The sequence below is a fragment of the Trifolium pratense genome, linkage group LG2, assembly GCF_020283565.1.
Source record: "Trifolium pratense cultivar HEN17-A07 linkage group LG2, ARS_RC_1.1, whole genome shotgun sequence".
NCBI classification, from domain to species: domain Eukaryota; kingdom Viridiplantae; phylum Streptophyta; class Magnoliopsida; order Fabales; family Fabaceae; genus Trifolium; species Trifolium pratense.
Window position 1 is genome coordinate 11,790,813 of NC_060060.1, and position 60,299 is coordinate 11,851,111.

General features: G+C 30.2%; 5 protein-coding genes across 6 annotated transcripts; all 5 read left to right on the forward strand.

The window, feature by feature from the left end:
* Window positions 1–2,090: 2,090 nt before the first annotated feature.
* LOC123910322 (GATA transcription factor 18-like) lies at window positions 2,091–4,289 on the forward strand. The gene is made up of 2 exons (XM_045961418.1): window positions 2,091–2,949; window positions 3,740–4,289. The coding sequence occupies exons 1-2, from the start codon at window positions 2,503–2,505 to the stop codon at window positions 4,043–4,045; spliced, it is 753 nt and encodes a 250-aa protein (XP_045817374.1). The 5' UTR covers window positions 2,091–2,502; the 3' UTR covers window positions 4,046–4,289.
* Window positions 4,290–12,791: 8,502 nt separating this feature from the next.
* LOC123910323 (epoxide hydrolase 4-like) lies at window positions 12,792–14,751 on the forward strand. Its single transcript, XM_045961419.1, has 4 exons — window positions 12,792–13,529; window positions 13,907–13,993; window positions 14,093–14,160; window positions 14,443–14,751. Exons 1-4 carry the CDS (start codon window positions 12,885–12,887, stop codon window positions 14,573–14,575), a joined length of 933 nt encoding a protein of 310 aa, XP_045817375.1. The 5' UTR covers window positions 12,792–12,884; the 3' UTR covers window positions 14,576–14,751.
* A 14,584-nt stretch (window positions 14,752–29,335) lies between these two features.
* LOC123910326 (epoxide hydrolase 4-like) lies at window positions 29,336–37,373 on the forward strand. The gene is made up of 4 exons (XM_045961421.1): window positions 29,336–30,118; window positions 36,782–36,871; window positions 36,956–37,023; window positions 37,146–37,373. Exons 1-4 carry the CDS (start codon window positions 29,504–29,506, stop codon window positions 37,276–37,278), a joined length of 906 nt encoding a protein of 301 aa, XP_045817377.1. The 5' UTR covers window positions 29,336–29,503; the 3' UTR covers window positions 37,279–37,373.
* On the forward strand, window positions 34,286–35,782 carry LOC123910324 (alkylbase DNA glycosidase-like protein mag2). The gene has a single exon (XM_045961420.1). The coding sequence runs from the start codon at window positions 34,341–34,343 to the stop codon at window positions 35,166–35,168; it is 828 nt and encodes a 275-aa protein (XP_045817376.1). The 5' UTR covers window positions 34,286–34,340; the 3' UTR covers window positions 35,169–35,782.
* A 16,974-nt stretch (window positions 37,374–54,347) lies between the features above and the next one.
* On the forward strand, window positions 54,348–57,541 carry LOC123910327 (epoxide hydrolase 4-like). 2 transcript variants are annotated; one of them, XM_045961423.1, is made up of 4 exons: window positions 54,348–55,042; window positions 55,495–55,584; window positions 56,125–56,192; window positions 57,247–57,536. In XM_045961423.1, exons 1-4 carry the CDS (start codon window positions 54,410–54,412, stop codon window positions 57,299–57,301), a joined length of 846 nt encoding a protein of 281 aa, XP_045817379.1. In that variant the 5' UTR covers window positions 54,348–54,409; the 3' UTR covers window positions 57,302–57,536. The 2 variants fall into 2 exon arrangements, with proteins under 2 accessions (XP_045817379.1, XP_045817378.1); XM_045961422.1 differs by having other exon boundaries at window positions 54,350–55,042; window positions 57,094–57,541.
* Window positions 57,542–60,299: the final 2,758 nt, after the last annotated feature.

A 60,299-nucleotide genomic window follows, 5' to 3' on the forward strand; every position in this document is an offset into this window, starting at 1 on the left:
CATATAATTAATTTGACAATCTAGATCGAACGATTAGGAACTACTCCCTCCAGTCTTATATATAATTAGACTATATTATTGTCTATATACATCAATTTTACAATGAATATAAAAAATCAACTTTTTTTTATATATAAGACCGGAGAAAGTATAATTAAGTGACATATTACGATATGGAGAATTTAATTCGTATAAGATGAGGCATATTGAGCATGTATGTAATGGAGTATGTAATGAAGCACTAGTATATTTTGGGATTAGAGCGTGGGATATTGGTAAGAAAAAATCGCGTGAAGGAGAGAAAACTATTCCATTTTCCTTGGGAGGGTGGCAGTGACAGAGAGTGAGGCAGAGATACGGATACGGACAGAGGTTTTTGAGACACTGTCACTAATAAAAGCCTCGTGATCGGAGATGATAGATCCATTGAAGACTGTTTCCTATAGTCACGTGGGCTCTCTTTTGACCAACCCATCCATCATCATCATACTCACACTCATACTCAAACCAATTCCAAACTCACTAATATTTCTCCAACCTTAAATTTAAATAAAGGGTCTTGTTAAACAGTGTCCCGGGCACTCTTTAAGCATTCTATTTAAAGAAATAATTTACTCAAAAAGTGGAACATTTCAATTTTCGAGGCGTTGACTTCACACATTTCCATAAAATTTTAACAAAAACTTACTATTTAAAATGCTTAAAAAGTGCCCCGGGGACACCGTTTAGCATTTTCCTTAAATAAAAAGATCTAATTTACATTAAATATTAAGAGTAGTATATTTTTTTTTTGTCAAATAGCATGGTTAAAAAATCCATCTTATAAGAGAAATAAGTGTTGTGTTTGAGATTTGAACTCCCACTCCTATACATATAGTGTAATGTCTCTGTCAACTGAGTTAAACTCACAAGTATTATTAAGAATATATTTTATCGGGAGTGTCACTCTAACAAAATAAATTTATTGTTATTCAAAAATATTTAAATAAAATGACGCGTGTCTCTTTTAGTTTAACTAAAGTTATGAAGTAATTCAATTTTATAGTAAGATTTAAGAGATTAATTTCTATGGTTTCACGTAAATACTAATATTTATGAAAAAAAAAATATTATTTTTCTTTTTTCTCTAATTAATATTCTACACTACTTTTTAATCATTAAATTTTATTATGCATTTATAACAATTGATAACAATCAACCCACTTGGATTGGTGCATTGGTATTGGCTTGGGACCTGAGAGTGTGCTCCTCTTGAGGTCTGAGGTTCGATTTTCTCTGACGCCAATTTGGGTGGGCTAATTTAGCTTCTTCAAAAAAAACAATTGATAACAATCATTAGGTTAATTTTATTATGCACTGCAATTTTATAAAATTACTACTTTTATTCATCCATTCATTATTATTTTTTTAAAAAATCCATATGAAACCACTTAAACAACACTTAACTCAACTTTTTAAATTCAAGTGGTTAATAATTCATCTTTAGGACGAATCATTTGAAATAATAAGAATTCGATTTCTAAAGGAAACAATTCTTAACTAAAATTTATTTATGTCGCAATTAAATTTTGAATTACCAAAATCTATTTCTTCTAAAACCTAGAGAATTAATATAAAAAATTCTTAAACAACACTTATTGTAAGGTGAAGATTGTCATCTCGCAAATTCAGGTCATCTCGCAACCGATGTGAGATTTCTTAACACACCCCATTACGCCCAACACTACTGGGCTTGGTGCGCAGATATAAATAGTGAGTGGCCCGATAGCGGAAACCTGATAGCAAGTGACCCAGCGGACCGTGGAGAGGGTCTGATACCATCTTAGATATGACTATTAGCCTTAACTCAACCTTACAAAATCAACTTGTAAGGTGATAATTAACACCACTTAAACTTATAAACACACATTTATGTCACCTCGCAATCGATGTGAGATTTCTTAACAATTTATTTACATAAACTATTTTCATAAGTTCAAAAATAAGCTAAACTCAAACTAGCAAAAATTTATTTTAAATTTTTCTTATATTTTATACAAGTGTAGTGCATTACACAACCCTCTCTCTTTCTTCATTTTCTACTATAGGAGTAGTATAAATTCAAAGTATGCAGTGCAAGAAACAATCATACACATAGATGAAGTCATAAACAGTGTCACTGCCATAGTTATAGAAACTCAAACTCATCATTCACTACTATACCCTTCATTTCTTTTCTCACTCTCATATCATATCACACTACCATTAATTCATAGGGTCCCTCCTCTGTTTTCCTCTGTATTTCAAAACTCACTCTCTTTATCATATCTCCATTTATATTTGTAAGCACATGTCTCCATTTCCAATTAACGACAACATAGACTGCAATTGCTGACTCTTATTTCACCATTTTATTAAACCTTCAATCAAACACACTACAAGACAATTTCAACTTTCATTCTAAAAACCCTTTAAAATTTTCATCTTCTTCATTTTTTTCTCACTCTTTCAAACAAAGAAACAATGATGCATCATCTTTCTTCTTCATCACAAGGACATCATGTGATGGGACACTGTACATGTGGTATGTTTCATGGACAAAACAACAATTCTTCTTCTTCATTCTCAATGTTATTCTCTAAACCTTATGATGAAACTGTTGATAATACATATTGTTTCACTTCTTCTTCTTCTTCAACTTCTTCTGTGGATTGTACTCTTTCTCTTGGAACACCATCCACTCGTTTATGTGAAGATGAAGAGAAAAGAAACCGTTGTTCTGTTAAAAACTTTTGCTGGGATTTACTTACTCCTAAACAGTACAACAGTGTTCAGTCTCAAACAAAGGTAACACGTGGAAATGGAAACAACAATAATAATAACAACAATGATTCTCTTCTTGCTCGTAGATGTGCTAACTGTGACACTACTTCTACACCTCTTTGGAGAAATGGCCCTCGTGGCCCAAAGGTAAAAATACTAAATATTTTAGTATGTTAATAATTACTTATCACATAATCACTTATAAGTGCTGATGATTGCATCAGAAAAATAAAATATAAGTGCTTGTGTTTAAACCACTAGTAAATCTATTTATATATGATACTTTTTATAAGAGATAATTAAGTCAATAAAAGTTGATGTATCTGTTTCATAATATAGTTTAAATACATCAATTTTTATTGACTCAATTGTCTCTTATAAAAAGAATAAAAAAAAATAAAAGATGAAATAAAATCGAACTATTTTTAGTAGTTAGCAATATTCTATATAGTTTATCAAAATATGTAGAAAAAAGACTATTGAGTTTGTTTGCCTAAACTCTTTTAAACAATTTTACAAGTGTTTATAGATTTAAGCCAATCCAAACATGTCCTAAGTCATTGTTCAAACCAAGCTGATTTGTTTAATTAGTAGTATACTTACCAAAAAATTAAGTATGAAAATATCCCAATGTGTTAGACTTTTTTGTTGATGTCAATCGAAGACATAAGAAAATGTCATCAAATATGAATAAGACTTATATAGCCAATAAGAAAAGTAGTACTCCTAAAACTAGTATAACAAACTAGTGTGACTAATATTGTATCTAATATTATAAAATGGGTAAAATGTCATTTATAAATTACTTGATCATGAATGTTACAAGGAGAAATGTAACCAAAAAAGAATGTTACAACTTACAAGGGGAATAGTATAAGAGGGTTTTTTATATTATGATTTCAAATATTTAATAGTCTTCTATTTGAATTAATTGCAGTCATTGTGCAATGCTTGTGGGATTAGATTCAAGAAGGAAGAGAGAAGAGCTACCGCAGCGGCCACCACACCACCGACAGCCGCAACCATCGGTGTAATGGAACCTACTCCAATGTACAACAACAACAACAACTCATGGTATGTACATCCACAAAACCAAAAGATGCAATGCTTCTCTCCGGCAATGAGTAACGAGTTTCGCTTCATTGATGAAACTGATCGTGATTCTGAAAATGGCATTCCCTTTCTCTCTTGGAGACTCAATGTCACTGATCGAACAAGCTTTGTTCATGACTTTACTAGATGAAAATTAAAATGACAATAATAATGATATAATAGTACTAGAAGATTTAGAAAAAGAACTAGGATGGTCAAGACCAAGCAATTATACGTCAATGTTTTATGATGATAATGATGTAGAAGATGTTTTTGATTGCAATGGTTATATGGTATTGTCACATGATGTTTTTCTTTTTCTTTTTCTTTTCCATTTTGCATAAGATGGAGTGAGAATGTGAGATAATTCTATAATCTTAGTTTGCTCTTTTTTCTTTGGACTACTTTAATTAACTTTCTCTTTTAGTTACATACTATATCAACCTACTTTTTTGTCGTTCACTTTCCTTATTAGATTATTCATTAGTATATAGTTGATGTTGACCATGATACGGTTATGGTTTCAAATTGCGGATCGCATTAAGTGATATCACTACGGTCTTCAATTGAATATGATCCTAATCAATTAGAATATGATTGTAACTTGCAACGTAGAGGTTGCAACGGTTACATCGGATTACAACTACAGTCCTCAATTGAATATGATCCTAATTAATCAGAATATGATTGTAACTTGCAACGTAGTGGTTGCAACGGTTGTAACTTGGAATCACAGTATGTATGAACAATCTAAACTTCTCACTCTATATTCACCAATGTCATACCAACCGGACCATTCAACTGACCGGTCTTTATCACTTGAACCACCACACTGGAATATATATTAAGTTCAATATCCATAAACCCCAAATTCTTAATTGCATGTACTAATATATGCTTAAACAAAGTGTGCATGAAATACATTAATACATACATATTTGTTGTTTTGATTTTTATATTTTTGGTGAATTCCACACCACAAACGTTAATATTACATGAATATAGATAGATAGGAGTATGTACTCCACATTACTAAATGTGGATTGGATTTAATTAGTTTGAAGAAAATGTGATGGTCCAATGCCAATGTTTAGAATCACTGTTCTTTCAGAACTGGACACTGTGCACTTCAGTAACAGTAAAACTGAAATGTCTTTTTTAGAAAATCGAGCTACATAGAATCTAATCGTCCAATCAACTTCATCTTGCACTGCCTACAAACTCACCCAACTTTTTTCATTATTCATTGTAGTAAAACATAGTAATTAACATGGAGTATTATTAAGTGTTAACAAAATCATCAAAATGTATAGTAAAACATAATATTGCTGATGTACGTAAGTAAGTGTATGATGATGTATCCGTTAATGATAATTTGCACGTGTAAAATATTGTTAATGTGTATGAAATGTTGGACCTATGAATCTTGTCTAATGGGCTTGAGGCCTCATTTGTTGTATTTGGCCCAAGCTCTAAGACGATTGAGTGTGGTACAAGTTAAAATACTTATTTTATTAAGAAAAATAAATTTGTCAAAGTAAATGAAGATTTTTTACAAAAAATATCACATCACATAAAATTAAAAGTCCATATGATCATGTGGAGCAATTTCTAACCATAAAATAGCTTAAGAATTCAATACAAAATTTCCTAATTCCTTCTAACCAACCCCTCCCCGGATTAAGTGGCGGGCCATCACATTTTCAACCTGACCCACATGCAAAATGCAAAAAATAAAATAGGATTCAATCTCCTACACAAAATTTTACTTCACTTGCGGACTACACTACACACTCTCAATATCAGATTAAAGGCAAATTCTTAACTACCCATTCCATAAGATTGGGTCAGGTAGCCCATCCTAAGTGTCTTAAGTATATTGGTCTACTAAAATGTGATTTATAATTTTATTAAAATATAATTAATTTTCAATTGTTACCACATAACTTTTTACAATTGTAAATACACCCATCTTCCAATTCATGTTTTGTATCCTTCTCTTCCATTTTTTTATGCGTATTATTCATCATTTTCTTCCATCTTCTTCTTCTTGATATGCAACTTAAGTAATCTCAAAAATCTATTTTTACTTCTTCTTCTCTAAATGCATCTCTTTCTTCTTACCAAAATTCTTCTCTTACATAATGGGTAATATGATTTAGGTATCAAATTTGGGTATTTTCTTCAACAAATTTGAGTAATTCTTTAGCAAATATGAGTTATTTGTTCTTCATATTTTGTAAGATTTTGATTTTAGTATTTGATTTAACACATTTTTAATTGAAATTAAAATCAGAAATATATTATAAATGATTTGTATGATGTTTATGGGTTATTAATTGTGATTTTTTTATGATAAAATTGGCCTGCAACTACTGGATCTAAATCTGTGGCGGCTAGAGGTTGAAGATGAACGGCCATTTTTTCCTGTTGTTGCTTATAACGTGTATATATATATTAGGAAACTAATCAAAGCCATAATAATGATGCCTGGTGCAGTGGTTACAGAGTTCCTTATTTAAGTAATAGGTTGTGGGTTCAAGTCTTCTTAAAGCCAACTTTTTTATGGTAACATTATTTTATTTTTGAAATTATTGGCTTTGAGTTCAAACCTTTGGTTAAACTTTTTCTTTTGTTCAATTTTATTAATTTTTTTAAAAAAAACACTAATTAGATTTGCTCTTCTTTTTTTTTTTTACCAAAAAAACTAATTTGGACTAGCCATAAATCTTAGTTCAATTGGAAGTAATGTCGAGATCTCTAGTGCCGGATGCTATGATCGGAGTTTGAATTTCGGACCCCTCCACTTTATGTGTGTGTGAGTTTCCGATGGTTTACCATTTCGTCTATCTACAAAAAAAAATTAACTAATTTGGACCAACAATTAATTATATATTTGAATTTTAAATTACCGAGATTGAAAATGTCCGATTGTCAAAACTCAAATGTTTAATTGATTGCTTGTCCGTTTAGGTAATATATTAAACGGTCTAGATCGTCTCATTTGATCTCTAGTGTAGAACGCTATGATCGGAGTTTGAATTTCGGTCCCCTCCACTTTATGTGAGTGAGTTTCTGATGGTTTACCATTTCGTCTATCTACACAAAAAAACTAACTAAGTTAGACCAACAATTAATTATATATTTGAATTTTAAATTACCGAGATTGAAATGTCCGATTTTAGAAATTCAAATGTTTAATCGATTGCTTGTCCGTTTAGGTAATATATTTTTTTTGAAGAAGCTAAATTAGCCCACCCAAATTGGCGCCAAAGAGAATCGAACCTCAGACCTCAAGAGGAGCACACTCCCAGGTCCCAAGCCAATACCAATGCACCAACCCAAGTGGGTTGTTTAGGTAATATATTAAACGGTCTAGATCGTCTCATTTGATCTCTAGTGTCGAACGCTATGATCGGAGTTTGAATTTTGGTCCCCTCCACTTTATGTGAGTGAGTTTCCGATGGTTTACCATTTCGTCTATCTACACAAAAAAAAACTAACTAATTTGGACCAACAATTAATTATATATTTGAACTTTAAATTACCGAGATTGAAATGTCCGATTTTAGAAATTCAAATGTTTAATCGATTGCTTGTCCGTTTAGGTAATATATTAAACGGTCTAGATCGTCTCATTTGATCTCTAATGTCGGACGCTATGATGAGGGTTTGAACTTCGGTCCCCTCCACTTTATGTGTGGCAGTTTCCGATGGTTTACCGTTTCGTTTATCTATAAAAAAAAAAAACTAACTAACTTGGACTAACAATTAATTATAAATTTGTATTATTATATTATTATTATTATAATAGTTAATAGTATATTTTTTCTTTATGAAAAATATTGTTTATATTTCTTTTTTGATATAAATATTGTTTATGTTTCTATTTCTATATTCCTAATTTTATGCATATTCATCTTATTTTTTCTATAATTTTTTTATTGGCTATTTTATTCTCTTTTTTACTACTTCTTCCGTTCCTTTTTCTTTATCGTTTTAGAAAAAAAATAATAAATTAAGAAAATGTATTTTTGCACCTTATCTTCCTATTATACCCTTATTTTAATTCATCAAAATTTTTTTTTTTTTCACACACTTTATCTTCCCAATAAATTTAATATATTATGTACCAAAAAAAATTAATATGTTATGTACCAAAAAAAACTTTAGTTTTTCAAATATATATTATTATAAATTTAGTTTTAAACTAGTTTTTCATAAATCTTTTACGGTTTCAACAACTACTCCTAAATATTTGGAATTTATATGAGGGTATAATAGACAAAATATAACCTTAAATTATCAAAACGACAAACAATTTGAAAGAATTTTTTTTCTAAAACGACAAAGAAAAAGGAACGGAGGGAGTAATAGTTAATAGTATATTTTTTATTATGAAAAACTAGTTTAAAGACCCTTGCATTCACACTGGTCATTGACCTTTTTTTTATAAGATCACTTGTCATTGACTTTTATTAAAAATTTAAGTTTTTTATTATATTATGGGAGAAAATTAATTTATTTAATATAAAACATTTAATTTTATTTAATATAAAAATTTAATTGTATTTATCTTATGTTCTTTCTATATATATATATATATATATATATATATATATATATATATATATATATATATATATATATATATATATATATATATTTTTTTTTTTCTAGTGAAATTACAATGAACGATATAAACTTTCTATAATTTTTTTTATTGGTTTTTTTTTTCTTTCTATTTTTATGTATAGATTGTTATGTTTTGTTTTTATCTATATTTTGTTTTGTTTCTATTTTTAAGCATATCATCTTTGTATATTTTTTTTTGTGAAATTACAATGAAGGATATAAAACTTGCAATGTGGTTAAAAGTAATAAGGATAAATTTGGAATTTTGGTGGTAATCGATTTTAATATATTAGTAATAGAACTCACTTGGGTTGGTGCATTGGTATTGACTTGGGATCTGGGAGTGTGCTCCTCTTGAGGTCTGAGGTTCGATTCTCTCTGGTGCCAATTTGGGTGGTCTAATTTAGCTTCTTCAAAAAAAAAATATTAGTAATAGATTAAAACAAAGATAACATTTTTTTTTGCATATTAATCTTTTTTTTCTATAATTATTTTTTTATTTAGGCTTAACTATACATTTGGTCCTTTACGTTTATTTTAGGTTTCAATTTGGTCCCTTACGTTTAAAAAGTATCAATTTGGTCCCTTACGTTTATTTTAGGTTTCAAGTTAGTCCTTTCCGTCAATTTTGTCACATGTGGCAGTCAATTGCATACGTGGACTGACACGTGGCACTCTGACATGCTGACACGTTGTTATTTTGATAATATAACCTCCAAAATAAATATTGGACCCACCAATTATATTTAATTGATAAATACCAAATTTATGTCCAACACATGTGTATTGTTCAAACGGTGTTAGTGACAAAATTGACGGAAAGGACCAACTTGAAACCTAAAATAAACGTAAGGGACCAAATTGATACTTTTTAAACGTAAGGGACCAAATTAAAACCTAAAATAAACGTAAGGGACCAAATGTGTAGTTAAGCCTTTTATTTACTAAACTTTCTATAGTATGAAAATGTCAGAGACTAAATTTACCCGTCCAAAATTTGCGATTGATCAAAATGGATCTTCAATCTTAATTAAATTAAATTTTGATAATTGCGAGATAAGACAAGTAGTCTGATCAATCATGGGGATGTAGATAATATCGAAACCTGCAAATTGAAACCAAAATTTAAGACGTTTTCATGTTATTGTTTTTATAATTTTTTCTTTCAATAATTTTAGTTTTATTGACTAAACTTTCTATAATATTATTTTATTTTTGTTTTGTTTTTTACTTTTTAAGCATAGATTCATATATAATCTTGTTATTGTTTCTATATTTTTTTATAATTTGTTTTAATAAACTTTCTATAATATTTTTAATGTTTGTTTTTTTTCCCTACATTTTTTTATGCATAGATTCATATTTTTAGATATTTTTTATTGACTAAACTTTTTAAAATATTTTTGTTGTTTTTGTTTTGTTCTAATTTTTATTTTTTATTTTTTATTTTTTTGGTTTTCACCACCAATTTAATTTAATCTGGTTCGATGATCAGTTCTGGCATCAAGTGGTTCTAGTCCCTTTCCAATTGCAGTTGCGGGGGATCGAACAGGGGTCCTCCCTACCAAATTCAGCGCCAATCACAGTAAACCAACTAACGATTGATGTTTTGTTCTAATTTTTATGTATAGACTAAACTAACTTTAATATGATAAAGAAATTCAAAAAAATTCATGAGACGATCTAGACCGTTTAATATATTACCTAAACGGACAAGCAATCGATTAAACATTTGAATTTTGACAATCGGACATTTCAATCTCGGTAATTTAAAATTCAAATATATAATTAATTGTTAGTCCAAATTAGTTAATTTTTTTTTGTAGATAGACGAAATGGTAAACCATCGAAAACTCACACACACATAAAGTGGAGGGGTCCGAAATTCAAACCCCGATCATAGCATTCGACGCTAGAGATCTCGACATTACTTCCAATTGAACTAAGATTTATGGCCAGTCCAAATTAGTTTTTTTGGTAAAAAAAAAATGAGCAAATCTAATTAGTTTTTTTTAGAAAAAAATTAATAAAATTGAACAAAAGAAAAAGTTTAAGCAAAGGTTTGAACTCAAAGCCAATAATTTCAAAAATAAAATAATGTTACCATATAATAAAATTGGCTTCAAGAAGACTTGAACCCACAACCTATTAGTTAGGTAAGGAACTGTGTAACCACTGCACCAGGCATCATTATTAATATTATGGCTTTAGTTAGTTTCCTAATATATATATACACGTTAGAAGCAACAACAGGAAAAAATGGCCGTTCATCTTCAACCTCTAGCCGCCGCCACAGATTTAGATCCAGTAGTTGCAGGCCAATTTTATCATAAAAAAATCACAATTAATAACCCATAAACATCATACAAATCATTTATAATATATTTCTGATTTTAATTTCAATTAAAAATGTGTTAAATCAAATACTAAAATCAAAATCTTACAAAATATGAAGAACAAATAACTCATATTTGCTAAAGAACTACTCAAATTTGTTGAAGAAAATACCCAAATTTGATACCTAAATCATATTACACATTATGTAAGAGAAGAATTTTGGTAAGAAGAAAAAGATGCATTTAGAGAAGAAGAAATAAAAAGAGATTTTTGAGAATACTTAAGTTGCATATCAAGAGGAAGAAGATGGAAGAGAATGATGAATAATATGCCAAAAAAAAAATGGAAGAGAAGGATACAAAATATGAATTCGAATGAGAAGATGAGTGTATTTGCAATTGTTAAAAGTTATGTGGTAACAATTGAAAATTAATTATAGTTTAATAATATTATAAATCACATTTTTGTAGACCAATATACTTAAGACACTTAGGATGGGCTACCTGACCCAATCTTATAGAATGGGTAGCCAAGTTCCCACCCAGATTAAATTTGCTAGCGTTAAATAAAATACACAGTTTTATTTTATTTTATATCTCAGTTATTGATTAAACATGCCTATAGTCTATTAGATTAGGTGAAAGTTAAACAACGGCTCAAGGATATGAATTGGTATGGTTGGGCGCACCACGTTATTATGATTTATGACATGGATTCTTCCACTTGGAAGAATTTTGATTATAATTTATCTTGGATACTCCTGTTTGCACTACTAGAAAAATTCTAATTAGTGAGGGCACTATTCCGTCACTAAACACTCAATTTTTGTCACAAAGCAATTTAATGACGGAATTTGTTGCGGCCCGAAATCCGTAAACAATTTCAACGTCGCAAACTATTAGTGAGGGAATTTCAATTCCGTCACAAACTGATACGGAATATATCCGCTACTAAAGTTAAATTCCGTCACTAAATTACAAACATGATCAATTTTATTTCCGTCACTGATTAATGAGGGAATCATGGACCAATTTTTTTGTCACTGATTAATGAGGGAATCTTAGACCAATTTTATTTCCGTCACTGATTAATGAGGGAATCTTTGCAGCCTCTCTAATTGTGAGGGATTCATTCTATCACAAATTTGTGACTGAATACATTTCCGTCACTAATATTGCATTTGTGAGGTTTATGTTTCCCTCACTAATTATGAAGGAAACTGCTATGTTAAATTTATGGTTAAAACTTCTTGCCTAATTTCACTCATGATATAGCAATTGCATTTACTATATTAAATAAATAAAATTAAATTCATCAATACACAATATTTAATAAGAAATACTTTTTAAATTGGGATGTTTTTTTATTTCTGTTTTGAAAGTTTTAAAACAAAACTAGTTTATGTTTTAATTTATAAAATTTTCAAGTGGTAGTAATTAATGGCGATTAGAGTGGTGATTTCCAGTGATTGAAGTGGTGGTCATGGTTGTAGTCGGTGGTGGTCGGATTTGTTATCAGAAGGGGTGGGTGGAATTGCGATCGACAATGGTCAAAGTGGTAGTCAACAATGGTTGTAGTGTTTTTTGGAAGTGGTCGGAATAGTGGTTGACAGTGATTAGATACTAATTTCTGTAGGTATTTAAGCTTTTGCTAGTGGTGAGATCGAGTGAGAGTGGTGATCCGTGTTGGTTATAGTGGTGATTCGCAAGATAAGTAAGTCTGACAAAAAATTATTTTTAAAATCAAACTCCGTGGTTGTACATAAATCATTTTCCTTTCATAATGAACAACTAGGCAATGCTACTAGCCAATGCCTCATCCATATGGTCCCGCACGTCTGCATTTATGGTTTCCTTTTGCTCAAACTGGTTGGGTAGTAACTAAGGTACACTTGCAATTTCATACTAGTGTATATATTACTACTTGTTAGAATCAATATCTAACACTACTAAAAGCAAATAGCATGCACATTGTTCATACCTTAAAACCTTGCAAAAAAACTTAGAAACCTTGCAAACATGGTGAACACAGCGATGATAATTTGGACAGTGCTTACTTGGGTAGCGAAGATAGCGGGGTTGAAGCCCTACACGGTAGAGATACAACAAGGTACAGTTATGAGGTTTTGGGTTCCATCAAATACCATTTCAAAGCCCAAGCCCAAACCCAAGCCCAATTCAAAACCCCCCAAGCCAGTGGTGGTTCTCCTCCACGGCTTTTGTGGCGACGGACTTACCACCTGGCATTACCAAATCAACTCTTTAGCCAAAAGTTACACCGTGTATATTCCAGACTTAATTTTCTTTGGTGGCTCAATGACCGATAAGCCGGATCGGTCGTTGGCTTTTCAAGCCGAGTGTTTGGCAGTGGGGTTAAGGAAACTCGGGGTGGAGAAATGTGTTGTGGTTGGATTTAGTTACGGTGGAATGGTGGCGTATAAAATGGCTGAGCTTTATCATGAGCTGGTTCAAGCAGTGGTTATAACTGGAGCAGTTTTGGCTCTAGATGAGTCTTTGATTAATAAGACATTGGAAGATATTGGATTTCCTTCTATTTCGGAAATGTTAATGCCATCTTCTGTTGAAGGAGTGAGATCACTTCTTCATGTTGGTTTTAACAAAAAATTTCCGTTACCCAACCGTTTGCTTGGTGACTTTCTTAAGGTTTGTATTCTTCTGAATACAAACTCGTTGTTAATTAACAATTAAGGTTAAAAATGAGTTGAGCTAAGTCGAACTTGGTTTAGCCTAACTTAACTTGATAAGAATTGAATCAGAACAAAATTAAATTCGAATTCTAATATTTCTAATTTTTAATATTTCTATTGTAAAAAAAAAAAACTTTTAATATTTCTAAACTATTTTTTTTTTTTAAAAAAAACTTTCAAAATATACTCTTCAATAAAACTAGACATACTTGAGCATGACCAACAATTCATATTTCATGAAATATAGAAAAAATTTCTCTATTTTTTTCCTGAGTTTCTCAACTCTAATAGTTAATGATGTTACTTTTGTGAGCATCATATCATCAATTGCAGGTGATGTTCTCTAATAGGAAGGAGCGAAATGAGCTATTAGATGAACTAGTCCTTAGCTACAAAGACAATATCCCAAAATTTCCACAGGTAATTAATTTATCTTCATGATTTGGATACTATAACACGTTTTTTTTACATGTACTACTAGTTTATATGCAAATTTTTCTTAAATACTTCCCATTGCAGCAACTACACCTTCTATGGGGTGAGAAAGATCATCTTTTAAAGCCAGAGATTGCACAAGATATGAAAGAGTAAGAAATCTTGATCACATAATTATAATTACTTCAAGGTGAATTCTTAGGTAGATATCTTTTTCGGATATGTACCAGGACATCCACTGAGGTGGACAATTTTGATAGGTTCACAAATAGTATTTATTAATTTTTTATCATGGACTTATCAGAATTATCATCAACAATGTACCCATACATATCCAAATAAGATGTGTCTCAGAGCGTTTACCTTTATTTCAAATCATTCTTAAAGTTTATATGCAATAGATTAGTTGTTTATGTGTTTGATACATATGATAGGAAGCTAGGAAATAAAGCAACATTTCATGAGATAAAGAAGGCTGGTCACTTGGCTCAACTAGAGCGACCCTGGACTTATAACAGGTGTCTTAAGAAGTTCATTTCTTCCGTTATGCTTGATGAAAGAAAATAATTCAATTCACATCTCTAAATTTGTCAAGGGTGTGTTTGGCAAGTACTGATTATATAAGTTATTTTAAGAGTAGAATTAAGTGCTTAATTATAAGTAAGTTGCTATTGTGCAAGTGTATCCAAACACTAATATAAATGTTGTATCAAAGTATATTTTTAAGTAAACTCTTTCTAACACTTCCTACATGTATAGATTGTGGATTTAATCAAAGATGGAGGTAATGTTAAACAAATCAATTATAAATATTTAAGAAAATTTTAACAACATTTTGATTGAAACCAAGAGAGGCTAATTAACACACGAGCTTTTTCATCAATATCTATCTATAAGAGAACTGAGTTTCTTCTAATGTTTTTTTTTTTTTTCAATAAAGAAAAATTTAGATGAGTTGAAGAGGACAATCATTGGCTGTGTCCCCTCCCTCCTCTCATGATATACAATAATACAACACAAACAATGATAAATGTGAGATCATATTTTGGGTCTGTTTGTTTCACCTTTAAAAAAAATGATTTTTTTTTTTTGTATTTTTGAAAATAGATTTTGTAAAAGCGTTTTTTAAAATATTACAAGTTTTTTTATATTAGTTTTTTCTAAATTGAAACACTAATTTTGGCATCATATAACATAAACATACATTATTGAATATCGAAACATAGTCAAAATCTTAAATTTTTTAAAAAGTTGTATTTCAAAAATGATTTTTATGAAAATCTATTTGAAATAGCTTCAAAATTAAGTGATTTTTTTTTTGAAATTTTGATATCAAAAAAAGTTTTAATAAAATGATGAAATACCTAAAGTAACATTTTAAGAATAACTATTCAAATCAAATTTTCATTTAAAGCTTTTACAAAAAGTTTTTTTGCAATTTTTTTTACAATAAAATTATGTAACACTATAAAATCCATTTAAAAAAAAAAGCCAAAACAAACCGACCCTTTAATTTATGTTCTTGCAAAAATCATTATAGTACTTTATTTTTATTTGAAATTCATCACTCCTATTATTATATATAAAAAGAATTCATTACCCTATTGTCTTTAATCTTTGACCTCTTTAGTTTTTTCTTTGTTTTTTTTGGTTATTTTAAAAAACTAAAAATACAAATAATTTTTTAATTTTTTTTAATCCTTACAAAAATTAAAGGCGTGCGTTAAATAATTTTTTACAATGTTGTCAATCTAGGTTGAAACTAAGACCTCATGCATACTACCCAAATCTTTCACCACTAGGCCAAAGACTTATTTCTCTATTTTGTCAAATGGCCTGACCCAAATCCAAACTAAATCGACTTGATGGGCCAACAAGTATAAATTCGAAATGCGTTTTTCAAATTTTTTTTGGAGAATTTTTTTCTCTACCCCAACAATTATACCTCCACCCCTACATTTTGTGTGAACTGCCTATTTTGTCCTTGTATATAAATAAAAACTATCATTTTTATCAATTTTCTTTATATAAGTTTTAAAAAGTTTTCCGGTATACTAATAAGAACATCATCACTATTCACTTCAATTTCACACCAATTTCAACATCATCAACACTCACACTCTTATCAATTTTTCTTTCAACATAATCATCAATTTTGTCACCCAATTCACTACCTTTAGAAATTAGACTCCACATCAGAACAATTCAATTGATATCTGACCAAATTATAACTTCTCCTCCTGGAAATTATCACCGCCGCATGTGGAGTCGGAACAGATCTAGAAGCAGCGGCAGCAGCAAGAGCAACACGTGTTTAGCATTTGGTGTAACACGACCGAATAAAGATGAGAATGGGCGTGGAGGTTTATCGGGTTTTACCCGAGAAATTGAAACGGGTACGGGTTGAGGGAAACTCAATGGGTTTATTGTGGTTATTGTTGTGATGCAGAGAAAAAGGAGGAGAAGGTGATGATGAAGATGAGGAAGTATCACAGTCGTTGAGAATTTCGTTGCCGGTTCAGTGATGAGTGGAGATCGGCGGCTTCGGTGTCGTCGGGAAGGAACGAGCGAAGGTCGAGCTCCATAGTAGGCACTTGAACTAAATTGGTCAAATTGATTTTGATGATAGCTTTGTCTTCCAAAAAAATTTAGAAACCGATAAACTAATCATTATAGGAGCAAATGAAAATTGATGTTGAATCTGATTTTTTGAGAACCACATCAAAACATCGCGTTTTCTCTGGTGTGGAACTACTAATTGTCTATATGCTGTTCATGAAAAAGCTAAGAAGTTCTTCATTCAATTCTTGATGTTCTGCTCGGTGAAGATTGAAGAAATTATCAACTGTTCCGGGTTGAATTTTGGGAAAATTTAATATACCAGAATAGTTTTCCAGTGTTCTGGTTTTTTGTTAAAAGTTGTTCAAATTATCAAATGAAAAAAACAAAATTAGTACCGGAACACATTGGTAGAGTGGAGGGGATGAATAGGGTTTCCGGAAAAATTAAATAGAGGGTAAAATTGGAATATCAGATTATTTGTAGGGGTGGAGGGATAAATGTAGGGGTAGAAAAAAAAATTTCTTTTTTTTGCCTTGAAAAAATGCTTAGCCCGAGGCCAAACATTAATGGGTCATGTTGTCTGATGGGCTAGGCCAACCCATATTTCAACATTACAATTTATTTATTTTTTGAAATGTTAACTAAAGCTATTTTTTTTTTTACAATGGAAAGACAGAGAATCGAACTAGGACCTCCTGCATATTATTCAAACTCCTACCGCTAGATCAAATCTAGTTGCTTAAAGCTACTCTATTTTGACACAACTCACAAAATATCTATCATAGACACACACACAAAAATATGACACAATTCACAAAATATTTATCACATAAAACATTCGTCAAATAAATATCCATACAAAGCATTCGTCAACAAAAAAAATAATAAATATCCATACACAATATCTACCACATAAACATTTATGCAAAAATATAGAGTATTCGTCACAAATAAATTAATCGATGTATTGTTTTGTCATTCGGGTCGTGCGTTCTGCACGTTGCATCACGTGTGTTACATTTGTGTAGGGTGGCAAAACGGATTGCTACTTTTTTCTCTCTCGTTCTTGCTCATTTTTGTCTCTTCATACTCATTCTTCTTCTTCTCCGAATTTCTAGTGTAACTTATTTTTTTTATTCTATTACTTGAATCAACATCACATACGGTGTGATTCACATTTTTTCTCGATTCATTACCTTAAACACATAATCAAAAACTTCCTTGATGATTAGAGTAACTATATATGTGTTTATAAGTATATAATTAATGGATTTATAGTATACTTCCTTGACGATTTTGTCTTATAAGCTAGTTTTTTTTTTCTTCACAAATTTGTTTGTTTCTATTTAAAAAAAATAATATTAGCATGCTTTTTTGTAACAGCACAACACAAAGGTCAAAATAAAATAAAAAACAATTTTTTTTTTGTTTTACGGATCAGCCCGCCAACTAACTTGTCCGGCAACATATTATGATTTTAGACTTGACCACCTAAATTGACTCGGCTCGTCTAGTCCAACTTTTAGGCTGGCGGGCCGAGCCTAAACGGGACCTTTCCGCTTTGCCACCCCTACATTTGTGTGTATTATATAATGATGGTCGATTGAGTGTGTAGATATATAAAGATTAACAATATAAATTGTTTGTTGCATGCACAATTGATCCAATTAAATATTACATTTATATATTGGATCCAGGCAACATGTAGAAATATAGTTGGAACCTGTAATTGTAGAAACAGTCAGAAGGTTTTAATTTAAAGTAGCATATATTACCTAACCAAGCCTTCAAATTCTAGCAACATTATAAGGTTCAAAATATATAAGGTTCAAAATTAAAATAACATGAGTACTAGCTTAACTGGCAAAAAAATTGCCGAAATAGCCGGGCAGAATATCATGATTGGAATTCGATCCCTAACTCCTTCACTTGTATTTATGAGTTTATGATAATTTTATGATTTCATCTATTTATCAAAAATAAATATACTGTATTATGTAACTATGAAAGCTATTAAAGATAGATAACATGTGAAACTTAAAGTGGCATAATTGTACTTAATTTTGAAATGATAAAGAAGATTAAACACAGTTCATAATTAAACAATAAAGTTTATCACTTTGAATGTAACAAGTGTAAAATTGAAAGATAAAGATAAGGGAAATTGTATTGAATTTCTGAAAACAAATCAACTCTATAGTGAGTGGAAGGATACAAGATGTGAAAATAGAGTTTAGAGGGAGAGAGTAACAAACTTCACAATTCACATGACTAGCAATTGATCCCTATTACAATATGAATAATGCTAGCAACACACTCTTTAACAAACACACTCCAACACACTCTCTTTTATTGGTTAAAATTCACATGGGTCCCATAAAAAAATGTGGACCCATATAACTTTTATGGGATCCATATAAAATTTAACCAATAGAAGAGAGTGTGTTTGTTAAAGAGTGTGTTGCTAGCACTCCTCAATACAATATATATAGCCAGCTCATTTCTTCACATAATCTCTCATCATAGAGTTGGTTTTGCGTGACCTCACGCTTCTACGCGGTGCCACCATTTTCTCATTGTTACTAATACTAACACAATGGTTTCCATGCATATTCAGTGGGTCATTCGCTTTTGTTGCCACGTCACTAGCTTCTATAATATCTTTCTCTTTAGGCTTCATTACAATACATTCCAACATTGTCCTCAAGGTTGTAAAAATTACTCACAACACAAATTTTACCCGAATCCCATTGCTTGAATTGTGACCACATAACTGCTGTATAGTTCCTCAAATCTCCACCAGGATCCCATTGATGCCCATTTTGCATTCTCACTGGTTTGGTGTAGTCATAAGGTTCCACAATTATATGCATGAATTCACCCAATGTGGTTACAAGGTTAACAATTTTGGTAAGTACAAAGTTGCTAGTTTTGCTTCCAAGTTTCCATCTAGCAATATGTAACAAGACCATAATCTCACAATCTTCTCGTGATTAATTTTCTCCATAATTTCAACGGCCTTGGTGTCACATATAGTTTCTTCATTAAGACACATCCATGCTAACATACATGGTACCCACACAACCTGAATGATATCACTATCCACCCTATGAAGACAAACCTTGTCCTCAAGGTTGTAAAAGTTCTTCCAATATTCCCAATACTCATGGGAGATGGCACTTGGAATCAACCACTGCCACGGAACTAAAGCAGTAAAACAGTGACCTTCAAGAGAACCAATGAATATATCAAAACCAGCATCCTTGTCCAAAAGGTTTGGATTGAGGTAATTGTGAACAAAACATTGTACCCTTATGGATTGCAAAATTAAGGCTTCACTATAATCCGCTACAATAGTGATTAATTTTCAGTTTTCTTCCTCTAAACCATTTATAGAAACTTGATAGCATTGCAAATCCATGGTATCATTAGTGTATGGCCTCAACCTCAAACAACAGCATAATGTGAGGGAACAATTTCCAGTAAGAATAATTGGTCTTGGCTCATCATTGCCACATATAATTGAGTTTCTTGATGTCTCATCTTTGTATCTAGTGACTCATTGGGGATTTGAAGACAACCCTTTGCATGTGAAATCGCCACAGTGCTCACAAGCTCCACATCATGGCATACATGGTAATTGCTAAAGTGAATATCAGACAAGCAGAATACAAAGAATGTAGAGTTTCCAATCTTAAGACCCACAATAACCATGAAGAAGTAGGAAGCAAAATTAGACGATATCACAATATCTCTATTTGAGTATCTCTCAAATAGTCTATCGGCATGAATAACACTTCCATGTGTTGCATCAAGAACAAAAAATTTGCTTCCAATGACACAATTAAACTCATAGCAAATAGTCAGGACCAAACCTAAAGACAATCCAATTATCTCATGTTTTTCCAGTAGTGACTTAATACACTCCATTAAATATAAGCCAGTAAACAATGAACTATGTTTAATATTATTCTTCTCAATGTCATGCAAAATCACTAACATATAATCAGTCCAAGCAGAATTTTCCTCAAAATTAATAATATATGTGCCTAATAGCAGTACCTTTGCAATCATCTGATGTATGATGACAACTCCAACAAGTGCAATAATACCGATTCGCTGCGACCATGCCCATGTGACATGGTGTTGGAGACTACCACGTCTGTTAAAGCCCCAAAAGTGACTATTAGCATGAGGTCTGCACAGGAGATTATGCTTGGCTATGGTGAGCATGACGACGGCAGTGTCGTAACTCATATCTGGCGGTTCAGGAGGAGGTAGAGGGCTTGTCACCGTGTGATTCAAGCTCCCAAGTATCGAGTCAGTCGCACGATATCCATTTCGATACAAGCTCCTAAAGCCAGTCAAACTAGGAAACATAAGTGTAGCAAATCCCTGCAAAACCACCACAATGTGTTCTACGTCGGGAGGCTCAAGAGGTGGTGGAAGAACAGCGGTTTCCCGCGTCACTTGCAATTGAAAACTGTGACCTGGTGGTTTTGGCGGCGGTGGAAACATTAAGTGGTTCTCAACGGCTACACCATTAGGTGGTTCAAGTGATATGTAGAGGGTTCAATAATGCACAATCTGGTGGTTTCGGTGGCGGTAACTGTGTTGCCACTGTGCAATGGTTCATATTCAGTGGTTTGAGAGGCCTTGACTGCATTGAGACATTTCGTCGAACACAAGAGAGGCATGCTTGTATCGAGCCAGTCAATGGCACCACTGTGATCTCCACCAAAAGATTATCACGGTGCAATCGAAACTTAGGTTCCAGACTACTAGCTTGGTTATTCCCTACACTCATAAAATGCAACGCAAGTGGAATTTCATAGTGTAGAGACAAACCTTGATTTCTCACAGCATCGTTGTTGATGGCATCGCCGTGCTCTGCATCAGATATTGTCGTAACTGGAAGAGCTTTGTTCATCGACGATTCTATGATTTTCCCGACGCAATCACCGCTTGTATTCACCATGGATTTCGGTTCACTTTGAACCATAAACTCATCTGCTCGTGGGATTTCTTCATTCCTCTGCACATTATCAGTAGTTGATTTGTCAATATCGTCAGCAATTACAGACAAATTTGCAACCAAGCTGTCCAAATACGGCGTCGACGGTTCTGCAATTGGATTTTCTTCTTTCACTGATTTGGAAGAAACAATTTCTCTGTGCGACAGTCCATGGTTCTCGTACACAACAGTTTAATTTCATGATGAGATCGTTAGATCCTTATGTGCTCATAGGATGATTTAAAATTTTTTTTTACACAATCAAACTTAACTCATTTTATTAATCAACTAATTTTCAATACAAGCAAGACACCAAGAAAAATTAACTAATAAACCGACCACCCTTCCTACTTGATAGGTAGCTTAACGCCTAATAAACTTTAACTCAAAATTAAAATTTAAAAGCAACATGTTTTTTATGCTAGAAATAATAGCACTAAACATAGATACACCATTGATAAAATTTAACAAGTGTACTAAATAGTCGTCAAGGAATAAAATCAAAGTTCGTATCCATAGGGATTGTTTCAATCTCGACAAAACAATTAAATTAATTTAGGATTAATAATTAAAATGTAAAGGGGGGAGTTTAACTGAGTTTGGATTTTTATAATAAACTTAGAAATAACTTGGGATTCAAATTGAATGAAAGAAAAGCGATTGATCATTTTGATTCATGTAATTACTATTTCTCTTGGTAATTTCATGTATGATTACAAATTACTTAATTTAGTTTCATGATTAGATTAAATCTCAAGTGGTTATGCCCAATGTCTTGGTAACATAATCCTCTCCTTTGATCATCGATTCTTAATGTCTTAGATAATCTATGATCAATCGAGGAATATAAACTTTAATCCGTTAAATCTCAATTAACAACCTAATTCCCTTTCTTCTTGGTTTTGGGTCAAGGCAAATGGCCCATGTTTTCTTCTTGTAATTGGCCCAACTTTGTCAAAGTCTTTCTCTTCTTTTACCATTTGTTCCACACTTAACCATTAAATTGAATCAAGAAAATAGAAACTACACCAAATATCCTTTATATATTAAAACACAAAACATGTTTTCCCTCCTAAACTTCCATTATAATCCGCCTAAATCTTCAACCCATATTTTTCTAATTAATTAATAACTAATTAATTGCCAATATTAACACCTTACAAAATTTCAAATTTCAATAATGCAATTAATTTCGTCTAAACTACTTCTCATATCTTCTACTTCATATCTCATACACATTTATTCCCTTTTTTTAGTATTTTTTATATTTTTGATACATTGTAGTATTTTTTTTAATGGCGAATAATATTCACCCATTGTAGTATTAATCTTTCCAATACAATTAATAGCCACCTTTTAGATCCCATGAAACAAATCGATATTTTCCTGTTCTTTTAAAAAAAATTAAATTTTTTTTTTTAAAGTTAAATATATTTTTCATCCATATAAAATTAGTAAATTTTAGTTTTTCTCTCTATAAAACAAAATCATATGATTTCATCCTCTAAAAATTTTCTTTTTTTTTCGTCTATTTTTTTTTTGGTACATTTTAATTTTTTGTTTCTAATCACCGATTTATGTTCATCTTAATGTTAATATTTTTGACCAATTTATATTCATCAATTAAACATATATAATTTCATACTATGTTCAAAAATATATAAAAAATATGTCAAAATTTTATCCATTAGAAAATTATTTTAAAGATGAAAACAAATTATTTCTTTTTTTTGTAAGAACAACGATCAAAATTTGTTAATTTTATATGGATGAAAAATTTATTTATCCTTTTCTTCTATTAATAATGGTTGGATTTTCTACCATTGGGGTTAACTTATATATTGTACATAGGAATGCTTATACCCGGAATACTTTTTAATTTAAACCATTTTTTATGTGAATGTGTTTGTGCTTACCCTGTACTCATGGATGTCAAGTTAATTAATCAACTAATATGTTTAAGAAGATGTTGTTAATTATGAGTAGTACTCCTCCGTCCTAAAATATAAGGGGAAAAAAATTGTCCTAAATTATAAAAGAAAAACACAAACATTTATATTTTTCAGGATTTCCTTTTACTTATTCTCATTAAATTAAATCCAATCTGCTTTTAATTTACTCTCTATCTCTTATCTTTTCCATAATCAATAACCAATAAAAATTGTTTCCTGATAATTTGGGACGGTTGGAGTATTTGTATATATTTTAACCTTATAAGTTATGAATATGAAATTTGACTTTTGCCAATTTTTTTATTTATGTTTTGAAATATAAATCCAGAGTTCTCCAATAATTGATTGGACTCTTCTTTGAATTTATATTACATCAATTTATTCTATCAATTTTAATAAATGAATATAATTATTTTTAGTAAAACATAAAAAGCGTTTCATCGTAAATAAGATAAATGTCAGTGGCCCCTCTTTGTGTGCCTAGATGAGTACGTTATTAGGTTTATAATATTTTGTTTACCAATAGATTTATATATTGATGATCATTATTTTTTACTAAATATTTATGAACATTAAGATCTCACTATTTGATTTTTATGTTGCTATTTCAAATTTTGATAATTATTCTAATAAAAAACATTAATCAAGATCATTATTATTGTTATTTATATAGTGAAATATGATTATGCATAATGTACCAAAAAAAAAATGATTATCCATAATTTAGCCGTGCATCGCACGGGTGGAATGACTAGTTATTTTAATAGAGAAAAACACTTAATTAATTCAATAAACCAAAATTTGCAATTTATTTAAAATGACTCTAAATTAAACACTAAACTAATAAAATTATATTAAAAACTTAATTAAAAAAATTATAAAAATAACGACTGACGATGATTCATCAACCATCATAATTAGACTGCAGTGCTCTTACAACAGATTGTGAGTCACTTTCAAAGTTTATTTTACTCTTTAATATTTGCGGCGCGCCCACATTTTTTTATAGATGCGTCATCGACATCATATTCAGATGTAATTTTGTTTTTTAAAACATCATACTCGCTTTGTCTCAAAATATAAATAAAAGTTGGTTAATAAAAATGAATGTATTTAGTACAAATTTTTAATTAAATACATCAAATTTCTTTGATAAATTTTTGCTTATATTTTGAAATGAACGGAGTATAATATATACCTGTAATTTTGAGTCAGCTATCGTGTTGTTATTTTCATGACAACTTTATCACATGGCTCACCCATCTTCGGTCCAGTATTCATGGCTTCTTTTGGCAAAAATATATGATGGAGTTAGTTAGTTAGTAGTTACTATTATTACTATTAATTGCGCTTCATGAGTTGGTGATCTGTTTCATCATATATACTCTATCAATGTCAAAAAATATATAAGTAAAAATTAGTCAACAAAACTTATTATATTTAGTTCAAATTTTAAATCAAATACATTAAATTTCTTTGATTCATTGTTTCTCACGCTAGAGTTGTCATACTCATCTCAAAACTCACAGAATAAAGAAGAAGAAGTGTTAGTAACAATTCAAAAGAACAAATAGAAAATCATAAGACTTGTTAATACTATCTTCTTTCATAAAAACACAAGAATTAAGAAGAGTAGTTTTGCATTAAATTTATCAATAACATACTCTATTTTTTCAAAACTAGCCTTCAATTATTAAGAGATAAATAATACTTATATTTTATTTATATCCAATTAATTATGGATATTTTTGTGAAGATTTAATTAATGTACCTCAAAATTTGAAAAGAGTGTTAAATTAGACAACAAAATCTTGCAAAAAGAACAAATCGTTAGTTGGTTCAGTGGTGAATGGTGATTGATGTTGAACTTGGTATAGAAGATCACAGTTCGATTCCCCGCAACTGCGATCGGTCGGGGACTAGAACCACTTGATGTCAGAACCGACCATCAAACCAGATTAAACTGATGGTAAAATAAATAAAAAAGAATTTGCAAATTTTTTTTATATATTTAAACTGAAGTAGTATTAATCAAAACGATCGAGATACTTATTCTGCAATTAGCATCGGTTCAGTACTACAAATATTGCTAGCTTGCCTCTACTCAAAAAAGGCTTTTATCGAGGAGTAATGTGTATAAATAATTAATAGATTTGTCTAACATGTATAACATTGCACATGTTAAATAACTTAAACTAATAATTTTACTGAAAAATAATAACTACTATTTTTTTTGGTCAACAACTATATTTTTTTAAATTGTACATTTAATATAAAATGCATAAATTTTAATACAAAATTTACTATATTTTAAACTTTAACATGTATAAATTTGCACATAATAGAAAAACTCATAATTAATTAATAGTAATTGTTAGTAGTAGCATGCAGCAGGGGCGTCTCCGAGTTTTAGGAAGCTCTGTGCAAAATATAAAAGTGATCCTTAAAAAAATTGTCGATTTAAATTGCATATAATATAAAAAAAAACCATTCTTATTCTTGTAAACATATAAATTATCAATATTAAACCAATTCCATTAAATCAAATGAGACAAAAAATATAAAATGAACTAGAACCAGGGCCGGTACAGGATTTGATAGAGTGACCTTGAAGTTCACAAAATGCACAGTTTACTACACCACTTGGCCAATCCCAATTTATGTTTTAAAATGACATTAGCAAATATATAATATCTAAGTTAGTAAATTTGGTCCAAAAAATTGGACAAACAGGCCCCAAAAAATTTGAGGCCCAGATCCATAGCACATCCTGCACTTGGTCTGGGCCGGCCCTGACTAGAACTATATTTACGAGTATAGATAATTAATCTATTGATACTCACATGATATTTTATGAACATTAACAATATATAACTTATATTTTAGGGCCTAAAAATTAATCTATTAATATACATATGATATTTTATAGGTATAAATAATATATAAGTAATATTATATATAGGACCTCAAAATTTTGAGGTCCGATGTCGTCGCACATCCCGCACATGTGTGCAGGCCGCCCCTGACATGCAGTACTACTAGTTTCAATACAAGTTATAGTTGACAGACTAGACACTTCCTCCGTTCCAAAATGTGTGACCCATTTTGATTATATGCACTATGCATATAATTTGTTTTGACCATATTTTTCTACTAATAAAAAAAAAATAGCATATAAGATGTTGGATTCGTCGAGATGAATATTTTCAAAATATCAAATTTTTATAATTTTTACTATTATACAATTAAAAATATTAATCGTCAAAGTTGTGTATCAACATACGTGAAACAGTCAAATGTGTCACTCATTTTGGGACAGAGGGAGTATAGTACTAGACTATAGTTGACGTATTACCCTTTTATGCATAGACAATGCACAACCGCAAATGGATGAGAATAAGCCAGATCGCCCTACAGAGACATACAATTTAGTCTATATAAGTTCAGGTCAAGCTATTTTTTTAAATAGAGCAAATCAATGTTTTTTTTTATATAAGTTTATTTAGTTAAAATAGTCAGGTTGCAGACCAATAAAAAGTCTTTTAGGCCTATTTAAATAAATATGAATAATATTTTTACTATTATTATTATATATTAAAATTTGTACTTTCATTAAATTATAAATCTATTAATTTTTTCGGTAATTTAAGTTTATTAATCAACATTAATTTTTTACATATATAATTGTATTATTATAAACTAAAATTGGAATATGATGACGTTATGTAGTCAAATTTTCTATAATATCATGTTAAATAGTATCAAAAGAGAGTTTAATCTCATTGATTTATTAGTTCATTAATATATTCTCTAAAATATCATTGATTTATGTCATATTTTAATAAACTCCAATAATATGTTTATAAGCTTATGAAATAGTAATTTCACTTCGAATCTCACCTGCTCAATTGTACACAATATTAGCATACATTTTATAATGGGTAAATAGTGTTATACCCCCTGCAAAATAGGCGAGTTTTGCGTTACCCCCCTGCAAAATATTTTTTTGAGATTACACCCCTGCAATGTCAAGATTCCTTGCGTTACCCCCCTGGCTCAACAAGTGAGCATATGACATGGAAGAATCTTGATGTGGCATGACACGTGGAAATTAATTTATTTTTAATTGCCAACTCATTAATTAATGTGGGTTTTTAATTAAAAAAATGAAAAAAAAAACTTAAAAGTTGTTATATTTTTATGAACTTACTTAAAAGAAAGTTTTTTTTTTTTTTTTTACTAAAAGTTGTTATTATATATAAAAAAAAAATTCTTTTTTTTTTTGACTAAAAGATTTCTTTTTTTTTTTGACTAAAAGTTGTTATTATATATAAAAAAAAAATGATTTCTTTTTTTTTTTTTGACTAAAAGTTGTTATTATTTAGTCAAAAAATAAATTTTTTTTATATATAATAACAACTTTTAGTCAAAAAAAAAAAGAAATCTTTTTTTTTTACATATAATAACAACTTTTAGTCAAAAAAAAAGAAATCTTTTAGTAAAAATAAAAAAAATCTTTTTTTTTATATATAATAACAACTTTTAGTCAAAAAAAAAAATAAATCTTTTAGTAAAAAAAAAATAATTTTTTTTTTTTATATATAATAACAACTTTTAGTCAAAAAAAAAATAAATCTTTTAGTCAAAAAAAAAAGAAATCTTTTTTTTTATATATATAATAACAACTTTTAGTCAAAAAAAAAAAGAAATATATATTTTTTTATATATATAATAACAACTTTTAGTCAAAAAAAAAAAAACTTTTAGTCAAAAAAAAAAAAAAAATATTTCTTTTAAGTAAGTTCATAAAAATATAACAACTTTTAAGTTTTTTTTTCATTTTTTTAATTAAAAACCCACATTAATTAATGAGTTGGCAATTGAAAATAAATAAAAAATAAATTAATTTCCACGTGTCATGCTACGTCAAGATTCTTCCATGTCATATGCCCACTTGTTGAGCCAGGGGGGTAACGCACGGAATCTTGACATTGCAGGGGGGGTAATCTCAAAAAAATATTTTGCAGGGGGGGTAACGCAAAACTCGCCTATTTTGCAGGGGGGTATAACACTATTTACCCTTTTATAATTTATTTTTTGAGCCAATCTTAAATTTTTCTTCTTATTTTTATACGTTTCTTTTTCTTCTCCAAACTTATCTTTTATCTCAATATATATATCTATTATTATTATATTTAATTATGGTTTGATTATTTAATTTTGCTTGTTAAAATTAAAATTAGATTAAGATTTCATAGTTGCTTGTGTTCAAACACTTGAATTTGTGTAATGTTAGTTTTTTTAGTGTACATATTTAAATGTAAAGAGCTTATTGAGTATAAGAGTTCATGATGTAATTAATGCTATAAATATTTATATAAATTATTTATTTTTATTTTTTTGTCAAGTAGTATAGTGGTTAGAAATTTCACTCTTAAGGTGGATAAGTGGGATGACCGGAGTTCGAACCCCGTGTTAAGAGTCTCACATCGGTTGAGAGATGGCCTGACTAAGTGTTTATACACTAGAGGCAATCCTCACCTTACAAGCGGAAACCCGATCGGATACCCGGAAGCAGACGGCCCAGCTGATCGTGGAGAGGCTCTGATACCATCTTAGAAATAAGTAATTGGGCATGACTCATTCTTACAAAATCGGCTTGTAAGGTAAGAATTGCCTCTAAGTATATAAACACTTAGTCATGTCATCTCTCAACCGATGTGAGACTTTGACATCCCGGCCCGTGCATATATAAGAGTATGCAACAATATGCATTTTTTTTTTAAGTAGCGCAGGCAGTAGGCATTAATGTACGTATACTAGTTGGTTGGTTGTTTGCTAGCTATTTTCGTTTGATTATCGTATTATATAGTAGCAACGCGTACCAATCAAAATATGTTGTACTTTCATAGAGTTCATATTGCTTAAAGTTAAAACATTGCTAAGAGAAGAACAAATTAATCAAACATGGTGAACACGGTGACACTTATTTGGTCATTGGGTAAATGGACAGTGAAGATGGCTGGTGTGAAGCCTTACATGGTGGAGATAGAGCCAGGTACAGTTATGAGGTTTTGGGTTCCATCTGAAACCATTTCAAAACCCACCAAGCCAGTGGTGGTTCTCCTCCATGGCTTCTCCAGCGACGGACTTACAACTTGGTTGTCACAAATCATCATGTTAGCCAAAAACTACGCCGTTTACGTGCCAAACTTAATTTTCTTTGGCGGCTCCACAACTGATAAGCCGGACCGGTCACCGACTTTTCAAGCCGGGTGTTTGGCGGCAGGGTTAAAGAAACTCGGGGTGGAGAAATGTGTTGTGGTTGGATTTAGTTATGGTGGAATGGTGGCGTTTCAAATGGCTGAGCTGTATAGTGAGCTGGTTCAAGCTGTGGTTGTAACTGGCTCGATTTTGGCTATACAAGAGTCTATGATTAGTAGTAGTGTAGTGGAAAATGTTGGGTCTTCTTGGTCGGAAATATTATTACCATCTTCTGTTGAGGGATTAAAGTCACTTCTCTCTACTGGATTATATAGAAACATTCGATTTCCCAACCGTGTGTTAAGTGACTTTCTTAAGGTTTGTTTTTCCTTATTTGTTTAGAATAATCATAATGATATTAGGACACTATTTTTTTTCTAGACCTGCAACAACTCGTTAATCACATTTAAAAATATGGTTAATTCAGTAATGTAGATTATCAACTAGGTATAAAGAAAATTAGATGATCAACCATGAAATATTTTTTTTTAAACAAACTCAATAATTATTCCGTCCAAAAAAATTACACAAATCCATTATTAATCAATTATTAGAACAGGAGAATGTTTTGTATAAAAAAGAAGTCTATTTTTTTTTATTTTTTTTTGAATTTATTTAGATATTCTCTCTGATCTTTTTTATAATAACATTTTAGAGAAAAAAAATTTAGTGGGTCTGGTTATGGTGCATAAGCCCAAGCTTATGCACCGTGCATAATTGCTATGCGCGCCTCCCATATTGCTACGCGCGCCCCCCAACTGCTACGCCCTCCCCTCAATTGCTACGCGCCCCCCCCATTTTCTAGCCCCCCCAATTTCTAGCGCACCCCCCAGGTTTTTTTTTTTTTTAGATTTCTAGCGCACCCCTCAGATTTTTTTTATCACGCTTTTAATTTTGATTGATTGAATTTTATTTTATTGATTAGCGATAAATTTCAGAGTATTATGTATGGTTAATTATTTTAGTAGTTAGTTTTAAACTAAAATCATGCCAAAACCATTTCTGCTGTAGAATGGTTTCAAAGATGTGTACTCCAAAACCATTTGTGTTGTGGAATGGTTTCAGAGATCTGTACTCCAAAACTATTTAATGTACTTAATTATGTCAAAATCATTTTAATTTAAAATGATTTTAACCGAAACCATAAGTATAACTTAATGGTGTCACTATTGTTGTATCTGAAAACCAAAGTAGCTCTTTTATGGTTTCAAATAAAACATTTATATTTAATTTAAAATAAATATTATAACTGAAACCATAAGTGTGACTTAATGGTTTCATTAGTTTTGTATCTGAAACCAAAATAGCCCTTTTATGGTTTCTAATAAAATATCCATATTTAATTTAAAATAAATATTTTAACCGAAACCATAAGTATAACTTAATGGTGTCACTAGTGTTGTATCTGAAAACCAAAGTAGCTCTCTTATGGTTTCAAATAAAATATTTATATTTAATTTAAAATAAATATTATAACTAAAACCATATTTTATTCATATTTTATTCATAATGATTTTCAAAATAACATTGCATAAATAACCAATGATTTTGTAACAAAATTAGGGGAGAAAAAGAATAAAATCTGGGGGTGTAAAACTGGGTAAACAACAAAACCAACAAAAAAACAAAAAAGGAACTGGGCTTTCAGGCCTAGTAGGCTAAAAATAAAAACAAAACGTGTGCATCAGCAGAAAGGGGGTGGGGATAGCGAGCCTTTGGGGGGGCTGGGGGGCGCGCGCGAGAAACTTCTGGGGGGGCGCGCGAGTAATTCTGGGCTTATGCACCATGCATAAACATCCCCCTTATGCATAATAACCTTTGCCTATGGTGGAGTATTATCGACTTGAATTTAATTTATAGGCACCGTCGGTGTAAAGTTATTTTGCACATGCGTCTAGTAATATACCGACACATCATTTATGGTCATTAAAAACACATGATGTGTCACATTCATTAAATAATGTGACAACGCATCATTGAATGTATTTGTAAAAAAAAATTACACCAACTATGCACGACAATTAAACTCCCATGACTTTGGTGACATTATCATTAAATATTGCAGGTGATGTTCTCAAATAGGAAGGAGCGAAGTGAGCTATTAGAGGTTAGACCTTAGCTACAAAGACATCAACATCCCAAAATTTTCACAGGTACTTATTTTCATTGCAGTCTCCATAACATATATTTATCCGGACACAAATATAACTAAAAAAATACTTCAAATTTTGGTCGTCATTATAAGCAAAAATTAAATATTTTTAAACTAATTAATACTACTATTTCTAATATACTCTTATTTAATTCTATTTTATTGTAGGCATTTATTTTACTTTTACACTTTTCAAAATGGGTAATATAATAAGGAGAATCACTTAACTCATGTTTTGCATTAAATCAAGAAAATTAACTACACTTAACTAAATTTCATAAACACCGTGTAAATAATTTTTTTTGTTTATATTTGTGTCCGGAGAGAATACAATTCTTTGAAAATGTATGCTTATAACTGCACAACTTCCCTTTGCAGCGGATACATTTCTTATGGGGGGAGGAAGATAAAGTTTTCAAACTAGAAGTTGCGCACAACATGAAAGAGTATGATATTTTTATCACATACACTCTCGGTTGCTTTTTAAGTGTTCGTTTAAAATAGTAACATCAAATTAATAAATTGTATTTTTGCATTTTATTTTTCTATTATATCCTAATTTTAATCCATCAATAAATTCTTTTTTTTTCCACACATTTTTTGTTTTTACACACACTTTCTCTTTCCAAAAAATTTAATACTCCCTCCGGCCTCAATATATAAGCAAAAGTAGCTTTTTTAGATTCATTGAAAAATGAGTGTATTTAGTCTAAAATAAATTATCATGTAAAAAAAAATTAATATGTTATGTACAAAAAAAAATTCTAAAATAAACTTTTGTTTTCCAAAAATATAGCATTAATTAGTTTTATTGAAAAAGATAAGAGTAATTGACAAATGGTACGACATTTTCGAACACTTAAAATGGAACAAATATTTATAAAGAAAATGTTAAGTAGTGTATTTGAGATATTGATTAAAGAAATCACATATAAAAATGTGATTTCAGAATTTGAGTGAACAATATTTTAAAAAATATAGTATTATTTTTAATGTAAAGTTTTCTTTTTTGTTCTTTAGTTAGTGTTCCGGGACACTAGTTAAAGGAAAAAAAGAAAAATTTTTACATTAAAAATAATATTTTTTATATTTTAAAAATATTGATCACACAAGTTCTAAGATAACTTTTTTTATATTTAATTTTCTTATCTAATACCTAGAAAACACTAAGTTAACATTCTTCTTATTTCAAACTATATATTCGTAAGGTTTATCAAGTTGCTTAATTAATTTATCTTGATCACATAATTATAATTATTGATTATTGACGCATATGATAGAAAGCTGGGAAATAACGCAACGATTGAAGTAATAAAAAAGGCCGGTCACTTGGCACATTTGGAACGACCATGTATTTATATTAGGTGTTTAAAGAAGTTTCTTTCTTCTATTATGCTTGGTGAAATAAAATAATTCAATGCACATCCTATGAATATGTAAGAAGGGAAGTTTGGTATTTGTATTTGTTTCCGCGATAGTTCGGGTTCTCTTGTTCAAGCTCACACTATGGTGTTCCCTTTCATAGCTTCAACAATAGAATGTGAAGACACCGCATTGCAGCATGCTCTCTTGATAGCCGTATCTTGTGGTTTCGAGCGTGTCAAGTTCGAAAGCTATTGTCAAATGGTTGTGAATGCAACAAATAATGGTTGTATTTATCTGAACGAGCTTGAATCCTTAGTTGTATTTTCACTATTATATTTGATGAAATGAAATGTGTTTTTTTTGCTTAAAAAAAATCTTATGAATATGTCAAGGGTGTGTTTAGTACGTAAGTACTTACAGTATTTAATAGTAAGTTACTTTAGGAAGTCCAAGTCTTAAATAAGTTTTTTTTTTTTTTTTACAAAATAATATTTATAGCATTTCATTCATAATCAAATGACTTATAAATGTCGGTATATCATTGAAAATATGGGTGCGAGTTATAGATGGGGCTACCTTGGCTAAAACATGAGCTACCTCATTCGTTTGTCTCATATTAAGCTCAATATGAGAGTTTTCGACATATGACTTAAAACTACGGATACATTCATTTATCACATCCTCAAACTCCGTAATATCAAATCCTCTCTTATGAAAATATTTATAATTTCACTAAATCACATTCTTACCGTATATTTTATTTTTAGACTTAAATATGATTTTAATCAACCCACTTGGGTTAGTTTGGGCGTATGATGTTATTGAATTGAGACTTGTGAGTGTGTCCCTTCTTACGATTTCAGGTTCAATTCTCACTGTGCCAATTTGAGTAGGCTAATTTAATTTCTTAAAAAAAAAAAAAAATTGTCATTACAATCTCCTGCTAATTACTTGCTTAATTCATCCCCAACCAATCACCAAACCCTAAATCAGAAACATCATAATTTCTTCACCCCCAAAACCATGAAACGAACTCGATCCCAAACCAAATCCAATTCCATTTCCAACAACAATCCACAACCCCAAATCAAAACCCTAAACTCTTCAAAAATCCCTTTCCCCGCCAAAAAAATCCCAAAACTCACCACCAAAAAACCAATTCTTCCACCTTCATCATCACCACCACCACCACCACCAATCGCAAAACCATTATCATCAACCGGAGAACTCGAAACCGCCCTCAACCACCTCCGTGCCGCCGATCCACTCCTCTCAACCATAATCAACACCTTCCCTTCTCCCCAATTCTCAAACAAAATCACGCCTTTCTTTTCTCTCATCAAAACCCTAATTTCCCAACAACTCTCAAACAAAGCTTCATCATCAATCGAAAACCGTTTCATTTCTCTCTTTGATTCACAATCTTCAATTCTCCCAAACGCGGTTCTATCCCTTACCCCAACTCAGCTTCGTGAAGTCGGAATCTCAGGACCAAAAGCAACCTACATTCATGATCTTTCGACGAAATACGCTAATGGGTTTTTATCGGATTCATCGATTATTGAGATGGATGATGAAATGTTGTATGAGAAATTAATGTCGGTTAAAGGAATTGGACCTTGGTCTGTTCATATGTTTATGATTTTTACACTTCATCGTCCTGATGTTTTGCCTGTTGGTGATCTTGTTGTGAGAAGAGGTGTGGAAAAATTGTATGGTCTTAAGGGTTTGCCTTCACCTTCACAAATGGAGGTTTTGTGTGAGAAATGGAAGCCTTATAGGTCTGTTGGGTCTTGGTATATGTATAGATTTGTTGAAGCTAAAGGGGTTTTGCCAAGTCATACTACTTAGTTTATGTTCGAAGATTTAGTGAAGTTTCAAAGTGTAGGCCTTTGCCAGAATTACAGTGGTTCACCTGCCAATTTGACCGATGATCCAAACAAAGTTTTATAGCGTGTTTGGTTGCGTGGTGGGCTGCCGCAGTTGTGTGTCTGGAGCCTCTTAAACGCGGAAAATGAGAAGCTGGGATTTGGTGTGTCAAAACAATGCGTGTTTGCAGGCTTTCTAAACGCTAAAACAAACACTTGCTTAGTGTCATGAAGTTGTATTTGTGTTTCAAGTTCTAACCTTTGCTATTTTGTTAGTCTTTGAACATGTGGCTGATTTGTGTTAGAACCAGACAATCAGTAATGTTTTGTATTTATGGTTTAGTGAAAATCAATTGGGTTGCTTGTTTGAGAAGGAAAAGTTGTTTGAAGATGCTAAGGCATAGGTATAGGGGTGTGTGGTTTGGATGGATAATATGAAACTTTTGGAGGACAAGTTTAGAGAGATAAATGTCATGATATTAACATCTGAGATGAATGAATATTTACACGGCCTTTAGTTGCTTTGTGCATGTTTGAATTGATTGTGAGTTTGATATTATTTTGAGACTCGGAAGTATAGTTTTTGTCAAAATTATAGTACAGGTTATGATTCTGCCATTGCCAAACCAAAAACGCACATGCTGTGTCAAGGTATTTGTTTGATTCGTTTGTTGGATCAGATGTGTGTGTAGGACGATTCTCTCTCGGGCAATGCCTTATATTGTTTGCTTGGGATGATAATTATTTTGTAGGACTTTGCTATTGAACATATTGTGTGCAGAGGTTTTGTTGAGATTATTATATACCAAAGATGAAAGATCCAGTTAAGTCTAAAGGAATGATCAGTCTAGGTCTGCAACTAGGTTTTGGTGCTTTGAATCTTTGATGTGAATTATGGTGCACAGTTTATTGTTTAAGGTATGTTTAAGTGGTCTTGATGAACTCAGAGGTGTACTGATGAAGAGGGAAAACATTTATGTGCTGCATTGGTTAAAAGAATAAACATGAGCATATGGTGTTTGTGAGCATATTGTCAATGTGAGTTTTTGCCATCCTAATGAATTTCTAGAACAGGAAAAATATTGTATACAAAAAAAATGTATAATTTAATTTTTAGTAACTTAGATACCCCGGTCAAAAAAAAAGAAGTAACTTAGATACTTTATTTCTGGAGTCAAATTAAGAACCAGTTAAAAATGTATTTAATTTAACCACATGATTAACGACAATGTCATAATTTTAAACGTGATCTAAATTCATCATCTACTTAGGTGATTAATCGGAAGAATTAGAGTCCACGAAATATTTTTCTCGATATATAGAATAGGAGTATTATAGTTCAAATATATTAATTATATTATACAATAAAACTAAAAAAATAAATTTACTTATAAAATGTCACTTCATATTGATTGGGCTGATTCTAAGAACGATTTCCTTACCTTGTGCTTATCAAAGCACCTACTGCACAGTACTTCTATAGACACACATCGCATTGTTATTTAGCATGATGCTAAATTGAGAATAACCTACAACTATATTATGGAAAAATTAATATATTATGGATTTTTGTGAGCATCATATTATTAATTGCAGGTGATGTTCTCGAATAGGAAGGAGAGAAGTGAACTATTAGAGGCCTTAGAACTTAGCTACAAAGACATCAACATTCCAAATTTTTCACAGGTAATTTATCTTCATAATTTCGACTCTAAATATGTGTTTTTTATTTAATTAATTAATAATAACTAAACAACTTTCCCTTTGCAGCGGATACATCTTTTATGGGGTGAGAAAGATAAAATTTTCAAACTAGAGGTTGCACACAACATAAAAGAGTAGGAAATCTTCATCACATACTTATAATTATTTCAAATTATTTCGTAAAGTTTATCAAGTTGCTTAAACTTTATCTTGATCAGAATCAAATACTTAATTATAATTACCGATATACATACAGGAAGCTAGGAAATAACGCAACAATTGAAGTAATAAAGAAGGCTGGCCACTTAGTTAATATGGAGCGACCCTTTATTTATAATAGGTGTCTAAAGAAGTTTCTTTCGTCCATTATGCTTGATGAAATAAAATAACCATATTCACATCTAGGGGTGGACAAGACCTGCTGGACCGAACCAAACCGGTTCACCCGAACGATTTTTTATGTCACGGGTCGGTTTTAAATGGACTTCGGGTTCAAAAAATGAAAAAAACAGTTTAAAACGGGTTCACTTGGTCGGGTTCGGTTTTTTAAATTACACCCATCGGTGTCCGAACCGGCCCGAATATTCTTATCTCATGTCAGTGAATTAGACTTATTCCTGTGTTTATCTGTAACTCTGTATAGTCTAGTATTTAATATTATTTTTTTTAAAAGTAAGTAATGAATGCTTTCAATTTTGACTTGACATATGGATATAGGTGGACATAATGCATTCACGTAATAAATTTCTTTTACTAGACTACTATAAAAAAAAGTATATTAAGTTTATTATTATTATTATTATTATTATTATTATTATTATAAAAAGAAGGTTGTAATAGTAGACTTAGTGACTTATCTCTTTCTCCTTCATTCTTTCTTGTCCACCGCCGCTGGCCCTTCTCTCACCACCCAAAATCAGATAAACTCAAGTCTCCTCCATCTTCTTCTTCTTCTTCTTCTTCTTCTTCTTCTTCTTCTTCTTCTTCTTCTTTAACCTTAGATTTTTACTTATTTTTGTTATGAATCAATGTTTTCTCATTTTGTATTATGAATCTAAGTTTTCTCATTTTGTATTATGAATCTAAGGCTTTTATTTTCTGGTTTTGATCTGTGTAAGACTTTTGTTTGTAAAAAAATAAAATTTTGGTTGAGAGATGTTACCCATGGGTACCCATCCGTGAACCCGTAAACCGAAAGACCCGAAACCCGCTCAATCCGAATGAAAAAAAGGGTCGAATTGGGTCAGCATCTTCCACCCGTGGGCTGGGTCGGATCAGGGTTTTGGCCCCGAACCCGTCCGACCCGAACCGTTGTCCACCCCTATTCACATCTATGAATATGTAAATGGTGTGTTTGGTAAGTAATTATTTAATAAGTGAGAAGATCTTAGATAGGTACAATGTTGAGGTACTCACACATAAAAAGAAAAAAAAATATAATTTTATGTGTGCGCGTCAAAATAATTTATATTTAAAGTTATGCACCACCAAGTATTTCTCTAAATAAATTTTAGGGAGTTCAAATTAAGCTCTAAATTATTAGTAGTGTTATGAACTATTTCTAGAGAATAACTAGAATAGAGAAGAATGAGAGAAATGGAGAAGAGAAAGGAATAGACTATTGTATTGTTCTATTCAAGGTGTATGACACATTGTATCATATGCTCTATTTATAGGATAATATATGGGCCAATGAGTATGGGCCAAGACTAATGGACATCTACTAATATATTCATAACACTCCCCCTTAGATGTCCATTGAGGATATGCCTCATTAAAACCTTACTAGAGAAAAACCTATTGGGAAAAAATCCTAGTGAAGGAAAAAGAGTACATAGTCTTTTGTGTGTGAACTGCCTCATTAAAAACCTTACCAGGAAAACCCAGTGGGATAAAACCATGGTGAAGGGAAAAAGAGTGCAGAACATATTTATATCTCCCCCTGATAAATACAAATATATCTAAGAAGAAAAATGTCAAATAATCTTCAATATTAGTTGCTCCAAAGCTTTGACAATTGGTGATGACATGTTGACAATCTTATATCTTCGTTATTATATTCTTCAAATTAGCAGTGTTTGTAATATGATCTTCATGTTGAATTGTAGCAAAAACCCTTTATAAGAAAAATCACAACCCCTTGTATCTGTTGAATAGCGTACTTCAAACAAATCACATTCTTGATCTATTTCATATAGTGTTAAACTTTCCGCATTATTTTATTTCATGAGATTGTTATTATAGTTTGGTTCACATATCTCCATGGGTGATTGTACTTCCTCATGTAATGACCAAACAACTTGTTTGTGATCGGTACCCTTATAAGGATTAGACAAATAACCTGCATATCTAAACCAAAAATATATACTTGATGATATATTGACAACAAATAATAGGTTAGCAATGTATTTGTCCCCATTAGAACCAAAATGCAACAAGAATATTATACAACATGCATATAGATGTTGCTCGAGTATATAAGGAGACTTATTCATGTTTATTAAGTCACCTCTCCAATATATATATGTGTCTTACGAAAATTAAATCCTTCTGGGATTTTCATATAATCATCATTATCCAGTGAGCCAGTCAAATACGTTAAAACACATATTTCACATAAATTGAGTATTTCATATGCTACTCAACTTAATTAATTACAAAGAAGTTTTGGAATTCACTTTAGGTGAATATGCTTATTGAAAATCAATGATAGACATTTATCAATATACTTGAATAACAATTCAAACTCTAAATATTTTATTTTCATTATTTTTCTCTTGAAAATTTATTCATATCGAATTATTTCCATCTGCAGATGGAATGGACTATTGGTCCAAAAACGTTCTGCTTTGCAAAGCTAGTTTAATTTTGTATCAATTACGTCTATCTATTTAGTCAATCATTTCATTGTCTATAATCCTTAATAGACTTTGATTTATGATCCTCGTTATTTCTTATCATATATAGCGCTATATTATATAAATAAACACCGTCAACGTTGATTTTCTTTCGGTTTCATCGGATTCCATTCATGACATAATTTGTCGAGATCTCTTTATTTTCATAAATTTCAGGTACCTGATAAGTTCTTCTGGAACTAGAAAATTAATTATGTCAAATAATCTTTTCATATCCTCACTTGGGTCATCTTTCTTTTTAGCTCCTTTTCTTATTTGAGGATTTTAATCTTTGGAACCGACTGACTTACCACGCTACAGGGTGGTTAAAATTCATTTGCAATATAAGATTGTCCAACAGGGACATCCATTTTGATTGGAGCATTAGCAGCTTATAGTTGATTTCATAAACTTTGCAAATGATACATCTTTTGAACATCTGGTTCAATCTATTTTATATGAGGATCAAGATGAGATAATAATAACTATTTATTTCAAGTGATTCATTTGAACTTCAGGTTCATATTTTTCAGCTGCTTATTCCCTCCCCCTAATATTGGGAAAACTAATTCATCATCACTTGAAAATTATCCTTCTGGGCTATAAACAAGTCCCTATTGGCTCAATATAATTTATAAGGGATGAAAAGTTGTATCAAATATATTTTCCCAATATTCTTTAATAATTCATCGTATTGCATTATATTGGAGCAATTGGAACATACCAACACATCCAAAAATGCTTATATGAAAAATATTAGAGTATAAAACTAAACTTAATTGCAAGTTAGGGGGAAGACTTTCGTATAATAACTTATTGGCTTGAGCGAATCAATATCTCAACATATATATTTAAATGTTCCCAAAATATAAACTAGAACATAGAAGTATTGATCTCATAAGTATCGATCATGTAATTAACTTTAGACGTCTAAAGAATGGATCTTCAAGTCCATTATTATTTTTGTTTGTATGAACATATTCTACAAGATGTTCGGTATAAATTTCAATTAACATATGATACTTATCAAATACTTTCTAGAATAATATATACATAATGAGCTCTCAAAAATAATCTCACAAACTTTTGGTTGTGAGTTGATAACTAACATACATGTGACCATTTAGTTGATGCATCAATTAAATTATAGAAATTTAATTGGTCCACATGATCGGTGTATTGATTTATAAATATCACCTTATATATAAAATAAGAGACGCTCGTTTACTAAATTTATCAATTTTCTTCGGGAACTAGTAATACACAAAAAGTGTTAGATTGAATGAACTTCTGGCCATTCAATACATATTCATAGAAATTTTTCGCTTCATAATAGACCAGAAATGACCCAATTGATCTTGCCAATGATAAAATTAATATGATTTATTTGTAAACTTCTGGTTTACTTGAACATGTGCTTAAATTGCACTAATATCATAAGTACACCACAAACTAGAGACAAAAGTTGATAATATGTCTCGTAATATAGAGATAAAATATTTCCGTCGTTTCTTGTTTCAATATGATATTCATTTATGTGAATATCTTTTGGTAACAAATTTCTTTAAGACTTAAAATATAAAATATATTAGCAAAGTGCAACTTTGCTTCTCGATATAATAATGCATTGTCTCTTCTGGAGCCTTCAATAATTTTCGTACTACCAAATATAAAATTTAATTTTTCATGAATAGTAGTATCGATGAATATTTTCAAGCTAAACAAATATGTTTCTACAAAAAAAATCTTTTCGGTGGAACACAATAAAAAAATAGTAATAATTTATTTGTATGAGAATTAAAAGAGTAAAAATAAAGTATAACAAAATAATGTTTATGTGGATTTCAGTAGAATTAGAAATTAAAATATAGTAACAATTAAAAGATTTTAAAATTAAAATCAATCAATTGATTTAAATATGTAACCGAATAATTAAAATCAATTTATGTTTGCAAGGAATAATTTTTTTTTTTTTTAAAAGGAATAATTTTATTTTTTTTAAGAGCAAAGAATAATCATTATTATGAGAGGAAGAAAAAAAACGTTTGAACCATGCATTCAATCACGAGTTTAATATATCAATAATATCCATCCAATATATGTACAACAATGGATATACAAAATATTCTTGAACTTTGTTTTTTTCAAAGTTGCTACTTCAAGAGCATATTCAAGAGACATAAATAATTCTTCTATTGATTTCCTTTTAATTTTGGTTCACCTTATACCAAGATCAAATATATCATATAGATTGTAATCATGTTGTAAAATTTTGTAAGTTCTTCATGAACTTAACAATATATCTCTATCAACAATGGCTATGGAAAATTACAATTTTCCAATCCTTCTGGAATACTTGATATTAAACTTTTGCTTATTCAAGAACTATAGCTTTAGGGAAATTAAAATATTAGTTCTTCAAGAATTATACCACCAATATTTATAAACATTGATTATGAAAAATTGTTCTTGAGCGATACTACAAGAAATGCTTTAATATTGAATTTTAAGTTCTTCAAGAACTATACAAATAATTTTTCATTAACAATGGTTCGGGAAATTCATATTCTTTGAGTAATCCATCGGAGATCATTATTATTAAAGTATTAGTTCTTCAAGAACTATATCACAAGTGATCTTCATAATGATTAAGAATAATTTATTCCTTGTGCATTCAATTGGATTTTCCCTTTTTCTTCTTTAGTTCTTCAGGAACTAATTTGCCCACTTTTTACTCTTTTTTTTCATTATTTTTTTTCACTTCTAGTGAGAAGCCGAAATTTTAAAATTAACACAGTCATGACTATTACCACGACCATGACCACAAATTTTTTTTTCATGGTAATCGTGTGTTACTACATTCACTTCTGGGAATGGAGTAACATCAGTGGGTTAGATTTCATTCACTTCTGGGAATGATTTTTCATTTATTTATCATTGATATATACTATCATCAAATAATAAAATTAAGCAAATAATTAGATAAACATACTAAACACAGTCTAATAAAAGATAATTCCAATTATTTTTATTAATATTAATATAATGTAACGTACTAAAATTTTATAATGCAAATTAAATAGTAACATAATGAAATTAATAATAATTATAATGTAACATATGCTATGAATGAGATTAATTAGTAACTTATTGAAAATAAATTGGAATATTTTTATGCTTTAGCTTACAATATGATGATACATATTAAATTATTATTATTATTATTATTATTATTTATTTATTTTTAATCAGCATGATATGCATAGATTATACACTATTATTATTATTATTATTATTATTATTATTATAACAATAAATAAAACAAATTCAATAAAAATTATAAATAGCCAAAACTCTAAAACAAATTGATAAAGCTATCCTTCAGGGATGCATGTATATGTATTTTGAATTCTTCTGGAATTCATAAGAAATAATTTATAAGAAGTTCTTCAAGAACTATATAACATCATTATAATGTAAAATTAATCATTTATGCAATTCTTCAGGAATGCATACAACATCGAGTTCTTCAGGAACTGTATAACATATATTATAATGTAATTGGAATACATATATTGGTGCAATCCTTCAGGGATGCATAAATATATTGAATTATTCATGAGTTCTTCAAAAACTCTATAAATATAATAGATCTTATCAATTATTTTGTACATCCTTCAGGGATGTGTCCCAATTGAATTCATCAAGATTTCATGAATAACAAAATTTGGATATTTAAGTTCTTTAAGAACTATATAATAGATCAAATCAGTTATTCTTTTCAATCCTTCAGGGATTGATATTTTAGAAGCGTAGGTTTATGAATCTTTAGGATTCATATTTTAAAATTTCATCATACTATGAATCTTCAGGATTCATATTTTAAAAATTTCACTACGATACTTCTGGATCGTAGGCTGTGAATCAATATGAAAAAAAACGAAAAAAATAGAATAAAAAATACAAGAAATAAAATTATCACCTCTCATGGTTGCTATACCTTTCTAGAGAGGGGAGAGAGACTATCGTGCTGATAACGTGTTATGAACTATTTCTAGAGAATAACTAGAATAGAGAAGAATGAGAGAAATGGAGAAGAGAAAGGAATAGACTATTGTATTGTTCTATTCAAGGTGTATGACACATTGTATCATATGCTTTATTTATAGGATAATATATGGGCCAATGAGTATGGGCCAAGACTAATGAACATCTACTAATATATTCATAACAAGTAGGTTATTATTATGCAAGTGTATCCAAACACTAATATAAATGTTGTATTAAGTATCTTATAAAAAATAATGTTTTATTAAGTAAATTTAATAAACGAATCCAAACACTTCTTACATATATAGATTGTGGATTTAATCCGAGATAGAGGTAATTATGTTTAATATCCTATTAGACTTAAGAAATTCAATTGCTAGTGATAATACATTTTTGTCCTTCTATATTGCCTATTAATTAGTACTGTGTGATATTTTTTGTTTTGGGGCTTACATAAATACATATAATTTGTAACCAAAAAAAAATAAAAAAAATAAATACATATAATTTTCCTTTTTCCAGATAAGTGGGGTATGTATGGTCAAATTCTAATTTTTATATATTTAAGATAAATAATAGTTAGGAAAATTATCTATCTATATCTATCTCTTATTTTCTTTTTTTAAAAAACTCTTATACCTATTTTTATTAATTCATTTAAAAAGGTTAGTGACACAGCTTGTTGTCCGTTTGTCTTTCATTCATATGTAATTACACTATATATTTATCAATATCTATAACAATATATAAAGGGGATAAGGGAGTTTGGGCTGGATTTTTTTGGTCCATTTTGCCCTTAACTTCCTTTATGGTTTTTTAATTATTTCATAATTGCCCTTAACTTCCTCTCTTTTTTTTAATGGTTTTTTCATCTATATCTATTCTATACTATAATCTATAACAATATATAAAGGGGATAAGAGAGTTTGTGCTGAATTTTTTTGGTCCATTTTGCTCTTAACTTCCATTATGGTTTTTTAATTATTCCATAATTGCCCTTAACTTCCTCTCTTTTTTTTATGGTTTTTTCATCTATATCTATTCTATACTATATCTATAACAATATATAAAGGGGATAAGGGAGTTTGGGCTGGATTTTTTTTGGTCAATTTTGCCCTTAACATCCTTTATGGTTTTTTAATTATTCCATAATTGCCCTTAACTTCCTCTCTTTTTTTTTATGGTTTTTTCATCTATATCTATTCTATACTATAATATATAAAAAGAATACATAAGTTTTGGGGTAGAATTTTCATAATACCAACATTACCCTTGCTTTTTTTTAGTAGCAACAAAAATCTTTTATTAACAAACTCACCATAACATAAGACGTATTTTTTTTGGGGTACATAAGTTAGACACAGGCAGGCGCGGAACGCGCCTGCCTGGCCCGCTAGTGATAATAACTTAGAAGTTTATACTCCCTCCGGTCACATTTATAGGCAAAAGAAACTACTTGTGCGGTGTTTAAAAAATTTAGTTAAGTGTATTTAATTTTCTTGATTTAATATAAAATATGAATAAGTTTACTATATTGTCCTTTAGAAATAAGCTTTTTTTTCCTTGAAAATCACATGCACCTTTTGAAAAGTAAAATTGAATAAATGCTTAAAGAAAAATAATATAATTAATTAAGGGGTAAATGCCTATTTACCCCCTGCAAAATTAGATATTTTTCGTTTACCCCCCTGCGCGAATATTTTTTTTGTTTACCCCCCTGCAATGTCAAGATTTTTCCATTTTGCCCCCTAGATGGACAATTGAGCATCTGACTGTGCATCTTTGCTGACGTGGCATGCACACTTGGAAATACATTAAATTTATATATATTTTTAAAAATTCACGTCAATTAATATTATTTTTATAAAAAAAATAAATTTTTTTGAAAAACAAATTCTTAAAACTTTATTATTATTTTTTACTGCCAAAAAAAAATTCAAGAAATAATAATTTTTTTAAAAAAACTAAATTCTTAAAACTTGATTATTCTTTTTTTAAAAATCTTTAAAAATCGTAAAAAATAAATTTTAAAAATAATAAACTTATTTTTAAAAATTTATTTTTTATTATTATTACAAATTCATAAAACTTTAGTATTATTTTTTTTACGGTAAAAAAAATTATTAAAGAAAACATAATAATAAAGTTTTAAGAGTTTTTTTTTTATAATTTTTTTTTTATAGTAAAAAAAAAGTTATTAAGAAAAGCATAATAATAAAGTTTTAAGAGTTTTTTTTATAAAAAAATTATTACTCTTTTTGACAGTAAAAAAAATTATTAAAAAAATAATAATAAACTTTTAAGAATTTTTTTTTTTTAAAAAATATTAATTGACGTAGATTTTTAAAAATAATTATTAATTTAATGTATTTCCACGTGTGCATGCCACGTCAGCAAAGATGCACAGTCAGATGCCCACTTGTCCATCTAGGGGGCAAAATGAAAACATCTTGACATTGCGGGGGGTAAACAGAAAAAAAATTCATGTAGGGGGGTAAATGAAAAATCCATAATTTTGCAGGGGGTAAATAGCATTTACCCTTAATTAAGGGTATATTAGGAATAACAGTATTCGCTCCGTCCCAAAACTTTGGTCTTTTTAGAGTCTTGCACGTGGATTAAGAAATAACAAAGATTGTTATGTTAAGTCATTTTTACCCTTACTTTGTTAAGAAAAAGAAAATTCATTTAATGAATGGATTACTTTTTGTAAGGGTATAAATGGTAAAGAATCATTAATTGTGTCTTGATTTCATAAAAGGATCAAAGTTTTGGGACAAAACTAAAAAGCTAATAAAAGGACCAAAGATTTGGGACGGAGGGAGTACTGCTAATTAGTTAAAAGTAATTAACTTTTGCTTATATTAATGACAAAAATTTGAAGTGTTTTTGCTTATAAATGTGACCGGAGGGAGTATAATATGATGTTGAATAGTAGGCAAATTACTTCATCTTCTTTTAAGTATGCAACTTAATTCATTGTTTTAATTTTTTTTTATAAATAAAAATTTAGGGCGAGAGGATCGTGTCGTAGTTCAAGGCAGAGAAGACCTTAGACTCTTAGAGCTAGCACTTAATTAAAAAGTTAATTATATTTAACTTCTTTCAAGAGCACTAGTAGGGTTACAAACCCAAAATTTCCCCAAATTCAAGACTTATCTTTTTATCACTATATCAAACCTTTGGAGTTCGTAGATTTCATAGTACTTTACTAGCATTTAACATAACAACCAAGTATTTCTCTTAATTTATTTTAGGGAGTTCAATTAAGCTCTAAATTATAAGTAAGTTATTATTGTGGAATTATGGAAGTGTATCCAAACACTAATATAAATGCTGTATTAACTAAATTTTAATAAACTCATCATAGAGGCAATTATGAGAAATACTCATCATAAATGTTTGAATAAATTAAAGATACCTCAGACATGATAAGCCAAGGAATTGGTCCAATTGCAAGAGAGTAGGTAATCACCATAGCCTAAAAATAAAATTTGATCAAATTTATAAGTACTTAAATTTCACATGGAAAAAAAAAATTAATGTTAACAACTTTAGCCCACATAACATACCAGAAGTCCTACAACAGAAAATATTTCCAAAATGCTGCTTGGAGTAGAATCCTCTTTTTGTGACTCCCTAATATTAATATAATGAATCACGCAATAGCTTAATATTTAATCAAGCTTAGTATCGTAAAAGTCTCTACTATTAGGCCACCCAACAGAATTTGGAGGAGGTTCTACTCCAAACTAATTTGAGAATCTTGACAAATTCCTTCACGTCTAGTACTAACCTGATAGCGTGTGACCCAACTAATTTTGGAGGAGGCTCCAATACGATCTTAAATTTTGAATTGGGCTAATTCAACCTTACAGAATCAACTTATGTATCGTTTGACCTAGCTTTTTTTCCTCTTCTTTTTCCTTAGAAGTAAGAAGTTAGGCCAAACAACAATTTTTAAGAGCTCTACTAAGAAAAAAAATAGCTTCTATATTTTAAGAAAAATTATAATATATTATCAAACATATCTTTTAACTTTATTATAATAAAATAAAAAACAACTTTTAACCTTTTTTTTTATAAAAAAAAATTCTTACCAAACAACTTTAATTTTAATTTTAAAGCTATTATTTCTAGCTTTATGAATAAAAGAGCTTCTACACCTAAACAAAGTTGGGCCAAACGATATATTATAAAGTGAGGATTGCTTCTACTTATAAGAGTTTAATTGATATGCACCAACAGTGTAAAATAGTTTTACACGATTGTCCAATAAACAACCATCATTTTGCCATGTCATATTAAGAAAGTAGGGTGAAGTGAGGTGATGTGGCGGAAAACATAGTTGGTCTTGTTGGACAGTGTAAAAGTATTTTACACCGTCGGTGCATATCAATTAAATCCCTACTTATAAACATATTTTCAGGTCATCTCTCAACCAATATGGCGCTGTTTAACAAATCAAACCTGGATACTTTACATAACTAACCTCATGATAGAATGCTATAGAAACAAGAAAAAAGGCTTCCTGCCATTTTTTGAGAAAGATATCTGCACAATTGATACACATTATAAATTGTTTTGTAAAAAAATTCCATGTTCACTATGGATTTTGTATTTTTCTTAATGCTCACTATTGGAAATAGTCTTCTTCCACTTTTGTCCAGCAACCAAGTAGTGATTCCAGTAACTATAACCTGGAAGAAAAAGCTGATTATGAGAACTTAATTCCATATTTTTATATTATATGAAGAAAGAATATGTATATCTATAATATCCAACCTGAATAACACCTAGTCCAACTGTAGCAGCATTGCTTGATTTAAAATGCAACATTAATTAAATGCATTATTGGTAACTCTACAATTATCTATCAATAGAAAGATCTATAATCGACATTTAGGGGGTGTTTGTTTTATGGTTACAATGTGGATTTTCAGAAATGTAATATTTGAAATATTTATTCCCATGTTTGGTGGAAGGGATTAAAAAGTTACTCCAAGCAATAAATTGTTCCCAGGAAATTTATGATGGCAGTTACCAACTTAGCATAGTAAAAAGGTGACTACTTCTCTACCCTCACATAAATTGAGGGTAGTTACCCTATGCTGATGTGGCACCAATGAAATTCATCCACGTGTATTTAAGTCAAACATAATTAATTTTTTGCCATAAATTATTTTGACTACTTTTATTTTCAATTAATTATATTTTATGTTACTAGTTTTCTTTAATTATATTTTAGACTATGTGTAAATATAATTAGAATTAATTTGATCATTGAATGCTTGTTCCTAAACATTATATATTGATTCTAAAATATCAATGTAATTAGTAAAAAAAAAAATCAATGTTGTAGGCTCAAAAAAATAAATATATATCAATGGTAGTTTAAATAAAAATAATAAGAGAACAAAAACAACAAAGAAAAAAAAACTAATATCTCTAATTTAAATATACAATTCCACTTGTACATTTATTAAATGAAATCAAATAATGCTTCAAAAAAAATCAAATCAAATAATTTATGCTATTCCGGTGTAAATACTCCCTCCGTTTCAAATTACTTGTCGTTTTAGAAAAAAAATTGTTAACTATCTAAGTCACTCATGTAAATTCCAAATATTTAGGAGTAGTCGAAACCGTAAAAGATTTATATATTTGGAAAATTAAAGTTTGTTTTTTTAAGTTTTCAAAAAAAAATGTTTGTTTTTTTAAAATATTGGTACATAACATATTAAATTTATTGGAAAGATAAAATGCATGGAAAAAAACAAATTAAGCTTATTGGTGAATTAAAATAAGGTATAATAGGAAATTAAGTGCAAAAATACACTTTCTTAATTTTATTTTTTTCTAAAACGACAAGTAATTTGAAACAGAGGGAGTATATAGTATTTATTTTTTCAATCTCTTTAAATCATTGCATAGATTAACGTTGGTTGACATGATGTCGATCTTAGAAAAAAGAGGGGAAAAAAATTAGGTTAAGTAATTAGGTTTAGGTTTGCGATAATGGTCCGACCTTTCTTTTAGTTCAGATGAACTATTTATATTTTTACTTGTGATCAATAGTTAAACCCTAAACCCTAAACAAGTTCAAGAGTTAGTTCGTCTTCTTATAATAGTCGAACCTTTTCATTTTGATCGGATAAATTTCAGGTAGACCGCGCTTGTGATCGGGCGAGCTCCCGTGTGTATGTTTTCTGACAATGGTCCGACCTTTCTTTTAGTTCGGATGAACTATTTATATTTTTACTTCTAAACAAGTTCAAGAATTAGTTCGTCTTCCTAATTTTCTCCTAATTTCGTTTTGTCTTCTCTAAACTATTTTGTTTTCAATTTTTTCCCGATATGGACAACCAAAGAAAACAAAAACAAAATGAAGATGAATAGGAATCACACATCCTATGACATATGATGAAAGTACAAAAGCAATTATTTTCGTTATATCGTATTCACAGGGACTAGTGTGATATCGAACGGTGATTTGCAATTTCCATGATTTTAAGTGCGGGTTTTTGTATGATTTGTTTCAAAAACATAAAAGTACGATCGATTAAAAAGATTTTAGAACTTTTGTATAAAAAGAAGTTGTCGGGACTAGATTCGTTATCTCATTAGCATGTATCAATCAACCATCAATATATATATTTCATTCACCAATCATTATTATCACATATCACGCATCGAACGTATCCGTGTCCGGATTACGCCGTGAAATCTATTATATCTATTAACGTTCGATGTCTCGAATCATTAATCGACATAATAGCATTAAGATCTGATATTTGAAGTGATTATTAAACTCAAAATCTATGTCTAAACCTTGAAGTTTAATAAGTGATTATCTTTACTCTTAATTTAAACAATATATGTCTATACCATTCAAATCTTAGAAATAGACAATTAAAACAAGATAACACTCATAATGATTGATAAATAAAACATATATATTGAGATTGAATCGACTTCATGATCACAAAATAACTACATCTAATCCCAACAACAAAGAAATTTAGCTAGACATGGTAGAATTGAACTTACAAGAACAAGGAGTAAAAGGGATGAAGAACATCTCTTGATTTCTCAAGTGTATTGATGAATCCACCTTACAAAACTCCTCTAGAACTCTTAAACTAGTGTTTTTCACGTATATGAACTATTACAAAATGAGATGATATAAGAAAATGGCTTCTGACTGCTATTTATAGATTTTCAAAACATAGCAGTTCGCTGAGCGAAGTGCTGTTCGCTAAGCGAACAGGTTACTTAGGGAAGGGGTTTCTTGACACGTAGCAAAAAGCCTGACTCATCATTTATTCGCTGAAGCTCGCTATCTCTCGCCATCATACCATAACTCTCTGCCTTTGTTCGCTATTGATAAGTGCCCAATTTTAGTTATAATGTATCATGAATTATGAGCACTTACCAATACTTTTATGAAGAAATCTTGATTAAAACCCCTTTTGGTGTAAATATAACATTAAATCAAAGAGGAATTGATCCCGAGGCATTTTTGTTAGGAATGGCTAGAAAAGCAGGTTTTGAAGCCTTCGCTCAGCGAAGCCATAGCGAGCTGCAGCGAACAAAACCAGTGGGTTAAGGGTCCATGGCGAGCTTCAGCGAGATTCAGCGAGCAGGATAGCAAAATAAACGTTCGCTCAGCGAAAGATAGCGAGAGATGGCGAGCACAACCCGGGAGGAAGGGTCTGATAGCGAGACATAGCGAGCATCGGCGAACAAAGTGATGAGTCAAGCCTTTTGCTACGTGTCAAGAAACCCCTTGCTTAAGTAACTAGTTCGCTCAGCGAACGTCATTTCGCTTAGCGAACTTCACTGTCCTGAAAATCTATAAATAGAGCTCAGAAGCCATTTTCTTAGATATATAGTTTTGTAATAGTTCAGAAACAGAAGTAACATTAGTTTTTAGAGTTTTTGAAGGTGGATTCATCATTGTACTTGAGAAATCAAGAGATGTTCTTCATCCCTTTTTCTTGTAAGTTTACTTTTATCATGTCTAGCTAAATTCCTTTGTTGTTGGGATTAGATGTAGTTATTTTGTGAACATGTAGTCAATTCAATCTTAATATATATGTTTTCTTTATTAATCATTATAAGTGTTATCTTGTTTTAATCGTCTATTTCTAAAAGATTTGAACGACATAGACATATATTGTTTGAATCAAGAGTAAAAGATAATCACTTATTAAACTTCAATGTTTAGACATAGTTGTCGAGTTTAATAATCACGTCAAATATCAGATCTTAATGCTATTATGTCGATTCGAGACATCGAACGTTGATAGATATAATAGATTTCACGGCGTAATCCGGACACGGATACGTTCGATGTGTGATATGTGATAATAATGATTGGTAAATGAAATATATATAGTGAGGTTGATTGATACATGCTAACGAGATAATGAATCTAGTTCCGACAACTTTTTGTTATCCGAAAGTTTAAAAATCCTTTTAACCAATCGCACTTTTATGTTTTCAAAACAAATCTTACAAAAACCCGCACTTAAAATCATGGAAATTGCAAATCAACGTTTGATATCACACTAGTCTCTGTGGATACGATATAACGAAAATACTTGCTTTTGTACTTTCATCAGCTATCTCTCGCTAACCTTCGCTGAGCGAATGTTCATTTGTTGTTCTGCTCGCTGAGGCTCGCTGATCTTCGCCATGGACCCTTAACCCACTGGTTTTGTTCGCTGCAGCTCGCTATGGCTTCGCTGAGCGAAGGCTTCAAAATCTTGCCTTTTTCTAGCCATTCCTAACAAAAAGTCTTGGGATTAATTTTTCTTTGATCAATGTTATATTTACATCAAAAAGGGGTTTTAATCAAAATTTCTTCATAAATGTATTGGTAAGTGCCCATAATTCATGATACTTTTTAATTAAAATTGGGCACTTATCAACATAACATGAAAAAATAAGGAAAAAAAAAACAGGAAAAAATACGCTAAAAAACATAACATCTAAGAAATTGAAAATCACAAGTTTTAGAATCTTGAAGAAATCCGGTAGATCGGTGGCGAAGGCTGCAGTAAAGATTGACATCGGATAACACAAAAGCGGAGGAGCCGTAGAATGCTAACATGACGGTGGTGGAGGCTGCGGCAGAGATTGAAAGCATTAAGAAGAAGAAGAAAGTTTTTTGACGATAAGAAGAAAGTTTTTTTTTTTACGCGAAGAAGAAAGTTGTTTGAGACGTAATACAATTTGAAGAAGAAGCAAACAAATCAAAAGTAATTAGGTCCAAAATATAAATTCATAGAATATAATACATAAAATATAATTAATTGAAAATAAAATAGTAGTCAAAATAATTTATGGTAAAAAATTAATTATGTTTGACTTAAATAAATGTGAATGAATTTCATTGGTGCCACATCATCATAGGGCACCTACCCTCAATTTATGTGAGGGTTAATTAGAAAAAACCTAGTAAAAATATTACTAGGAATTGTTAATTTGTTAATCAAACCCCTTTTTTGTAAAATTCTCACTATTATGTTTCTGGGAAAATTATTTTCAGAATTAATTTTTATATCCATGAAACAAATACACATTGAGTTCAAGTGATTAATTAGTCATCCTAGGATGAATTATTTGAGAGAATCCGAGTTTAATTTTTGGTGCAAATAATTTTTGACTTGCGCTGAAATTTATGATGGCGGTCGAACTCTATAATATTGGGTCCTCTTCAGCTGAAAACCAAATATGTAGTAGTTAATAAAAAAGAAAAGAAAAAAAGAAAAGAAAAAAAGAAATATGGTACTGGAATAAAACAACACTCCACTTGACCAAAAAAAGAAACAACACTCCATTGATTCCATTCAATTGCCGGATTACAAGTAATCCAATCCCTACTGCCCGGAGGATCTCAGCCAACAGTGAACACTCAACAACACATGAATCTTAGGTGTTAATCAATACGAGTACCTTTTTATTTATTTATTTATTTTTATAAAAAAAAAATTATAAAAATATCATGTTAAATAGTGTCCCGAAACACTAGTTAAACATACCAAAAAAAATAAATAAAAAGATAAAATTAATGATATGAATAGAGTTATAGAATAGATACAAAAGAGATTATATTCACAAGGGCCAGCAGATGATGTACAGAATAATACTCCACCCAATCAAAAAACCAAAGCAAGTCAAAGACAATTTCTTTGATCTACATAACTCTATACCAACTCCAATATTCATTATTCAATGGAACTATGCTTAGAAATAACTGCGTACAAAATTAATAACACACCCTTAGAAATTAATGACACACCCTTAGACTATATATGCTTCCTGTAGTAGAATGCAGAAAAGCTCTCAAAGAGGGAGCAGATGCATTAATATGATGTACTAGCCGGTTGGTTGGTTTTGCTATTTTGTTTTTTATTATAATTAATATATTGTACTATAGTACTGTATCAACTACCGATCTTGTTGTGCTTTCATAGAGTTCATATTGCTTAAAAGTTAAAACATACTATAGAGTTCATATTGTGTAAAACTTAAAACATTGCAAAGAGAAAAAAATTAATGAAACATGGTGAACATGGTGACACTTATTTGGTCATTGGGTAAATGGACGGTGAAGATGGCTGGTGTGAAGCCTTACACAGTGGAGATAGAGCCAGGTACAGTTATGAGGTTTTGGGTTCCATCTGAAACCATTTCAAAGATCAAACCCATTTCAAAACCCACCAAGCCAGTGGTGGTTCTCCTCCATGGCTTCTGCGGTGACGGACTTACAACTTGGTTGTCGCAAATCATCATGTTAGCAAAAAACTACGCCGTTTACGTGCCAGACTTAATTTTCTTTGGCGGCTCCACAACTGATAAGTCGGACCGGTCACCGACTTTTCAAGCCGAGTGTTTGGCGGCAGGGTTAAAGAAACTCGGGGTGGTGAAATGTGTTGTGGTTGGATTTAGTTATGGTGGAATGGTGGCGTTTAAAATGGCTGAGCTGTATAGTGAGCTGGTTCAAGCTGTGGTTGTAACTGGCTCGATTTTGGCTATACAAGAGTCTATGATTAGTAGTAGTGCAGTGGAAAATGTTGGGTCTTCTTGGTCAGAAATATTATTACCATCTTCTGTTGAGGGATTAAAGTCACTTCTCTCTATTGGATTATATAGAAACATTCGATTTCCCAACCGTATGTTAAGTGACTTTCTTAAGGTTTGTTTTTCCTTATTTGTTTAGAATAATCATAATGATATTAGGACACTATTTTTTTTCTAGACCTGCAACAACTCGTTAATCACATTTAAAAATATGGTTAATTCAGTAATGTAGATTATCAACTAGGTATAAAGAAAATTAGATGATCAACCATGAAATATATTTTTTTAAACAAACTCATTAATTATTCCGTCCAAAAAAATTACACAAATCCATTATTAATCAATTATTAGAACAAGAGAATGTTTTGTATAAAAAAGAAATCTATTTTATTTTATTTTATTTGAATTTATTTAGATATTCTCTTTGATTCTTTTTATAAGAACACTTTAAAATTAAAATTTAGTCCTTTTTATCTGCGTCAATCACCACTAGGTACTAATAAATCATTTATTTTAGAATATATGGAGTATTATGGACTTTGGTGACATTATCATTAAATATTGCAGGTGATGTTCCCGAATAGGAAGGAGCGAAGTGAGCTATTAGAGGCCTTAGACCTTAGCTACAAAGACATCAACATCCCAAAATTTTCACAGGTAACTAATTTTCATTACACTCTTCGTATCATATATTTCATCCGGACACAAATATAACTAAAAAAAACAATTCAAATTTTGATCGTCGTTATAAGCAAAAATTAACTATTTTTAAACTAATTAATACTACTATTTCTAATATACTCTTATTTAATTCTATTTTATTGTATGCATTTATTTCACTTTTACACTTTTCAAAATTGGTATGTGCCCTTAAGACACATGCTAAGGAAGCATAAATAGAAATTATTAAATGTTAATTTGTGTATTTTAACTTTTGAAACATTAAATTTCTTGTATCATTAAATGTTGAATTTCTATATTGAGATATCTTAACATGTGCCATAAAGGCACGTGTTAACAAGACTCATATAATAAACTTAACTCATGTTTCGCATTAAATCAAGAAAATTAACTACACTTAACTAAATTTCTTAAACACCGCGTAAATAATTTTTTTGCTTATATTTATGTCCGGAGAGAGTACAATTCTTTGAAAATGTATGCTTATAGTTATAACTACACAACTTCCCTTTGCAGCGGATACATTTCTTATGGGGGGAGGAAGATAAAGTTTTCAAACTAGAAGTTGCGCACAACATGAAAGAGTATGATATTTTATCACATACCTCTATGTTTCTTTTTAAGTGTTGGTTTAGAATAGTAACATTAAATTAATAAATTATATGTTTGTATTTTATCTTCCTATTATACCCTAATTTTAATCCACCAATAAATTCTTTTTTTCACACATTTTTTGTTTTTACACACACTTTTTCTTTCCAATAAATTTAATACTCCCTCCGGCCTCAATATGTAAGCAAAAGTAGTCTTTTTAGATTTATTGAAAAATGGATGTATTTAGTCTAAAATATATTATCATGTAAAAAAAATAAAAAATAAAAATGTTATGTACCAAAAAAAATTCTAAAATAAACTTTTGTTTTCCAAATATATAGCATTAATTAGTTTTATTGAAAAAGATAAGAGTAATTGACAAAGGGTACGACGTTTTTGAACACTTAAAAAGGAACAAATATTTATAAAGAAAATGTTAAGCAGTGTATTTGAGATATTGATTAAAGAAATCATATATAAAAATGTGATTTCGGAATTTGAGTGAAAAATATTTAAAAAAATATAGTATTATTTTTAATGTAAAATTTTCTTTTTTGTTCTTTAGTTAGTGTTATGGGGCCCTAGTTAGCATACCTTTATTTATAATTATTTTAAGGATCATATTAACTAGCTATAGTTCCGGGACACTAGTTAAAGGAAAAAAAGGAAAAATTTTACATTAAAAATAATATTTTTTATATTTTAAAAATATTGATCACACAAGTTCTAAGATAACTTTTTTATATTTAATTTTCTTATCTAATACCTCGAAAACACAAAGTTAACATTCTTTCTTATTTCAAACTATATATTCTTAAGGTTTATCAAGTTGCTTAATTAATTTATCTTGATCACATAATTATAATTATTGATTATTGACGCATATGATAGGAAGCTGGGAAATAACGCAACGATTGAAGTAATAAAAAAGGCTGGCCACTTGGCTCATTTGGAACAACCATGTATTTACATTAGGTGTTTAAAGAAGTTTCTTTCTTCATTGTGAAATAAAATAATTCAATGCACATCCTATGAATATGTCAGAAGGGAAGTTTGGTATTGGTATTTGTTTCCGCGACAGTTCGGGTTCTCTTGTTAAAGCTCACACTATGGTGTTTCCTTTCATAGCTTCAACAATAAAATGTGAAGCCGCTGCATTTCCGCATGCTCTCTTGATAGCTGTATCTTGTGATTTCGAGCATGCCAAGTTCGAAAGCGATTGTCAAATGGTTGTGAATGCAATAAATAATGGTTGTATTTATCTGAACGAGCTTGAATCCTTAATTGTATTTTCACTATTATATTTGATGAAACGAAATGAGTTTTTTTTCTTAAAATAAAAAATCCTATGAATATGTCAAGGGTGTGTTTAGTACGTAAGTGTACTTACATTATTTAATAGTAAGTTAGTTTAGGAAGTCCAAGTCCTAAATAAGTTTTATTTTTTTTACAAAATAATATTTATAGCATTTTATTCATAATCAAATGACTTATAAATGTCGGTACATCATAGAAAATATGGGAGCGAGTTATAGATGGGCTACCCTGGCTAAAGCATGAGCTACCTCATTTATTTGTCTCCTATTAAGCTCAACACGAGAGTTTTCGACATATGACTTAAAACTACGGATACATTCATTCAACACATCCTCAAACTCGGTAATATCAAATCCTCCCGTATGAAAATATTTATAATTTCACTAAATCATATTCTTACCGTATATTTTATTTTTAGACTTAAATATGATTTTAGTCAACCCACTTGGGTTGGTCTGGTGTTATTAATTGAATTGAGACATCTGAGTGTGCTTCTCTTTAAGATTTCAGGTTCGATTTTCATTGGTATTAATTTGAGTAGGCTAATTTAGCTTCTTAAAAAAAAAAAAATTAGTCATTACAATCTACCGCTAATTACTTGCTAAAGATAAACTTTCTTAACTATTGCCCCTGGAGCACTATTTAACATTTGTCAATATATATATATATATATATATATATATATATATATATATATATATATATATATATATATATATATGGGGTTTTCTAACTTAGACCCTAGTTAGGTCTAAGTTAGCAAGGTGCACCTTTTCAATTGGACCAAAATACCCATTCTTTTAATTTTTGAAAGAATAGAGCAACAGGGGCATTTCTGTAATTTTACATAAAAAAAATAACAACACGCGCCCCACCTTCTTAAACAATTAATAGACGTGGATCCAGTGTCGCGCGCGTACGGAAGGACCATGGTTACAGACCGTTGATTTCCATCAGACAGCCAAGATGTGATCTCATTAAGACTGTCTGATCAATCAGACAGCCCAGATCATCCTGATCTATCAGATCATCCTGTCTGCGACACACTAGATTATAAGCTGGAGAGAGAAAATTTTGCTTTTGAAAAAGGCAGCCACGTGTCAGCATATGAATGGGTCTGCGTGATTTTTTTCGTTTTATACTTTAAACTCGATTATTTCGTCGTAAATTAATTTTTTATTTTTTATTTTTTATACCAAAATTCATAATTTTTTTTTCTCTACAAATAGAGACTTGGTTCGTTTGATTTGGACACCGAAAAAAAAAACGCAATTTTTCACTACTTTAAACTCGATTATTTCGTCGTAAATTAATTTTTTATTTTTTATACCAAAATTCATAATTTTTTTTTCCCTACAAATAGAGACTTGGTTCGTTTGATTTGGACACCGAAATCCTTCTGAAACCATTTATATGGTAGAATGGTTTCAGAGAGTTGTAATCTGAAACCATTTTGCTGGTAGAATGGTTTCAGTAAGTTGATTATTAGTTATTTGCTTCTGAAACCATTTAGCTTGTAGAATGGTTGCACATAGTTGTATTCTGAAACCATTTTACTGGTAGAATGGTTTCAGTGAGTAATTTATTAATTGTGTTTGCTTCTGAAACCATTTATCTGGTAGAATGGTTTCAGAGAGTTGTAATCTGAAACCATTTTGCTGGTAGAATGGTTTCAGTAAGTTGATTATTAGTTATTTGCTTCTGAAACCATTTAGCTTGTAGAATGATTGCACATAGTTGTATTCTGAAACCATTTATCTGGTACAATGGTTTCAGAGAGTTGTAATCTGAAACCATTTTGCTGGTAGAATGGTTTCAGTAAGTTGATTATTAGTTATTTGCTTCTGAAACCATTTAGCTTGTAGAATGGTTGCACATAGTTGTATTCTGAAACCATTTTACTGGTAGAATGGTTTCAGTGAGTAATTTATTAATTGTGTTTGCTTCTGAAACCATTTATCTGGTAGAATGGTTTCAGAGAGTTGTAATCTGAAACCATTTTACTGGTAGAATGGTTTCAGTAAGTTGATTATTAGTTATTTGCTTCTGAAACCATTTAGCTTGTAGAATGATTGCACATAGTTGTATTCTGAAACCATTTATCTGGTACAATGGTTTCAGAGAGTTGTAATCTGAAACCATTTTGCTAGTAGAATGGTTTCAGTAAGTTGATTATTAGTTATTTGCTTCTGAAACCATTTAGCTTGTAGAATGGTTGCACATAGTTGTATTCTGAAACCATTTTACTGGTAGAATGGTTTCAGTGAGTAATTTATTAATTGTGTTTGCTTCTGAAACCATTTATCTGGTAGAATGGTTTCAGAGAGTTGTAATCTGAAACCATTTTGCTGGTAGAATGGTTTCAGTAAGTTGATTATTAGTTATTTGATGAGATTAAGGTAGTGAAAAATTGGGTTTTTTTTTTCTGTGTCCAAATCAAACGAACCAAGTCTCTATTTGTAGAGAAAAAAAAAATTATGAATTTTGGTATAAAAAATAAAAAATAAAAAATTAATTTACGACGAAATAATCGAGTTTAAAGTAGTGAAAAATTGCGTTTTTTTTTCGGTGTCCAAATCAAACAAACCAAGTCTCTATTTGTAGAGAAAAAAAAATTATGAATTTTGGTATAAAAAATAAAAAATTAATTTACGACGAAATAATCGAGTTTAAAGTATAAAATGGAAAAAAATTAACGCAGCCAATCACATCATGACACGTGGCCTGCATTTTTCAGAATTTTCTCTCTCCGCGTCATCCAGCAAGCACCACGCGCGTTT

What these genes read in the sequence shown, in the direction of transcription:
- LOC123910324 (XM_045961420.1), top strand. Translation starts at nt 34,341, where the DNA reads ATGAAACGAACTCGATCCCAAACCAAATCCAATTCCATTTCCAACAAC.
- LOC123910327 (XM_045961422.1), top strand. Translation starts at nt 54,410, where the DNA reads ATGGTGAACATGGTGACACTTATTTGGTCATTGGGTAAATGGACGGTG. An exon ending in TGTTAAGTGACTTTCTTAAG is followed by an intron (nt 55,043 to 55,494) that starts GTTTGTTTTTCC and finishes TAAATATTGCAG; the next exon opens with GTGATGTTCCCGAATAGGAA. An exon ending in ACATCCCAAAATTTTCACAG is followed by an intron (nt 55,585 to 56,124) that starts GTAACTAATTTT and finishes TTCCCTTTGCAG; the next exon opens with CGGATACATTTCTTATGGGG.
- LOC123910322 (XM_045961418.1), top strand. Translation starts at nt 2,503, where the DNA reads ATGATGCATCATCTTTCTTCTTCATCACAAGGACATCATGTGATGGGA. An exon ending in ATGGCCCTCGTGGCCCAAAG is followed by an intron (nt 2,950 to 3,739) that starts GTAAAAATACTA and finishes AATTAATTGCAG; the next exon opens with TCATTGTGCAATGCTTGTGG.
- LOC123910326 (XM_045961421.1), top strand. Translation starts at nt 29,504, where the DNA reads ATGGTGAACACGGTGACACTTATTTGGTCATTGGGTAAATGGACAGTG. An exon ending in TGTTAAGTGACTTTCTTAAG is followed by an intron (nt 30,119 to 36,781) that starts GTTTGTTTTTCC and finishes TATTAATTGCAG; the next exon opens with GTGATGTTCTCGAATAGGAA. An exon ending in ACATTCCAAATTTTTCACAG is followed by an intron (nt 36,872 to 36,955) that starts GTAATTTATCTT and finishes TTCCCTTTGCAG; the next exon opens with CGGATACATCTTTTATGGGG.
- LOC123910323 (XM_045961419.1), top strand. Translation starts at nt 12,885, where the DNA reads ATGGTGAACACAGCGATGATAATTTGGACAGTGCTTACTTGGGTAGCG. An exon ending in TGCTTGGTGACTTTCTTAAG is followed by an intron (nt 13,530 to 13,906) that starts GTTTGTATTCTT and finishes CATCAATTGCAG; the next exon opens with GTGATGTTCTCTAATAGGAA. An exon ending in ATTGCACAAGATATGAAAGA is followed by an intron (nt 14,161 to 14,442) that starts GTAAGAAATCTT and finishes TACATATGATAG; the next exon opens with GAAGCTAGGAAATAAAGCAA.